The 72,089-nt window shown below is 40.6% G+C and overlaps 3 protein-coding genes across 4 annotated transcripts; 1 reads left to right on the top strand and 2 right to left on the bottom strand.

Annotated features, from left to right (window-relative positions):
- Nucleotides 1–15,556: 15,556 nt before the first annotated feature.
- Nucleotides 15,557–21,316, bottom strand: mrm2 (mitochondrial rRNA methyltransferase 2). The gene is made up of 2 exons (XM_034191236.1): nucleotides 20,903–21,316; nucleotides 15,557–16,578 (listed from the first exon to the last, which is right to left on the bottom strand). Exons 1-2 carry the CDS (start codon nucleotides 21,261–21,263, stop codon nucleotides 16,148–16,150), a joined length of 792 nt encoding a protein of 263 aa, XP_034047127.1. The 5' UTR covers nucleotides 21,264–21,316; the 3' UTR covers nucleotides 15,557–16,147.
- A 3,191-nt stretch (nucleotides 21,317–24,507) lies between these two features.
- nudt1 (nudix (nucleoside diphosphate linked moiety X)-type motif 1) lies at nucleotides 24,508–32,016 on the top strand. Its single transcript, XM_034190137.1, has 3 exons — nucleotides 24,508–24,745; nucleotides 27,088–27,233; nucleotides 31,830–32,016. Exons 1-3 carry the CDS (start codon nucleotides 24,594–24,596, stop codon nucleotides 32,000–32,002), a joined length of 471 nt encoding a protein of 156 aa, XP_034046028.1. The 5' UTR covers nucleotides 24,508–24,593; the 3' UTR covers nucleotides 32,003–32,016.
- A 6,791-nt stretch (nucleotides 32,017–38,807) lies between these two features.
- Nucleotides 38,808–70,150, bottom strand: snx8a (sorting nexin 8a). Of its 2 annotated transcripts, XM_034191004.1 has the most exons (14): nucleotides 69,876–70,150; nucleotides 69,675–69,741; nucleotides 59,728–59,855; nucleotides 55,295–55,424; nucleotides 54,156–54,346; nucleotides 52,223–52,343; nucleotides 50,016–50,152; nucleotides 48,475–48,555; nucleotides 48,229–48,389; nucleotides 48,000–48,129; nucleotides 47,840–47,908; nucleotides 46,543–46,692; nucleotides 41,339–41,488; nucleotides 38,808–39,983 (listed from the first exon to the last, which is right to left on the bottom strand). In XM_034191004.1, the coding sequence occupies exons 2-14, from the start codon at nucleotides 69,694–69,696 to the stop codon at nucleotides 39,903–39,905; spliced, it is 1,551 nt and encodes a 516-aa protein (XP_034046895.1). In that variant the 5' UTR covers nucleotides 69,697–69,741; nucleotides 69,876–70,150; the 3' UTR covers nucleotides 38,808–39,902. The 2 variants fall into 2 exon arrangements, with proteins under 2 accessions (XP_034046895.1, XP_034046896.1); XM_034191005.1 differs by lacking the exons at nucleotides 59,728–59,855; nucleotides 69,876–70,150.
- Nucleotides 70,151–72,089: the final 1,939 nt, after the last annotated feature.

Genomic DNA, 72,089 nt, shown 5'->3' with positions numbered 1-72,089 from the left:
ATGTTGTGAAAGTGTAGGTACACGGACCCACAACAGGGGGCGCAATGAACGGACAATGGAGAAAAGTAAAGAACAAGTTTTACTGTTGTGAAAAGAGCACAACTAATACAACAATTAATAATTTGGAGGTGCAAGCCGAAATCTGCTGGTGTCGTGTGGGCAGGCTCGAAGGTAGGAGACGTCCGTCCTAGTCGAACCGGAACCACCCAGATCTCCTCTGCCACCGAAACCCAGAAGTACTGGAACCGCCAAGTCCCGAATTCCCAGGTGGCCACTGCCTTCGCTCGTCGGATCCGGTACTGCTGGCGGGAAAGAGCACAAACACACAGGTAGAGATGCGACTGCACCCAGTAGATGGAGAGGGGCGAAGCCGCCTCCACCTCTTGTTACACAGAAGCAGGAAAGGTGAGTACTTATCCGAGCAAGTTGCTTTCTGTAGTCAGCTGTCCTGAAAAGGTTTAGCAAGGTTTATCAGAGTCTTTTATATACGTGTGCAGAGAAGGATTACCTTAAACTCAAGGCGATATCTCGGCACTGAGGTGGAGACGCCGTCCTACTGATATACCTCCGTGCTGAGTGGAACAGCTGTGTCCAGTGATGGGTGACAGCTGTCACCCAGGCTGCTCCCATAAGGTGGCAGCGCCCTGTGGTGCCTGGAGCCCGCACTCCAGGCAGGGCGCCCTCTGGTGGTGGTGGGCCAGCAGTACCTCCTCTTCAGCGGCCCACACAACAAGTTCAGCAGTGATTTAAAGAGAAATATTTTCAGCAAACTGATGAGAGACAACAGGCGACTTCATGTTTGCACCCAAAATAGTCCTGACACACAGTTGTGTGTGTTTTCAGTGTCCTAAGAAGCTTTTCAGTTCTCGGTTTCTTGCTTTAAATGGAAATGATCTCCCGTTGGCCACGTCGTCTTCTCCTTGGCACAGAGGGCATCTCTCAGTCTCCCACAGGCCATGTGGGTGTGTGGCACAGAATTCAGACAGGCTCAGTGGGAATGGCTCACAAAATAAGTAGGAGTCTAAAATAAGCTCCTTTTTAAATTTTCCACCATCTACTATACTTGGACATCACATTATGAGATGAGACGAGAGCCCGGCTCTTCATGAGACGAGAGCCGACTGAGTTCATGAGACGAGAGCTGGCTGATGGTTCATGAGATGAGAGCCGGCTGATGAGTTCATGAGACGAGGGCCCGGCTGCTGTTTTCATGGGCCCTGGTCATGAGACGAGAGCCCGGCTGCTGTTTTCATGGGCCCGGGTCATGAGACGAGAGCCCGGCTGCTGTTTTCATGGGCCCGGGTCATGAGATGAGGGTCCGGCTGCTGTTTTCATGGGCCCGGGTCATGAGACGAGAGCCCGGCTGCTGTTTCCATGGGCCCGGGTCATGAGACGAGAGCCCGGCTGCTGTTTTCATGGGCCCGGGTCATGAGACGAGAGCTTGAGAGCCTTGCTGAGTTCATGAGACAAGAGCTGGCTGATGTTTTCATGACACAAGAGCCCAGATCTTCATGAGACAAGAGCCTGGTTGATGAGTTCATGAGATGAGAGAAGGCTGATGAGTTCATGAAGAGAGCTGGCTCTTCTTGAGATGAGAGCCGGTGAAGCTCATGAGACGAGAGCCCGAGAGTCCTGCTGAGTTCATGAGACGAGAGCCGGCTGATGTTTTCATGACACAAGAGCCCAGATCTTCATGCGACAAGAGCCTGGCTGATGAGTTCATGACACAAGAGAAAGCTGAGTTCATGACCCAAGAGCTGGCTGTTCATGACAAGAGCCGACTCTTCTTGAGATGAGAGCCGGTGGAGCTCATGAGACGAGAGCCGGCTGATGTTTTCATGAGATGAGAGATGGGCTAATGAGTTCATGAGTTTTGCCCCTTTTAAGCAGAACGTTAATGAAGCATTTTGAAAATAACCGCATAAACAAGAACAGGAAGTGGCCGAGTGAAACCACTACCCACAATCCAGACAAAAATAATACTAGCAGTGTGTCAAGGGGAGGGATGGTCTAGTGGTTAAGGTGTTGGGCTTGAGTCCAGAAGATCATGGGTTCAAATCCCCGCCTGACTGGAAAATCACTAAGGAGCCTTGGGCAAGGCCTTTAATTCACTATTGCTCCCAGTGTGTAGTGAGCGCCTTGTATGGCAGCACCCTGACATCAGGGTAAATGTGAGGCATAACTGTAAAGCGCTTTGAGCATCTGATGCAGATGGAAAAGAGCTATATAAATGCAGTCCATTTTGTCAAACGCACTGTGTCCGCCTAAGTATGTTCCTTCATTAACGTCATCATGAAGTTAAGAGACTTATGGATGTGAGACTTCTAATTGAAACAAACACTAAACAACTCTAAACTAAACAAACTAAACAAACAGTGGCACATTTATCACAACAAAGCAATCCCGAATCGTTTTCTTTTCCCACAGATTTTAGTTATTGCCCCACATCATTTATATTGTATAGTTGTATGCAAAGGTTTGGGCACCCCTGATAATTTTCATGATTTTCCTTTATAAATCAGTGGTTGTTTGGATCAAAAATTTGAGTTAAATATATCATATAGCAGATGAACACAGTGATATCTATCTTTATTAGTTGGCTATGTACCACAGGCTTTTAAGGTGGCAGTAATTAAACCATTACTTAAAAGCCATCACTTGACCCAGCTATCTTAGCTAATTATAGGCCAATCTCCAACCTTCCTTTTCTCTCAAAAATTCTTGAAAGGGTAGTTGTAAAACAGCTAACTGATCATCTGCAGAGGAATAGTCTATTTGAAGAGTTTCAGTCAGGTTTTAGAATTCATCATAGTACAGAAACAGCATTAGTGAAGGTTACAAATGATCTTCTTATGGCCTCAGACAGTGGACTCATCTCTGTGCTTGTTCTGTTAGACCTCAGTGCAGCTTTTGATACTGTTGACCATAAAATTTTATTACAGAGATTAGAGCATGCCATAGGTATTAAAGGCACTGCGCTGCGGTGGTTTGAATCATATTTGTCTAATAGATTATAATTTGTTCATGTAAATGGGGAATCTTCTTCACAGACTAAGGTTAATTATGGAGTTCCACAAGGTTCTGTGCTAGGACCAATTTTATTCACTTTATACATGTTTCCCTTAGGCAGTATTATTAGACGGCATTGCTTAAATTTTCATTGTTACGCAGATGATACCCAGCTTTATCTATCCATGAAGCCAGAGGACACACACCAATTAGCTAAACTGAAGGATTGTCTTACAGACATAAAGACATGGATGACCTCTAATTTCCTGCTTTTAAACTCAGATAAAACTGAAGTTATTGCACTTGGCCCCACAAATCTTAGAAACATGGTGTCTAACCAGATCCTTACTCTGGATGGCATTACCCTGACCTCTAGTAATACTGTGAGAAATCTTGGAGTCATTTTTGATCAGGATATGTCATTCAATGCGCATATTAAACAAATATGTAGGACTGCTTTTTTGCATTTGCGCAATATCTCTAAAATTAGAAAGGTCTAGTCTCAGAGTGATGCTGAAAAACTAATTCATGCATTTATTTCCTCTAGGCTGGACTATTGTAATTCATTATTATCAGGTTGTCCTAAAAGTTCCCTGAAAAGCCTTCAGTTAATTCAAAATGCTGCAGCTAGAGTACTGACAGGGACTAGAAGGAGAGAGCATATCTCACCCATATTGGCCTCTCTTCATTGGCTTCCTGTTAATTCTAGAATAGAATTTAAAATTCTTCTTCTTACTTATAAGGTTTTGAATAATCAGGTCCCATCTTATCTTAGGGACCTCATAGTACCATATCACCCCAATAGAGCGCTTCGCTCTCAGACTGCAGGCTTACTTGTAGTTCCTAGGGTTTGTAAGAGTAGAATGGGAGGCAGAGCCTTCAGCTTTCAGGCTCCTCTCCTCTGGAACCAGCTCCCAATTCAGATCAGGGAGACAGACACCCTCTCTACTTTTAAGATTAGGCTTAAAACTTTCCTTTTTGCTAAAGCTTATAGTTAGGGCTGGATCAGGTGACCCTGAACCATCCCTTAGTTATGCTGCTATAGACTTAGACTGCTGGGGGGTTCCCATGATGCACTGAGTGTTTCTTTCTCTTTTTGCTCTGTGTGCACCACTCTGCATTTAATCATTAGTGATTGATCTCTGCTCCCCTCCACAGCATGTCTTTTTCCTGGTTCTCACCCTCAGCCCCAACCAGTCCCAGCAGAAGACTGCCCCTCCCTGAGCCTGGTTCTGCTGGAGGTTTCTTCCTGTTAAAAGGGAGTTTTTCCTTCCCACTGTTGCCAAGTGCTTGCTCACAGGGGGTCGTTTTGACCGTTGGGGTTTTTCCGTAATTATTGTATGGCCTTGCCTTACAATATAAGGCGCCTTGGGGCAACTGTTTGTTGTGATTTGGAGCTATATAAATAAAATTGATTTGATTTGATATTTGAGAAGTGAAATGAAGTTTATAGGATATACAGAAAGTGTGCAATAATTATTTAAATAAAATTAGGCAGGTGCAGAAATTTGGGCACCCCAACAGAAAAAAACACATCAATATTTAGCAGATCCTACTTTTGCAGAAATAACAGCCTCTAAACGCTTCCTATAGCTTCCAATGACAGTCTGAATTCTGGTTGAAGGTGTTTTGGCCCATTCTTCTTTACAAAACATCTCAGGTTTGTTGGTTTCTGAGCATGGACAGCCCGCTTAAAATCACACCACAGATTTTCAAGAATATTCAGGTCTGGGGACTGAGATGGCCATTCCAGAAAGTTGTACTTGTTCCTCTACATGAATGCCTTAGTAGATTTTGAGCAGTGTTTAGCGTCGTTGTCTTGTTGAAAGATCCAGCCCAGGCGCAACTTCAACTTTGTCACTGATTCTTCAACATTGTTCTCAAGAATCTGCTGATATTGACTGGAATCCATGTGACCCTAAACTTTATCAAGATTCCAAGTACCTGCACTGGCCACACAGCCCCACAGCATGATGGAACCACCTCCAAATTTTTCTGTAGGTAGCAAGCGTTTTGTTTTGTTTTTTCTTGGAATGCTGTGTTCTTTTTCAGCCATGCATACCGCCCCTATCCAAATAACTCAATTTTAGTTTTATCAGTCCACAGCACCTTATTCCAAAATTAAGCTGGTTTGTCCAAATGTGCTTTAGCATACCTCAAGCAACTCAGTTTGTGGTGTGTATGCAGAAAAGTTTTCCTCTGCATTACTCTCCCATACAGCATCTCCTTGTGCAAAGTGAGGTGTATAGTTGAATGATGCACAGAGATGCTATCTGCAGCAAGATCATGTAGGTCTTTGGAGCAGGTCTTCAGGTTGACTATGTTCTCACCATCCTTCGCTTCAGCTCATCTGAGATTTTTCTTGGCCTGCAACTTTGGGCCTTAACTAGTACTGTGCCTGTGGTCTCCCATTTCCGCACTATGTTCCTCACAGTGGAAACTGACAGCTGAAATCTCCGAAATAGCTTTTTGTATCCTTCCCCTAAACCATGATGTTGAACAATCTTTGTTTTCAGGTCATTTGAGAGTTGTTTAGAGGCTCCCATGTTGCCACTCATTGGAAGAGATTCAAAGAGGGGAAACATTTGCAAATGGCCACCTTAAATACCCTTTCTCATGATTGGATTCACCTGTGTAAGGAGGTCAAGGGTCAATGAGCTTACCAAACCAATTTTGTGTTCCAATTCAAATTAATAAAATGACAAGGGTGCCCACATTTATTCACCTGCCCAATTTTGTTTAAATAATTATTGCACACTTTCTGTAAGTACTAGAAACTTAATTTCACTTCTCAAATATCAGTGTCTTTGTCTACTATATGATATATTTAACTGAAATTTCTGATCCAGACAACCAATGATTTATTCATTTGACCTTTATTTCACTAGCAGACAATCTTTTGACAGTTGACACCCAAACGCTGCACAAGGCGGTCATGCGATTCCCCACCTGCAGGTGGTGGATCGCATGACTCTCTCACCGAAAACAAAACGAAGCAAATGAGAATGGATATACAATTCAATTTATTTGATTTATATAGTACCAAATCACAACAAAGGTGTCTCATGGCGCTTCACACAAATAACCTTATCCTTATACTTACTCCTTATACTATACTTGTAAATTCTGACATCAGATTTGTGTACCTGATGCTTGTCACTAATCTCCATGTATTGTTCAGCAATGTTTAGTCGTTTTAAATGGTACATGGTGTAATCCTGAGTTGACATGTAACTCCTTCACTTTGATGAATGTGAGGACACACATCTTCAAAACCACTACAGCTGACGCTTGATGTCTTCCAGATTATTACAAACTAATTTTGCTTTCAGCGCTGCAATAATCATACAGTCACATCCAACATGACTGTAGAGTTAGTACCTAAAACCACATTTTGCTTGACATATTCTTCCTACCAAAATCACTTAGCAAGTCATTCCGTTAACTTCTTTTCAATTCCAGATGACACTTTGACTGCACAGCATGACGTATTAAGATGTTACTCAGAATGTTAAAATGTTGGGATATCACTGATTAAAGAATAAACATGTATATTTTGTTTCATCAGGAACACGAACGGTCTTTGACCTACAGTGAGATGGGATGTCTTGATGGGGTGTACGTATGGCTATGACCACACGTACACCTGACCATGCGGACTCAGGTGAATTATTCAAGCAGGTATTATGTGACCTGGCTACACGGATCATGACTGGATCCATCGACTGAGTCAACCTGTCGTGCTAAAGACGGAACTAATGACCTCATTTGTACAGGTGGTAATAAAAATAGGCTTTGTGATACTGGCCTTCATAAAACTACTGCAACAGGTTTATTGACTTTGGACCATGGTGATCACTGGTGAACCCAATCATGGCAACAAACTACAGAATACAAATACGGGGACAGATCTTTGTTGTAAGTGGATATGTGTAAAAAAAAAAAAAAAGGGTAAATGACGAAGGACAATAATGCAGAAACACACTGAATACACCTTGAAGTAAGAAGTCGGACGGACATCAATTACGATATGCCTTATGATACAATAAAAATACGTTACCATAAGTGGTTTTAACTGAGTTCAATACATTGGAAGGGAATTCTTGAAGGTTGCCCCACTAAACGAGATCTGTCGGAGGGCCGACCTATGACGAATCATTTCAGTGGGTACATGGCCACTGCGGAAGCAATATGGCTCGATGGTTATTTATTAATTAGACAATTCCACCTGCCATTACTGACACAGTGATGGCAAAGTTGGGCCTTCAACTATAATGGTATTGCCTGGTTACAGGTAATACCATTGTTCACGTTTGGCAACGGATCTCTCCTTCTGTTACCACATGTTCAATAGACAAAGGCTTAAACTGTGTTTACATAAGGAGTCAAGTTTTGGTTTGATTCATACAGGTTTGCTTCGGGACGATGGAGCAGAGCTTCTAATTGAGAAAATAGCTTGAGGGTTTTCAAATAGCGATCAACCAATATTTGATTGTGACGCTGCATTTATCACTGATACGTCTTGTAATTACAGTAGATAGATTGAGCCGTATGTTGATGTAACGGAGGCCAGCAGGTGTCACTGTTCAGATGTACAAGTAGTTCGTAAAACCTCACTCCCAACAGCTCAAAAGAATTCTCTGGTCACAAAGCCAGAGCCCTGGGTTTTAGCGTTCTGGTTAGAGAGTCTGACTTCCATGCCGAGGATCATGAGTTCGCGTCCCGAGGGGAGCGAATGGGCGGAGTCAAAACAACACGAATGGGTGGAGTCAAAACAACACAACGCAGAGTGAAGCTGTTACATCAACATAATATTAACTGTGACAGCGTTATGTTAATTCCAGGATGTCCAACACCCTAATTTCCTCTTATTACTTTGTATATACGAGGTCTGTCCATAAAGTAACATACCTTTTTTATTTTTTTCAAAAACTATATAGATTTCATTCATATGTTTTTACGTCAGACATGCTTGAACCCTCGTGCGCATGCGTGAGTTTTTTTCCACGCCTGTCGGTGACGTCATTCGCCTGTGAGCACAACTTGGGAAGGAGTGGTCCCGCCCCCTCGTCGGATTTTCATTGTCTGGAAATGGCGGAATGAAAAGGACTTTTTTTCCATCAGAATTTTTTCAGAAGCTGTTAGAGACAGGCACCTGGAAACCATTCGAAAAATTTATCTGGCTTTCTGTGAAAATTTTACAGGCTTCACAGAGAATAAGGACTTTAACTACAGCTTTAAGGACCCCTTCAAGGACGGTCGGTGCGCCGCGCTCCGAGCTGCGATGACGAGGCACAAACCACTGGATCATTTCTAAATGGATCGCTCTGTGGATACGAGACCGTCGTGTGTTCTTTCTCTGGTTATCACAAGAGCTGGACATCAGCCATTTTCCGGCAGATTTCACAAATGATCCAGTGCTTTGTGCCTCGTCGTCACAGCTCGGAGCGCGGCGCACCGACCGTCCTTAAAGGGGTCCTTAAAGCTGTAGTTAAAGTCCTTATTCTCTGTGAAGCCCATAAAATTTTCACCGAAAGCCAGATAAATTTTTCGAATGGTTTCCAGGTGCCAGTCTCTAACAGCTTCTGAAAAAATTCTGATGGAAAAAAAGTCCTTTTCATTCCGCCATTTCCAGACAATGAAAATCCGACGAGGGGGCGGGACCACTCCTCCCACAAGGAGTGCTCACAGGCGAATGACGTCACCGACAGGCGTGGAAAAACTCACACATGCGCACGAGGGTTCAAGCATGTCTGACGTAAAAACATATGAATGAAATCCATATCGTTTTTGAAAAAAATAAAAAGGACCTTTACTTTATGGACAGACCTCGTATACTCCCTTTAGTTCTCTTTATATCTCTTATATTAACTCACTTAATTTGTCAGGGGCTACCTGTATGGTTCCGTCGATTACACTAGTTTTAAATCTGAGTCAAAATCTGATATGTCCAATGATAAATAATTTCTACTCTGCCAGTCGTATCCAAAATAACAGAGAAATAAGTTGCCAAAGCAAGTCCCTTTGGCTGCTCCCTTGTTTTGTACTCGGGGTCGCCACAGCAAATCCAAGGTGGATCTGCATGTTGAATTGGCACAAATTTTATGCCGGATGCCCTTCCTGATGCAACTCCACATTACATGGAGAAATGTGGTAGGGGTGGGATTCGAACCGGGAACCTACCGCACTAAAACCAAGTGCATTAACCACTTGGCCACCACCCCTACCTCAGAGAAATAAGTTGCCAACTAGTGTTAATTTCGTCAGTGGAAACAGGACAAAATATGTTCTTTAACAACCCTTTTTCCCATGACTAAGACGAGACAGCACCAATGTTCTAAAAACACTAAAACTGTGTAAATGTGCGCTATTGTTGACTAATAAAAACGAGACGAAAATGTTTGCAAGAAATAAAAAATGAACAAAAACTTTGTCTGCTACACAAGAAGAACGGTAACGTCCAGTCCAGCTGTCGTGTGTGTGCCAGCAGTTCTTCTCCTGTACCGTCAGCTATGTTACGTATCCTCTTGCTGCGCCCACTGCTAGTTTTAGTTTAACATTATATTATGGCTACGATACAGGGTTCTCACCAGCATTATAACAGCGTAATGGTCCGTTATGCTGTTATAATAGAAAACTACACTGCAGTTGGGCTGTTGCATTGTTTTTGAGGGTGTGTAGGGGAAAATAATCACTTCTCTATGTTGATTGCGGACCCGCTGGTTCTTTTAGAAGCACCACATCCACAATTAAAGATGTCAGTTGTGACTCTGCTGTGTCTCTAAACGGGACACTTTTTCTGAGCGAATCGTCTGTGGCTTCACACAGACAGTTTTATTTGTTCGTCATTAACGTGACTTTTTTGTGGGGCAGCTGACGACACGGATCTCTGCTGTGGGCTGGAACATTAATATCGCCCGCTTCTCTGGTTCGTAGACTAAAGTTAGTGTCCCTCATGCCCCTCATCTGCTCTGTGTGTGTTGTGGGATTTGCTGTGGCTCTCTGCCAAGTAAAGGTGGAAAGACGGATCATTCCGCAATCAATAACTTCAAAGCGAATTGCAATTTTAAATCAAATGACACCTCTTTCCAAACGTCGTAAAACAGACAGCATACTACAACCGACCAAAACTGTTTCCCCCCCCAAATGAGACGTCCTCCGTTCCATCAGGGAGAACTTATCCCGGTGTCAAAGTCTCAGCGCTCCAAGCTGAGCAGAGCCATGCAGCAGCGCTCCAGGCGCGGGTCTTGTATGGGAGATCGGGCCCAAAGTCACATTTTACATGTATATCCCTCTGAATCTGCTCACTGTAAGAGTCATATTATTTAACACCAGTTTTTATTTTGTTGGTGTTCCTAATATCAGAACAAGTTGGCTTGTGTTCCACAAGCCAACTGGAATGAATAACCAACAATTATCTCTGAAATAAACAGAAAAAGACTGTTTTGACTAAGACTCGGCTAAAATATCTTCAGTTCCCATTTGACTACAACTGGACTAACATGTTGCGACTTTTAGTCGACTACAGTATGGTCTGAACTTCAAGAACTTAAGTCCTTAGGTTACATTGCCATGCCATTCCCTTACTAGACACATTACTAGACAAAGGTGACTACACGCTTGTAGATGTGTGGCATGCTGGGGATATTGGAAACCTGTTTAGCTTGGAGGTCTCCGGTTCAGACTTAAGGGGAGCTTCATTAATTGGTGCACCTGGGACTGACCTGCACTGTACAAGCGGTAAATATGTATGGGTAGATGTTGCACTATGCTGTGTTCTAGTTGGCTTCAATGGATCTGCAACAAGTTGATATCTCTGGGCTGTGTGGATGTTTCAGTTTACTATACTGGTATTATTGTTTTTAGATTGTTTGTATCGCTTCTCCTGGATGGACCGACTGAATTGTGTAACAGACGTTTCAGGTTCCTGGTATTTCCCAACTTCCCTTTGGTTATCTACTCTCGTGGTATTCCTAATGATGGATAAGGTTTCTTCGGGTGGAGGCAAACAGGGGGTCGTGTGTTGGAGTATGACTTAGTGGGTCACATAGCAACAGGATTGAGTCAACCATCTGCTGGAACTGCATGGTACCCGAAACAAATAAGACATATCAGAAACATAGCGATTGTGGCTGATTTTATTTCTGTCCATTTCCAGGTGCTGACCGGATTATTCTTGGACTACACAGACTACCGGACTATTACAAATGACACTGACTGCACTGACTACACGGGTTGCTACTTAGTCATATCCAGAGGGTGGGATGCCACATGAATGGAGACTGCGGTGCATTTGTTGTCTGCTTTTATGACTATTTTGGCCATATATACAGACTGGTAGCGTCAATTCTGATTTCTATCTGAAACTATACCTGTGCTGTTCCTTTGTGTAAGTCATTTGTCTCTCAAATGCATCACTATTGTTGGTATCCAGGGGACAGGGGAACTTTGGGTGGACCTGTTTGCTGGTGTCTTTGTTCTACAAGGTCTATTAGAAAAGTATCCGACCTTATTATTTTTTTCAAAAACTATATGGATTTGAATCACGTGTGATTGCGTCAGCCAAGCTTGAACCTTCGTGCGCATGCGTGAGTTTTTTCACGCCTGTTGGTTGCGTCATTCGCCTGTGAGCAGGCTTTGAGTGAGGAGTGGTCCACTCCTCTCGTCATTTTTTTCATTGTTTAGGAATGGCTCAGAGACTACCGCTTTGCTTGATCAAACTTTTTCAAAAACTGTGAGGGACATCAAAGTGGACACCATTCGAGAAATTCAGATGGTTTTTGGTGAAAATTTTATGGGCTTCAAAGAGATTATGGCGTGTTACTGTCGCTTTAAGTACAGCCCAGAGCGACTGGTGGTGCACCGCGCTCCGAAGCCACCATCGACAGGCTGAGCGACCATTTCATTTCTAAACGGAGGGCTGTATGGATCCGTGACCATCGTGTGCAATTTCTCTGGTTATCACTAGAGCTGGACATCAACCATTTTCCGGCAGATTTCACGTTTAACAAGAGATTTTGTCATGGAAAGCCGAGCGGAGGCTTTGCGCGTCATGATGGATTCTCTACTGGAACGAGACAAAACCACCTCCGTTTTGGTCTCACAGGACGGCTTTGAGATGGCGTTCAGACAGCTGTCGGTGGTTTTTCCATCGAGTGATTATCCGAGAAATTGTGGATGTGCCTGGACATGCCAGAACATGTCCTGTGAGGCTTCATCACGGTGTTGCTTTGCACCATGCGGCACCTCCGCAACGCGCAGAATTCCTCCACAGAAATGAAATGGTCGCTCAGCCTGTCGATGGCAGCTTCGGAGCGCGGCGTACCACCAGTCACTCTGGGCCATCTTTAAAGCGACAGTAACACTCCGTAATCTCTTTAAAGCCCGTAAAATTTTCACCAAAAACCATCTGAATTTCTCGAATGGTGTCCACTTTGAAGTCCCTCACAGTTTCTGAAAAAATTTTGATAAAGCAAAGCGGCAGTCTCTGAGCCATTCCTAAACAATGAAAAAACAACTCCATATTCCATATGGATTCCATATTTTTTTCCCTCTGCTTTGTTATGTGTCGGACGCAGCTCGGAGAACCGACCAGCGTTTGAAGGACCCAGTATGAAATAAGCAGAGCACGGTTCAAAGGCTAACTGAATTTAATACATAACAGTGATAATATAATAACAAAAGGTGCGGCCTGGCGTGGTGCGCTCCCAGCAGCGCTAACGGTCCGGAGCCAGAAGCTGTTTCGGACCCAAGGACCCCGCCGACACCCCCCAGGTGGCCGCAACAACCGAGTCTGTGAAAGAAGGAACCATTAAGTGAGTCCACACTCTACACACAGAACACTTAAAGGTGTACAAACAGCAAACACTTCCTGGCTTGATTACTGATCAGCTTCCCAACCTGCAGGCATGGAACAATCAGTTCACAAAACTCCACTGCAGTGGAAGCTGATACATGACTAACAAACAGCTCAATACAATAAGGTGTGAGGGACACCACATTTACTGACTGTATAAATGTTAGTCACAAAATCTAACGTACCTCAGGAAGTGTGCTGACGAGCGTGAGACCTCACCCCCTCCTCTTTCACAGACTGTGCATCAAACCTGGACGTTCTCAGCATCCGCTGTTGATGAGATGGCTCCCGAGACGACGATCTCACCCGTCTGGTCACAAGGTCGAGTCTCTGGCAAATACACACTGTGCACTCCAGTCTTAAATGCCAACATGTTCCAATCCATCCAGATGCACCACAGCTGTGAGTCCTGACGAGTCGCAGGTGATCAGGGTGAGGTCCTGACAGCCTCAGCAACACAGCCACTCAGTCCCAAACGCACACCACCTGGGAGGAAAACCAAAAGACAGAAACAAACCGGCAGCCAGGCCCCCCCAGCCATATAACATGCTTGGTCTAAAAAAGTAACCGTTACTGACTGCCACAATTTTTTTTCCCTGATTTCTTAAGTGTTTCTTAAAGCCAGAAAGTTGCCATTTGAAATGACTTTAGTTTTGTGTCATGTCTGTGATCTGCTTTTTTTCTACAAAATTAAACAACTGAATGAACATCCTCCGAGGCCGGTGATTCCATAATTTTTGCCAGGGGTTGTATAACTTTACTGATTCACGAAAAGGGTAGTGGCCCACCCATCTGGGGGCATGGCTGGAGTGCAGGGGGGAAAAGTCAGGGAGGGGGCGGGGTTGGTCAGCCTGCAGGCCGAATCAGCACCTTCCTGTCCAAGAAAGATTTCTATCAATAAAATGTCTAAAATTGAAGAGCCCGGCTCTTCATGAGACAAGAGCTGGCTGAGTTCAGGACACGAGAGCCCGGCTGATGAGTTCATGAGATGTGAGCCTGACTTATGAGTTCATGAGACGAGAACCCAGCTCTTCGTGAAACAAGAGCCTTAATCTTAATGAGATGAGAGCCTGGCTGATGTTTTCATGAGACGAGAGCCCTTCTCATTATTATATTCTTTTGCTTGGGTAACATATTAACATCTGTATTGATCTCAACACATTGTGTCACAACAGTATGTTCAAGATTAAAGTCAAGTCCGAGTCACTTGGCTGTGGCTTCAAGTTATGTAAGAGTCTATGGGAACAGATCACAGCCACTATGATGGACTTTGTATTAATACCTGGCCTTGAGTTGTGAATCGGCCTTGGCCTCATTGGAGGTGGACTCGACTACAGCACTGCCATTTTTATCCCATAACTCTAACACTTAAAGCCTTAGAAAGTAGGGATGCCCCAGTCTAATATATCAATGATTGGTACGCGCTTTACTCAATGCGTTACATCCCTTAACCACACCGAATCCCTCCACTGCCTATTTTATAAGCAACGCAGGTTGATAGACGTGACAGCCGCCACTCTATTCAATACTCACTATCGTGTGGGCAGCACTGCTGTATGTTTCAAAAGTATATTGTTTGTTGTGCATTGCTTAAAATTTACACCAAATCCATTTTTGGCAGTCGCTGCATCTGATTTTGAGTCCAGCCCCACAGCTTCAATGTATCATTCAAACTGTTGGTTGCTGCTATTGATATTCCGTTTGGCTTCAGGATATCAATTTATTATGTTGCTTGACACAGTTAACGCCTTGTAGTTTCTCAGAGTATTTACTCAGTGTTTTGTTTGTAGCATCAAGTCGTGTCTTCTTTTCTTGTCTTAGGGGAGATGATGGTCTAGTGGTTAAGCGTTGGGCTTCAGACCAGGGGTTCCTCTGTTCAAACCCCAGCTTGACCGGAAAATCACTAAGGACCCTTGGGCAAGGTCCTTAATCTCCTAGTTGCTCCCAGTGTATAGCGAGTACCTTGTATGGCAGCACCCTGACATCAGGGTGAATGTGAGGCATTATTGTAAAGCGCTTTGAGCATCTGATGCAGATGCAAAAGCGCTATATAAATGCAGTCCATTTACCATCTCACTGGCATTTAACTGACATTACTGGCATCTAGTGGTCTGAAGAAAAACACTAGAAACATCCGCATTTCTACACTGCTGCAGTAAGTGGAATTGATAAGAGCCATATTTTTAAAACTTTTTAGTACTTAACAATGTTGAAAAATAAAAACATTAGAAAGTAGCTTGGATTGCTTCCAGAGCTGTTCTGTCACAGTGAAGCCAGTAGAAATGTTGGGCCTTCATCTTGGGCCGCACAACCTTGAACACATTGTGTGAATAAAACCACAAAACCAAAGAGGGGTCCTGTAAGCAGCCCCTGTGGCCCTGCGACACACTGGCATCCTGTCCAGGGTGTACCCTGCCTCATGCCCCACGACTGCTGGGATAGGCTCCACCCCCACCCCCCCACCCCGTGACCCTTAACTGGAGTAAGCGGTTGAAGGTGAGTGAGTGAGTGAGTGTTGTCAAACTGATCAAGACATTTTCTTTATTTGCATGTTTTTCCAAATTGCAGCGTGATGACCTCTCGTGGCCACCATACCTTAAACATGAAACCATGACCATGAAATAGGAAAGGGAAAAAAAAAAAAACACCCCACATCCACAATGACCCCTTTTAAAGTAAACAGTCTACTTTGCTGCAAATAAACATCTCACAGCTGCCAGGAAGTGAACGCGGCTGCACTCTGACTGCGCTCATCCTCACTTTCATTCCTCTTTTCATTAGACATGCTGTGCGCGACGCTTACGCGTTTAGCTTTCTGCTCGTGAGCTTTGGGTGTGAGAATGATTACACATTTCTACATGGCTGGCAGTGCAAATTATCAGGCAGAAGCAGCATTGGTAAATGACTTTGTGCAACAAAGCAAATACCACACTGACTCTGTAGAACAAACACTGTGGGCCAAACAATGACTTCACAGGAAGCACCACAGCGGCGGCCTCATGAGGACTACCGCTGATGATTCACGCATATGTTTACATATTTTTGAGCCTGTGCTGTGAAGTTTATAATTTACTGTTATTTTTTTAAATAATCCACAGACACAACACACACACACACCTCCAAACATGCAGTTTTCTGTATCTGTGCTTCCAGAATGCAGCTGTTGAGAGATGCCTCAAGAGCGCCACCTTCTGGTCAGTCTTATTACCACCATGTGAGCAGCTTGTGGCTCTTCAGAGGGACTTTGTGTCTGGTCAAAAGCAGCACCTTTGTTATTTCTGGTCACTTTAACGCCTTCCTGTACATTTTAGCGAGGAAAAACCGCTCGGCTGAGTCCTTTCTGCTGGCGTCTGGTTTAAACGGCGTAACGCTTCTGAAGACGGCGGACAGCTTCTGCTGGAGTTTGGGAGCGAGGATCCCGTCCCAGCATTTACAAACCAGAGAGCCTCCCGGCCGTAAAACCTTCTCCGCCAAGTCCATCAAAGCCAAACACATAGTGACAAGTTTCTCGTGGTCCATCTCGTGGAAACCGCTGGCGTTGGGCGCCATGTCGCTCAGGATGACGTCAGCTTGGGCGCCGGGCAGCAGTTCTGTGAGCTTGGCGTGTGTAGCCGGGTCAGTGACATCGTAACAGGACAGGAAGTGGGCCCCGTCCAGAGGCGCGATGTGGAGCAGATCCACGCCGATGACGGTGCCACGTGGCGATTCCTGATCTGAAATCAAACACAGTGTTTATCTTCCCAAAAGGTTTGCTGGAGAACCCATGTGGTAATTCAACTCAAGTGGTGTGGCTTCAAAATAAAAGTGTTTGTTTGTTTCTTTTTTTAAGGGCTGGACCTAATGATTTTGGGAATCAATTAATCTTTTGATATTTTTTTCTAATTTAATTAATACATTTTTTTTTATTTAATCAATCAACATTTTTCAATTAAACTGCTGATTATTTTCTAATCAGATGATTAGTCCTTTAGTTAGCTTACCAGTAACCCATAACCATGAATTCTACAAAATTCAAATATTTTGTCATCATAATTACTTGTTTTCCATGTTTTTAATACCAACATAAAAGGATATACAATACCAAATACTAAAAGCATCTATGAAAGAAAAAATGATGGAAGAAATTCTTGCACACAGCTTGGTCTCTTCCTGACAGAAAACAGTCATGACAAGTCTGCAACTCATGATTATTTTCCTTCTTGATGATTTTCCACATTAATTAGCCCATAAAATGTCAGGAAATTGTGGGAAAGCCCATCAGTGTTTCCCAAAGCCCAAAGATAACCACCTGAATTTTGTTTTATCTACAACCCAAAGATGATCACCAGTTTAAACTATATATTCAGATATGAGATGCTACAATCAGAGAATCTGGATTCTAAATGATTAATCAATTATAAAAATACCTGGCAATTAATTGAATAATATTAATCTCTGCAGCTCTATTATTGTTCATGCATTTTCACTGGTTGGTTTGTTGACTGGTTGATTAGTTTTTCCACTGATCATATGCATTTGTCTTTTGATGTTTTCCTGAAATGATGTTAGTTTATATTAGTATGTTTGTTCTCATGTGTTTGTTTGTAGCTTCCTGATCTCTCCTGATGTATTTTTATTTATTTTGTCTCTTATTATCTGGATTTTATTGAAGTTTTATGTGTGTGCAAATGCAAAAAAGAAAATAAATATTTCTAAGGGGGAGTGGTGGGGGGCAACCAGTATTTTCTTTGTCGCGGTCCTGTGGTTCATTTGTGCCCCCGATTGTTTGTGTCCAGGTGCTACAGGAGAGATCATCTGATTGGCTGAGTGGAGGCAGCTCTCCCAGTGTTCCTCCTCCAGCATAAAAGGATGGTTTGCCCCCTGGGTTTACAGGGTGGGTGGTGGTTATGTTTGTATTTTTACTTAGGATGTCCAGACCATGTTGTAGCCTGATCAAGGCATTTTTTTTTTTTTGACTGATCAGTACTGGATTTATTCAACATGGGTCACACAGATCAGTCCACGATCCATGTGGCTCTGCGTCAGAAGCGCCACAGCAGACAGCCACTGCTCTCTACTGGCTCACCGGCAGTGCCACGGTGCGTGTTTTTAAAGCATACGAGTATTTGGGTGATTCTTAGACTACGGGCACTTATTATGTCCTTTGATCATATTGTATGAAAAACAGAAAAAAGGGGAAATTTCACACTTTTATAATTATCTTTACAATGAAAGTGTGTTAAGAAATTTGTTCTAGTAGTCTATGATGACTTTTTCACCTTTTTTCAGCATCATTATATGCAAATATTGCCATTTTGTGCTTGTCCCACACCCAGACTTTTGATCTTCAATGATAAAAATAAATGGTAAAGAAACGTTTTTCTAATGTTTTAAAATATCTCTGAATAAAATATCAGTAAAATAATCAAAACATAATTGGGGTATTCAATGTCATACAACTGTTGTGATTTTTTTTAAACAAAATGTAGTTGTCCCACACTATTGCCGTAATTTCCACCACAACACTGTAATGTCCCTTTAAACAGTTTGTATGAAAGATTGTTTGGGTAGTTTCTATGGAGATAAACAGTGACATCAGAGCACATGTATATAGCGCCAAATCACAACAAACAGTTGCCCCAAGGCGCTTTATATTGTAAGGCAATGGTGTGGTGGAAATTACATTTACAGGGCCAATAGTGCCCGTAGTTAAAGAATAACCCATTTAAGATCTGCTTCACTCCAAAGTCTGTTTCTGAGAGATGGCGCATGTGATTTTTTTTTTTTAACTGAGTAACCACATGGCACTTTCCACATGAATACACAAGATTTTCCTCATCATCCTGTCTGTATTTTGCTCCTGTCTGTCTCCATGTGGCGGGGCCCACATTTCCTATTGCCCAATGCCTGCTGGGATAGGATCCGTCTGATCCTGACTGCTGAGCTTAATCCTCTGGGGCCGACGCCGTCGTATACGATGGCTAAGACCAAGCTTTACTAAATTATAAATAACTTTTTAATGATATGAGATAGAAACGTACTTTTTTTGCTGAAAAGTTAACTCCGCAGACTTTTGAGCCAGCCATCGGCCATCTTTGTACTCCTCATAGAAGCTGTGTGATGACGTGCGCAATGTGACTGTCCAATCGGAATTGGTTCACCATCACATGGTTTGCCAAAATCCAATCGTAGGGCAGATTTACCTCACGTGATATGGCAAAGATCGTTTTCAGGAGTGATATGTTACTAGTTGGCCCGTTTGAATAGCCCCTTGGGTGCTCCAATGAGTACATTCTATTGGGCTCCAAATGCGCCCTGCGCCATTACGCACAGCGATCAGTGAAAGCAGTCGGAGCAGATGGAGAGCCTCTGATGACAATCTCACGTGCTCAAACAAAGTGTGTGTAACTATCAGGATTGCTCCACTAGTTTGCATGTGAATGTTACTGGATAACTCTGTTGCTTTTACCATGAAGACAAAAAAGCATAGACCATTTTGTATATATTGTCCAAAATATGCATTTGTGTTTATTGTATGAACCTTTTTGTTGTACAGTCTTTCACACAAGACCTCAAACTACTTTTATAAAGTCTCAAAACAGTTGTTTATTATAATTTGGTGTGTTTTGAATAAATGTGTGTGGATTTTTCGCTTTACTTTTTCCTTCCTTATTTTTTATTGTAAACCTTTATTACACTTATAAAACACAACAAAAACATATATATTATGAAAGCACAGGTTGTCCTGAAAAAAGAGACATAAAATTTGATTGTGAGATGCAGGGAGAGCTGTTAACAGCAATAATAAAACATTTATGCCAGGTGAGTGAACTGTCCAAAAAATGCCCTCAGACCCCAGAGGGTTAACCATGATCAATAAATTGGAACTGTGCTGTTGACTTTCAATCCTTGTGTTCAATATCTGACACTAAATTTGGATGAAGGTGGTTGGTCTTTGATCCTTAATGTCATCTTTGATCTGGATCCCTAACCTTTAAACTAAATTGCTGGTCTATGATCGTAATTAAAATTTCAGAACATTTTGATCATATTCCTAAATTGTAATCCTGATCACTAATATCTGATACTGACCTTTAACCCTTAATGTGATCTTTGCTCCTACATAACTGACCGTTGATCCCTATCACAGTCACATATATTTGATTGCAATCAGTGAGCTTTGATCTTGATTGCAGAACTTTGATCCATATCATAACATTTTGATCACACTCCTAAATTCTAATCTTGATCATTGATATCTGATGATGACCTCTGACCCTTAATGTCATATTTGCTCCTGTATAACTGACTGTTGATCTATATCAGTGATAGACATTTAATCACAATCGCTGGTCTTTGATCCTAATGACAGAACTTTGATACATATATTTTGATCATGATCCATTTTGATTTTTATCATAAATTTTAATTTTGAACACTGATATCTGATAATGACCTCTGACCTTATGGTGGTCTTTGTTCCTGCATAACTAAGCATTGATTCCAATCAGTCACAGATGTTTGATCACAATTGCTGGTCTTTGATCCTGACTGCAGAACTTTGATCCATATCACAACATTTTGATCATGTTCTTAAATTGTAATCCTGATCACAGCTATATGATACTGACCGTTAACCCTTAATGTGACCTTTGCTCCTGCATAAACGACCCATTGATCCCTATCAGTCACAGATGTTTGATCACAATCGCTGATCTTTGATCCTGACTGCAGAAATTTGATCCATATCACAGCATTTTGATCATGTTCCTAATTTTTAATCCTGATCACTGATATCAGATACTGACCTTTAACCCTGAATGTGATCTTTGCTCCTGCATAACTGACTGTTGATTTCTATCACAGTGAGATATTTAATTACAATCGCTGGTCTTTGATCCTGATTGAACAACTTTGAACCTGATCACTGTCTTTTCTGATCCATCTTGGTTTGTGCACCAGTGACATGAGCAGAGTCGATTTATTAATCACTTTCTGTCAATCAGAAGCTGAACTGAGGCCGATGGGTGGGGGCTGTGTCGGGTCTCGTGTCCTGACCTGTGCCGGCTGAGTTGACCCTCTGCACGGCCACCTGGCTCCAGGCTCCCGGAGCGGCGCCGCAGTCCAGCACGCGATGTCCGGGCTGCAGCAGCCTGAACCGATCGTCGATCTGCAGTAACTTGAAGGCGCTTCTGCAGCGGAAATTCTGGAGCTGAGCCGCTTTGACGTACGGATCGTTGTGCTGCCGCAGGAGCCAGCGCTGCTCCGCGGTGCTCCTCCCCTTCAGCCGGCACGGAGTGCTCTTCATCCGGCAGGAGGAGGCGCGCAGACACCTCCGCGGAGCGGACACACACCGCCACGCTGCTGCTTTTAGTCGGTTTGAAAACCGAGCACACACCAGGGTCATTGACGGAAACATGCTGGACACTGTGTGTAACAATCAAATGCTTCCCTGGACTACAAAAACTAACAGCAACAAGAGTTCCTGCTACCAGACCTGCTAACTGTTAGCATGATGTAGCTCAAATAAAAGCTTTTTGTTTTGTTTATTTGGTCAAGAATAAATCATCCACACAAAACATGTATATATGATGACAACATTAAAAATCCAGGATAGCAACACGAAAAGATGCTTATTTCCAATGTGGTCCTTAGTAAAACAAAGATCTTCTTCTTTCAGCTGTTCCTGTTAGGGGTCGCCACAGCAGATCAATCATTTCCATCTCACCCTGTCCTCTGTATCTTCCTCTGTCACACCAACCACCTGCATCTGCATGTCCTCCTTCACAACATCCACAAACCTCCTCTTTGGCTATTCTCTTCTCCTCCTGCCTGGTGGCTCCATCCTCAACATCGTTCTCCCTATATACTCCAAGGCACATGTCCAAACCATTTCAATTCCACCTCACTGACTTTGTCTCCAAACCGTCCCACCTGAGCTGTCCCTCTGATATGTTCATTCATACTATTCCAATAGGCTCTCTCTCTGTCACACACATGTACTCAGTCTTGCTCCTACTGATTTTCATTCCCCTTCTCTCCAGAGTATATCTCCACATTTCCAGGCTCAACTCAACCTGCTCTCTACTCTCACTACAGATCACAATGTCATCTGCAAACATCATAGTCCATGGAAACTCCTGTATGATCTCATCCATCAACCTGTCCATCACCACTGCAAACAAGAAAGGACTCAGAGCTGAGTTTTGGTGTAATACCACCTCCACCTTGAATTAATCATTCCTACTGTGTATCTCGCCACTGTCACACTATTCTTGTACATGTCCTGTACCACCCTCACATACTTCTATGCCACTCCAGACTTCCTCATACAATACCACAAATGTTCTCTTGGCACCTAGTCATATGCTTTCTCTAAATCCACACACAGGAGGAGTAACAACAACCAGCACACTTTGTCTCCACTCCTCATGTATCCTCTCACTTTCCAATATTTTATTCTAGTTAGAAACTCCATTACCATCTCACCTAGACATTTCCATGCCTCCACTGGAATGTCATCTGGACCAACTGCCTTTCCACTCTTCATCCTCTTCATAGCTGCCCTCACTTCATCTTTACTAATCTCCTGCACTTCCCGATTTACTCTCTCCACATCATCCAGCCTTTTCTTCTCATTTTAATCATTCATCAGCTCCTCAAAATGTTCACTCCACCCTGCCTTCACTGCGCCTTCACTGCGCATGCATCATTTCTGAGCATCAGCAGCAATTCACCGTTTATCACCTGGTTTCTGCTTAAAACTGCACTCCAGTCATCATCTATCTCAGCGAAAGATATTTGAAGCTTTTGTCCAACAATCGTTTCCACATAAATTCAGCACTATTTCATAATAAAAGAGGGGGGAGCGATCAGAACGCCACAGCAGCACGTCTGAGTCTCACATCCTGCTGCTGCGCCTACATCATTTTGGAGCAGCAATTCACCAATTATCGCCTCGTTTCTGCTTAAAATGGCCTTGTTTCGGCTTAAAACTGAGTTTAAAATGATTTAAGAGGTTTTCCTTTGTCATCTGATGGTTAATAATCACATTATTCTCTTTGATCGCTTTGGGTGTAGAGAGTCAGACTCAGCGAGTCAGACCCAGACATGCTGCTGTGGTGCACTGATCGCTCCCCCATCTTTTATTATGAAATAATGCTAAATTTATGTGTACAAAAGCTTCAGATATCTGTAGCTGAGATAGATGATGACTGGAGTGCAGTTTTAAGCAGAAACAAGGCGATAATCAATGAATTGCTACTGACGCTCCGAAATGACGCATGCACAGTGAAGGCAGGGGGGACCGATTTGTAGAGGGGACCGTTCGGTCAGCAACACGCATTCAGAATGTACTGGTGAGTTCTTAGTAAAACAAAGATAACATTTATACAAATGGCAAAGAACTAAAACATTTGCAGAATAACAAAATAAAAACAACTAAACTGGGAAAAAATATTCTAAAAGTACTAAAAGCATTAGATTCTTGCATAAGTTCATTAAAAGATGATATGGCAAAAATGTTCACTTTCAGAAATATGTATAAAACATCCATTTAGACTTATTTATTGCAGCTTAGAAAATCAATCTTTTCATTTAGTACCTCACTGATATGACTTTTAAAAAAAACATCTAAATTGTGACTTAGCAGTTTATAATATAAATTTCAAATTTGAGCATTTAACCAATAATCATAGTCTACATTTTTATAGATACGACTTTTGAGGTTGTGACACATCATGGCAACTTTACCTTCACATCTCATAAATAAATCAAAGTTGATATGATTTTTTTTTTAACATCTTATCTCATAGTTCTGATTTAAAGTCGAAATTCTGACTCAGCAGTACAACTTGGAATGTTGAAATTTAAACATTTTGTCTCATAATTGCAGTATATAAAGTCAGCATTTTAGAATTTCATTCATTTTCTAATTCATCTTATTCCTTTTTACGGTTGGAGGGTGGGGCTGGAGCATATCCCAGCTGTCATTGGGTGAGAGGCGGGGTCTATCAAAGGGCCATTTTGAATATGTGTAATCATTTTGATTTATTTCATGATTATGAGAAAAAAAAGTCACATTGATGTTGTCACTATGATGTTTGATCACAGGAGGCTTCATGTGAAGCAGTGCTATATATATATATATATATATATAATATATATATATATATATATATATATATATATATATATATATATATATATATATATATATATATATATATGTGTGTGTGTGTGTGTGTGTGTGTGTGTGTGTATTGCATGCATGCAATACAAATGTCAAAGAAGCCTTATGTCATAAAAAAGCCCTAAATAAACCAGGGTGTAAGTATAAACACGTATATAAATGCAGACAGATGACACAAAATAAAACCATCATTAATGTATCAAACTTTGTCAGTAAAAGAAAAGAAAAAAACAGGAAAGGGGCTCATTACACTGCTGCTTGGTGACTCTGTGACGGTGTGAACGCGTCCATAAACGGTTTCTAGTCGGGCATATTTTAGTGTAACACATTTCCGCTGATCTATAAAGCAAATGATCGGCTCATCGATGTCTTTAATATTACCTCAACTGCGCTCGTAATTAAACAAATTAGCGCCTCAAACGACAACGACATGCGGAAGTCCTTTAATGGGAGATCTCACGTGTTTTCTCTGGTTTTTCCCGCTGTAGTTATTTATTACGATTGTTGAAGTTAGTGTAACTGTTAAGAAAAGTGCTAATTTCTCGCCGACCCTGAAGCATGTTCACGTCCAAACTGCTCACTCTGGTTCTGGTGGTCCAGCCCGGCAAAGTTCTGCTGGGCATGAAGAAAAGAGGCTTTGGTGCCGGCAAGTGGAATGGATTTGGTGGCAAAGTCCAACCAGGAGAAAAGATTGAAGATGCTGCAAGGAGGTGAATTAAATAGGTTATAATTATTAATGTATTCAGTAAACAGGGTGTCAAAATTCAAACCCTTGTCCACCACGTGACACCTGAGTGAGGGATCAAGTAGGGGATTTCCTGTTGAGGTGAAATATGATGGGGACCTTGTGTGATCCGTGGTCGCTATGGTAACCATCAAGACCCAACAGGAACCCTGGACACCAAACGGCTGTCGGGGCTCTGGCGAAACAATAAGTGCTCAACAGCAGATAATGAAGGTTGCAGCAGGTCCTCAGAACCAGTCGTCTGGGATTTCCCAGTCATCGGACCGGGCTAAGGATCATCTGTCAAGGCTTGTGTGTTTGTCTTCTGTGCAACGACATCCCCAAGTTAAACAGACCCACACAAAGGGATCTCTAGGTCAACCCTGGATGTAGATTTTCTTTGTGTCCACCATCCCACCTGAGAATGGCGAGGAAGAGTGGAAAGGCAGTTGGTCCAGATGACATTCCAGTGGAGGCATGGAAATGTCTAGGCGAGATAGTGGAGTTTCTAATTACATTGTTTAACAACAGGAGACAATCTTGCCAATAAGGGATTGCCACGATGACAGTGAGTGAACAGGTCACACTTCGATTCCAAGATGATGTATTCACACTTTTCACTTCTTTAAGGAAGGATGGAATGTCCTACAATCTCAGGGGGCATGTTTCTGTCATACGAGGTCTGTTAGAAAACTATCTGACCTTTTTATTTTTTGCAAAAACTATATGGATTTGAATCATGTGCGCTTGCATCAGCCAAGCTTGAACCTTCGTGCGCATGCGTGAGTTTTTTCACACCTGTCGGTTGTGTCATTCGCCTGTGAGCAGGCTTTGAGTGAGCAGTGGTCCAGCCCCCTCGTCGGATTTTTATTGTGAGGAATTCGCGCGTTGGGACGGAGCCGCTAATGGCGTGGGACAAAAAGCAACGCCGTGATGAAGCCTCACAGGACATGTTGTGGCATGTCCAGCTCGTCCACAATTTCTCGGATAGTCACACGACTGAAAAGCCACCGAAAGCCGTCTGAATCTTCCGAATGGTACAAGAGCTGAGCATGTTACAACATGTCCTGTGAGACCAACACGGAGGTGCTTTTGTCCCGCGCCATTAGCGGCTCCGTGGCGAATTCTTCCGCTCCTCTTTCCATGACAAAAACTCCTGTAACAGTGGAATGTGCCGAAAAAGTGGTATGTCCACCTCTTCTGCCATTTCTGTAGTAGTCAGACGACGTCCTGGATCAACACAGCGTTCAGTTTGGAAATGATCTGGTCGTTTCAGCCTGTCGATCACCGCTCGGAGCGCGGCGCGCCCTCCGCCATTGTGCGCCGTCTTTAAACCGGTTGTAACACTCCTTAATCTGTGTGATCCCCATAGAATCGTCCCTGAAAGCTGTCTGAATCTTCCGAATGGTTTCCACCTGGCTGTCTCTCACAGTTTCTGGACAAATTTGATGCAGCAAAGCTCCAAATCGTTCAGACATTTTCCTCACAATAAAAATCCGACGAGGGGGCTGGACCACTGCTCACTCAAAGCGTGCTCACAGGTGAATGACGCAACCGACAGGCGTGAAAAAACTCACGCATGCGCACGAAGGTTCAAGCCTGGCTGATGCAAGCGCACATGATTCAAATCCATATAGTTTTTGCAAAAAATAAAAAGGTCGGATAGTTTTCTAACAGACCTCGCAGAACATAGTGTGTCTAACAGAGTGCCCCAGTTTAGCATTCATATCTGACAAGAAATCAAAGAGTTGAGGTCCCGGATAAATGAGGTTCCCCCGGGCTTACACTCCAGGACAGGTTGAGAAGCTCAAATATCCGAGAAGGGCTCTGAGTAGAACCACTGCTTCTTCACATAGAAAGGAGCCAGCTGAGGTGGTTGAAGCATCTGGTGAAGAAACCCACTGGTTGTCACCCCACGGCGGTCTTCCAGATATGCCCAACTGGGAGAGGAGGCTCCGAGGAAGACCCAGGACATGCTGGAGGGATTTTATTTCCAAGATGGCTTGGGAACACCTTGAGATTCCTCATTAAGAGTTAGAAGACCAATAGACCGAGCAGCCCTACCCACACTTCCCCATCCTCGGCGAAATCCTCAAACGCATTCATTCATTCATTTTCTACCACTTATCTGGGTCTGGGTGCCACCGCTGTTCTCTCTCACATTACAGTCCTGCATGGTTGCAAGAACATTACATTTTTTACATTACATTACATTAGCCAACACAACAAGGAGCCACTTTCCCGTCGTCTGCTGGTGCCATTTTCTTTGCACAGTTTGCCTCATCTTCAGAATGTTTAAGTACTGATTTAATGTATTTTCCTTCTCAGAGAACTGCTAGAAGAAAGCGGCCTCACGGTGGATCATCTGGACAAGATTGGAAACATCAAATTTGAATTTGTGGGTGAAAGCGAGCTACTAGATGTTCACATCTTCAGAGCTGACAGTTACAATGGAGAACCAACGGAATCAGACGGTATGATTTACTGTAGCTTCACACGTTGACAAACGCTGCATCTTAATAAGGCTCTCTTGTCACCAACCTGACGGTCCCATTAGCTCTAAATGAAGGTGACAAGCAGTTGGCGTTTGTCGCTTGATGGACATTCCCAGGTCGAGGGCAGTTTGTGGTTACTTCACGTTTATGTGCTCAGTGTTTAATGACAGATTATAAAGTACGGGAAAACCCAACACTCCACGCTTCCCTGCTTCACTGAACCAAATTTTGCTTGTTTTGTTTCAGTCCATCGTCTTTAACAGTGACGTTCCTGTATCGCCAGTTAGCATGCTAACATCTCTGTAAGATGTCTTTTAAATCACTTCAGAGGTGTTATCTGGTTGCAGAAACAGAGTTTTTAGATTTAGAAGTGTTTACTTCATGCTATCTTTTACAAAATATTTTTGGGAAAAAATGCTGAACAGATTAGATTACATTTTTTGCCATCTTTGATTATTTTGTTCGATTGAACAGAGAGCTGACATCACACTACCTTTGTACTCTGATTGGCAGGCGCCATGGTACTTGCTTTAATGTTGCGTCTTTGAAAATCCAATGACTGATGACTCAGACTACTGTTTTTGTTCTTTTTCTGTACTTAGTTTTTATTGGCATCACTTTTAAAGATTATCAGATTATTGCTCTCTTTCAGTATTTATATAAATCTCATTACTGAAGGCAGTATTTATATAAATCTCATTACTGAAGGAAAAGATGAGCAACATTAATTTAGAATTTCATATCGCAATGCAAAGTTTGCTCATGGAGAAAGGACGTGATAACACTGAATCAGAGTTTGGAGAGAAACATAAGTCATGTGATAAGACAAGTGGAGAACAAAACCTCTTGTGAAATGTACAATACAGCAAGCGGTTTTATAAGAAACAGCTGAATAACAAGAACTGGGCAAAAATATGAGGATACAACTGTGCTTTGAAACTGAGTCACGTTTCAGTAATCGCCATTTTAACAAATACAAGTTTTAATTGGATTTGCAGGATACGGCAAGGATCAGTGGAAAGTAAACTTTGAAAATAAGGAAATGGATGCCAGATATTTGGGGACGGGGGGGGGGGGGGGGGGGCACATGGAAGAAAGAAATTAATTGGCATCCAATAATATGTTGAAAATTTCCCCCCTGCACTGTTGTGAAACAACTGGAAGTAAAGAGAAGTCACCGCAGCAAACTGTAGTGTCAACTTTTCCAAGGCGTCGCTTGATCTCAAAGGCCGAAGACCCTTTGAGATCGAGTGAGGACTGGTAAAAGCTGATGGGGTCATAACTTCACTGGACAGAGGTGTTTGGCAAAATTGATATCTCTCTAGGTGAACAAAGATCCAAGTATTTAGGCTCCTTCTGCTTCCTGTCTTACTGCGTGGTTGTGAGACTTGGTCACAAACTGCTGACATTAGGTGGCAACTGAATGTCTTTGGTACCTAGTTGTGATGTCCGATACCACCAATTTCCTTTCCGATCCGATACTGAGGAAATTTAGGCTGGTATCTGTGATACCAATTCGATACCAATACTTTGTGCAAATACATCTAATGTGTATGGTAAATCTAAAAAAATAGTGTATTTCAAATCATAGCTTCATAACACATTACTTTGTCTTTGCATTCATCAAACATCTTTACAAGATGAGTCTCATCTTCAAACAATATACGATCCTATGCACTAAGTGCTTAATCTTATTAGGTTCAACTATATATGTAATCTCTCCAAATAGCCTACATTAGGTGATACAAACACTTGCTGTTTTATAGTACTGGGTGACTTAAATTGAAATTGCAAGTAAACTATTTAATATATAAATGCCACAATAATTGACACCAACCGCGTGTCACTTACACAAAACCTCAAAAGTTTACTTTCCACTGTGTTCCTTTAACGATATACAGTACCTCAAATGACTAAAGTATCAAAATGATCTATTTTGATTTGAGAATCGATTTTAGAGCATGAAGATCTGGTATTGGTATTCACTAGTCCTTAGTCTCTTCAGTGGATCCTTGGATACCACTGGAATGACTTTGCCTCAAACAAGCTTAGGGTCCAGTCACACCGGGGGTGAAGACCGCCCGCCTCAGGTTCAAGTCAAAGTGCCGCAAGTGTATGTGCCACATTGTTTCGACTGTCACGGGAAAAAAAAATTGTGTTTGCAGTGTGTCGTGGACTGAAAATCAGTTGCAGAGTGTATCCTGAAGATGTTTAGAAAACTTTAAAATGCTTCAACCGGTTTTAAAAGCACATACCAAAGTGGTGCCACAGTGGTGCGTATGTGGGCAGTTGTCGCTATGATTTTGGAGAGAAAAATAGTTTTACAACATATGCAGAACATGTGCACAACAGTCCTACCACAGTCTTGATTTTCTGAAAAAAGGAAGTCTCATAAATTCATGTCACGTAGAGGTGTCTCAGTGTTGAGGACTCCAGTGGCTGGAGAAGGCTGAGGGATGCTCCGAGACTTGACTTGTAATTAGGGTTAGGTATCAAGAACCGGTTCTTCGTAAATCATTTCATTAAGAAATTTATTCAGTCCACCGTCATCAATAGCCTTTTTGCTTAACGATTCCCTTGTCGGTCCTTCAGAGCGGCCGTTGTTTTTGAGGGTGTTTGTCAGGAAAATGATCATTTCTCTACGTTGATTACAGACCCTGCAGCGGCTCTGTAATCAACTGTATCTGCAGTGCGACACCACTTTGAAGCATGACCCAATGAAGCAATGCTTTGATCCACTAGCTCGTTGGTTGTTTGATTCGTTGCTCTTCAGAAATGGCAAGTCCATTTCTTAACTCCGCTCAAAGCCATTAAAATATCATGAGTCACTTTTGTGTGGATTAAAGTCACTAATTGGGACTCTTGTCTTGTTGCAGTCAAAACAAGAATCGTCCTCTTTCCGTGGCACAGCTCGAAATGCTGCGCGGCTCTCTGCAGAGACAGTCTGGTCAGAATTAATAACTTCAAAACGAATCGCCGCTTTAAATAAAATGACACCTCTTACAAACGTAATACAGACAATAAACTACAATCAACTAAAACGTTTTTTTCCTCCCAAAATGAGATGTCCTGCATTCTTTATGAATTACATCCTGATGTGCAGCACAGCAGCTGCAAGAGCTCAGCTCAGATGTATGGAAAGACATTCATGCCAATAATGTCTGAAAGGAAATTTGACAAAAACTGCATATTTTGTTTATTTCTATTTATGTCCAGAGATCAAGGATCCACCATGTAGAGTTCATTATGTCCAGAATTTAAGGATCCAATGACCAATTTCGTATTTATTTACTTAAGACTCAATAAAATGTTGTTCATTTTCAATTTAATCGGCGTATAAAGCGCCAAATCACAACAAAAGCCATCTCAAGGCGCCTCACATAGGTTCAACATAAAAAATTTAAATAAATAAATAAAAATTAAAACATTGAAATACATAATTAAAACAGAAGTAAAAGAATAAAACAGATAAAAAATAAAAGCTATATTAAGAAAGAAAATACAAATAGGCTTTAAGTCTTCACTTAAAAATGTCCACAGACTCCGACTGCCTCACGGTCGCAGGAAGACCGTTCCAAGAGCGGATACACGTATAAGAAAAGCTCTTTGATCTGCTGACACAGAAAACCTGTAAAGTCTACTTTTAGTACACAAAAAAATTCACAAGCGTGTTAATCGATAAGCAGAATTGATAATGGTATCGATATCGATAAAATCTTATTGATACCCATCCCTACTTGTAATATTACGATTGATTTCTCACCATATCAGAGATCTGATATGCCAATACCAGGAAGCACAGCCACATCACTCCTGTACTTTACTCCCTGCACTGGCTTCCAGTCCATTTTAGAGTTGATTTTAAACTGTTAATGTTTGTTTTTAAAGCTGTAAATGGCATTGCACCTTCTTATTTATGTGACCTGTTAAAAACACACAACCCTGTCAGAGCACTTCAGTCTGCTGACCAAAACTTTCTTGAGGTTCACAGGTCCAGGTCCAAACAATGGGGTGACCGTTCTTTTGCAGTAGCAGGTCCTAAGTTGTGGAATGCATTACCTCCTGAACTGAGGTCCATTAATAGCTTGCCTCTGTTTAAAGCTAAGTTAAAAACATACTTGTTCAGGGCAGCTTTTTGCACATAATTGCTTTCACACTTTTTTGTCTATTTTTATTCTATTTTGGATGCTCTTATTGTGTTTTATTGTGTTTTTCATTTTATCTCTAGCTGGTGCTATTGGAAAGCACTTTGGTTCAGTGAAAACTGTTGTAAAGTGCTATAGAAATAAACTTGATTGATTGAATCTGTGCAACGTGAAAAGCCACATACTTACCAACACTGACAATACTCAATAAAACACTGGGCATTTCAATTTTTTATAATGGTGGTAAAAATAAGTAGGGATTTTAAATTCACATCCAAAGTGCATGTGGTTTGCCTTTCTGCTGCGCTCCAGATTTAGCACTTTTATTTTTTCTTTTTCAGTCCAACTTTCTGTGCAATCTGAACCTGATGTTGCAAAGGCTTTTTTTTTAAATTATATATTCTTTGTGTTTCTGTTTGTGTTTTCACAGAGATGAGACCTCAGTGGTTTCAATGCGACAGCATTCCTTTCAGTGAAATGTGGCCTGATGACATCCTGTGGTTCCCCATGATGCTCCAGAAAAAGAAATTTGTTGGTTATTTCAAATTCCAGGGTCATGACTTGATCCTCAGCCACACACTGCAGGAGGTGACGGAGTTTTAAAACCACACCAGAGATGTGCGTTTGCGGTTGGGGCAAAAATAGAAAGGAAAAAAAGAAGTCCAAATTGCTTCTGCTGTGAGGCCCATAAGTATTTGGACAGTTTTTTCTTTTTTTTTTTTGTTTTTGTTTTTTTTTTTGTCATGTTGCCACTGTATGTCACTGCAGTGGAGCTGAAATTAAACAATTAAGATGTGTTTATAATGCAGCTTTAATTCACAAGGTTTAACCAAAAAAACAAAAGTTAAAAAAAAAAAAATGCATTAATCATTTTGCAATTCCAGCTATCTGCATGCAAGTCCTTCCATTTTCACACACCATAAATAATTAGACAAGTAAAATACAAGGATTAATACAAATCATCACTTTTACGTTTTTCTCAAGTAAGGGGATAATAATATTTATAAAGCACAAACTGTGTGCTGGACTTCATTTACATCAGCAAACAGTACGGTACTGTAGGCAGTTCTCAACAATAAAATAAGCTTGTAATATGTATGTGAAACCTAATCAGTATCACTTAAGGGGACTAAACGACACTTACAGTTCAGCCTCAGTGTACCATGGCCTACACAAAAATGTGTAACCACCCAGGGTGGGGACTGTCGCCTGGTAGGGGTCAATGAAGAATTTGACAGAGGTCAGAATTTAAAAATGCTCCAATCATATTGAAAAAGTATACCACATGATTCGTCTGATCATAAAGGTATGCAAATTATTGGTTGAACTAAAGGGATTAATAAATGGAGTAGTGCTGAATGCTTGGTCTCCAAAGTAAAGGTCAAATAAGGTTAAGATGTACTGGATTCTATGATATACGTACAGTAGTGTTCAGAATAATAGTAGTGCTATGTGACTAAAAAGATTAATCCAGGTTTTGAGCATATTTCTTATTGTTACATGGGAAACAAGGTACCAGTAGATTTAGTAGATTCTCACAAATCCAACAAGACCAAGCATTCATGATATGCACACTCTTAAGGTTATGAAATTGGGCTATTAGTAAAAAAATTAGAAAAGGGGGTGTTCACAATAATAGTAGTTTCTGCTGTTGATGCTACAAACTCAAACCTATTATGGTCAAACTGCTTTTTAGCAATCCTGTGAATCACTAAACTAGTATTTAGTTGTATAACCACAGTTTTTCATGATTTCTTCACAACTGCGAGGCATTAATTTTGTTGGTTTGGAACCAAGATTTTGCTCGTTTACTAGTGTGCTCGGGGTCATTGTCTTGTTGAAACACCCATTTCAAGGGCATGTCCTCTTCAGCATAAGGCAACATGACCTCTTCAAGTATTTTGACATATCCAAACTGATCCATGATACCTGGTATGCGATATATAGGCCCAACACCATAGTAGGAGAAACATGCCCATATCATGATGCTTGCACCACCATGCTTCACTGTCTTCACTGTGAACTGTGGCTTGAATTCAGAGTTTGGGGGTTGTCTCAGAAACTGTCTGCTTGGACCCAAAAAGAACAATTTTACTCTCATCAGTCCACAAAATATTCCTCCATTTCGCTTTAGGCCAGTTGATGTGTTTTTTGGCAAATTGTAACCTCTTCTGCACGTGTCTTTTATTTAACAGAGGGACTTTGCGGGGATTCTTGCAAATAAATTAGACACAGGCGTCTTCTGTCACAGCACTTACAGGTAACTCCAGACTGTCTTTGATCATCCTGGAGCTGATCAGTGGGTGAGCCTTTGCCATTCTGGTTATTCTTCTATCCATTTTGATGGTTGTTTTCCGTTTTTTGGTTTTTTTTTCCCACGGTCTCTGTTTTTTTTTTTGTCCATTTTAAAGCATTGGAGATCATTGTAGATGAACAGCCTATCATTTTTTGCACCTGCGTATATGTTTTCCCCTCTCCAGTCAACTTTTTAATCAAACTACGCTGTTCTTCTGAACAATGTCTTGAGCGTCCCATTTTCCTCAGGCTTTCAAAGAGAAAAGCATGTTCAACAGGTGCTGGCTTCTTCCTTAATTAGGGGACACCTGATTCACACCGGTTTGTTCCACAAAATTGACAAACTCACTGACTGAATGCCACACTATTATTGTGAACACCCCCTTTTCTACTTTTTTTTTTTTACTAAAAGCCCAATTTCATAGCCTTAAGAGTGTGCATATCATGAATGCTTGGTCTTGTTGGATTTGTGAGAATCTACTGGTACCTTATTTCCCATGTAACAATAAGAAATATACTGAAAACCAGGATTAATCTTTTTAGTCACATAGCACTACTATTTTTCTGAACACTACTGTATGATACCCTGTAACATAACTAAACACGACACATGGTCCACACTATCTCTTTTTAAAATCCTATTAACCAACAATTTGCATTACTTTTTTTTTTATAAAAATTGTAGTAACTTTAACTTTTGACCCCTGTACAAACTAAAGTTGACCTTTGTCATGATTTTTTTTGCTGTTTTTAACCCCATAACTAACATTCAGTCACAGATAGTCCAAACTATACCTTCTTGGAATCATGATAAGACAAATAATGTGGTATACTTTTCAGTATGATTGGAGCATTTTAAAATTTTGACCTCTGTATAATTCTTCATTGACCCCGAGCTGGCCACAACTACCGCCCTGGGATGGTTATCATACATTTTTGTGTAGGCCATGGTACACTGAGGCTGGATTGTAAGCGCTGTTTAGGTCCCCTTAAGTGATACCGAAAACTTGCTTGGCCCATGGACTAATACCCCCCCCCCCCCCCCCCCAAAAAAAAACCACGTTTAATAGTATCTCTACTAGCAATGTGACTAAATTTATTCAAATCTAGTCCTGGTGTGGTACCCAAAGTAAACTAAATTAATCCAAGACATTCACTGACTTGCAAATGCTCATGTGTCCATCCCCTAACTTGTTATATGGAAAATCTGAAAAGTGATAATTCATATGAACAGTAATAGTTATATTTTCTTGTTCAAATACTCATGGACTCTGTATAAAATGTAATTCCAAAATGATCAACATTATTTTTGTTAAACATCTTGAATTAAAGCTGAAAGTCGACACTACAAGAAGATTGTTTTAACTCCACCCTGGGGGTGTTCAGAGGCAAAATTATAGAATTCTCACTGCCCAAATACCAGGGCACTAACTGTATAATGCTGAAAGTGTCTTTCCATGTATTGTTTCTTTTTATTGTTCCATATGTAGGTGTTAAATTCCCACAATTAGGTCAAATGTTACTGAACATGTATCGATACAGCTGACTGTAATATGTATGTGATGTTTTCAGGGTTTGAGGTTTTTTTTTTTTTGTACCTTTATGTTTGTCACTTGAGCATATTGTATATTTGTTCCTTTTTAAAAAGCAGATAAACACTGGAAAAAATACTTTTTTTCATCATTACTGAGTTAATTCGTTTGATTTTTGTAATATCTGCAGTGTTATTTCCACATAATTTCTGTACCCATCAACCTTGCAGATGTTTTTTCGACAAAGTAAATGTTTAATTATTTGAAGTAAGTAATTTTCTCAGTAAGAACAAAAATCTAAATTATTGCATTTTGACAGTTTGACATCACCTGAACTTTGTGGGACAATTTTATAAATACAAGCATTAATCCATCATAAATTGTGCCTTTGCATTTTTAATACAAAATATGTCAAACAAAATGCATCAGTTTATGCCAAATAGTGTATCTGAAAAGCAAAAATATAGAAATATTTGTGGATCACAAAATACAGACCTTCATTCAAAATTTAACCAGAAAATCTTGTCAGGTTAACAAGTATATGGGGAAAATTCATATTCATTCAAATTCATATTCTTCTCACCCCAAATCATGATATAGCTTTTAGCATTTGTCAAGCACAGCATAAAAAAAATTAAATTAAACAATAGTATAGATTTTGGAAAATGTATACTGGAGTGTGTAGTTGGATATGCAAATGGATGTGTAGTACATTGTGTATCTTTGGTATCAAAACAATAAATTAGTGTTGTTGCGACATGCTGCTCGCACCAGCTGATCTTTTTATATCCCTGCCTTTTGTTGTGTATTTTATAGTTTTAAGCTTGGCATAGCTTAGTAAATTTCACTTTGAAGCCTACTAACATTTTACTCAACAGCAAAGTAAATAAAACATAAACTGCAGATGTTATAATGCGAGAAAAATAGTATAGACTGTAATGCACTGAAAAAAGAATAGTTGAACCAACTTTGAAAAAAGTGTTACAATTGGTAAAATGAAGTTGTTAGAACTTAAGTTTGTAAGTTAGAGTTGATCTAACTTGCAAACTTAAGTTCAGAGAACTTAATTTATTAAGATTTTACTAACACTTTAAGATGGTTCTTTTTTTTCAGTGTGCAAAATAATCTGCAACAAAATCTATCAAATACACTGATTTAATGTTAATCAGATTCAAATGCCCTCATGAATTGAAATTTAAAATGTCATCTTCCTATAAACAGCATTTAGTGCATACAATTTCTTACAAGAACATACAATACACCACAAATGTGAGTTTGCCCCTGCTCAATATTACTTCAATGTAAAATTTCATCACCTCTTCATAACTGAACATCAATCAAAAGAAATACTTTAAAAAAGATACTGAATAAACAGGCTTCAAAGTACAAAATTAATGCAACAAAACTTGCATACCTTTCAATGTAACTAACCAAATTCATAATTTGTAGGCTTGCAAAAGTATCTGTTTGATAAGAAGCATAAGTTGAGGTGAAACAAGTCTGAATCATTTGTTATACAAAGGTGTACTAAGTTCCATTGTAAACTGTATGTACTTTAGTAAATGAGTTAAGATAAACAAATGTCAGTTCCCTTATAAAGTAGAAAGGGCACTCTGCAGTATCACAAATTTGTTAAATCAAAATGCTTTTTTGGGGTGGCAGGGGAGTTAACATCTGGGGGCGGGGCATATACAACTATCCATCCATTTATCAATTTTCTATACCTGCCTCCTCCAATTAATGGTCCCGGGGGTGCTGGAGCCTATGGGCCATGTACGTAGCATATTGAAATCAGTAACTGCTCAACACAGGCATATGGCACACGTGAATTATTAATATTGTTTTGGTTGTCAACATACATGTAATTTAAGATGAGAAACAGCCCCCTCCCCAACACCCTTTTGTTACCCTTTTTAAATGATCCATCTTACTGACATACAACTCACAAAAGAGCTGTTCAGCAATTAGTAGCTTTAGAATTACAAGTGATTCAGGACTGCTTCACATTCACAAAATTTTGGTTTCAGCCTGGCTCAACTCTAGTTTTTCTTGTCTCTACAGTTTTCTCCAGATCTGCCCCCACCCCCCCCAAAATGGTAATGTTCTTATTCATCAGACAAAACCCACCAAGGCAAAGTGAAATCAGTAAGGTTACGTAATCGTAATAAAACGGCAAATAAATGCAGGTGAAAACAGCCTCCATTGCAGATGTAATGACAAACAGCATTTCATCTTTAGCCGGCCAAACAATACACGATACAAGGCAGTAAGGCCTCATCAACGTAACGCAGAAGCGTATTTAAGAAACGCAGAACAGACTGTACACATTACGCTGCACTGCTGTGCTGGCAGTGAAGATGCTGATGCACAGTTGCATCACAGGTTTTTCCATCTATGGTGGAACAGAACTTCAGCATGACAGAAATAAATGTTTTATTGAGCACTAAAAATGCTACTGCATGTGCACAAGATACAATTATTCCCCTTGCTTATTTAGTTCATACTTGTGAATAAGTGATCAGCATCTGTGCTGTGCCAAACACAGAGAATTGAGCCAGAAAATAACACCCCGAGTGATGGACATTTATGGGTGATTCTTTAACTACGGGCACTATTAGCCTTGTAAATGTAATTTCCACCACACCATTGCCTTACAATATAAAGCGCCTTGGAGCAACTGTTTGTTGTGATTTGGCGCTATATACATGTGCTCTGATGTCACTGTTTATCTCCATAGAAACTACCCAAACAATCTTTCATACAAACTGTTTAGGGACATTACAGTGTTGTGGTGGAAATTACGGCAATAGTGTGGGACAACTATTTTGTTTAAAAAAAAAAATCACAACAGTTGTATGACATTGAATACCCCAATTATGTTTTGATATTTTATTCAGAGATATTTTAAAACATTAGAAAAAAACATTTCTTTACCATTCATTTTTATCATTGAAGATCAAAAGTCTGGGTGTGGGACAAGCACAAAACGGCAATATTTGCATATAATGATGCTGAAAAAAGGTGAAAGTCATCATAGACTACTAGAACAAATTTCTTAACACACTTTCATTGTAAAGATAACTATAAAAGTGTGAAATTTCCCCTTTTTTCTGTTTTTCATACAATATGATCAAAGGACATAAGTGCCCGTAGTCTAAGAATCACCCTTATGTGGATAATAACAAACACTGAAAGACACTTATTGAACAATTTTTTTTTCCTCAGACAGAAATTTGAGCCAGCACTTTGCCTTTTCCAGTGGCCACATGCAGTGCTGTATTTCTAATCGCGAATGAAGTGATAAAATTTTAGGAATGATTTATATTTTTTCTGTTGCTCCCTATAAACTCCGGAGCTCCGTGCATCTTGGACACGAGGTACCAATCCATAGTCCAGTGTCTCAGTCATCACTGGTGTGATTGTGCATTGTAGTCACCACGGTGACAAATCAGGCTAACGAAAACCCCTGCAAGGCCAGAAACTTTTATTTTATTATTTTTGATGATGCCAACCAAAAACAGGAATTATAAAACTAAATATCTATTAATTTTGAAATAAATTGTTTCAGAGCACTACATCACTAAGGATCAATGCTGATTTTTATTTTTCTCCCATTCTGCTTAAGAATACATTTTAAGCAAATATGTTTCATACAGATAGAACCGGTCATTTTCACATAACACAGAAGACATAAATTAATAATCACGGAAATATTTCCAAAACTCTGAATATCTTGTGTGAACCAGCAGACTTTTGTCCTACAGGCTCATTTAAGCCTTAACAAGCATTAATTATACATCCACGTATTTGTTCAATGTAAAACTCTAAACCTCTTTGAGACATGTAGTTTTCCATCTGGATTCTCACTCAGAAGCAGGAGATTTGAAAATGAAAACACTCCAGGTTAAACTCTTGCTCAGTCACCACCCAAAAAGTGAAAACTTCACCAATGCCTAACGCAAGGTGTAACATTTACTTGCCACCCCCGCTGCCATTTGTTCCTGTTCAGACTTTCAACTGCATAAATGTCTTCACCTTCTACAAATTCATAATGGAAATCTATTGGCTCTGTAACACTGGTGGAGTGTGCACGCCATTCCATCTAAGTGCAAGTGTGAGTGTGTTGTGAGCCGTACACATGTTCCAATAGTATATACATTTTGGTTCAGTACGATACTGCTATAACACCGTATTGCATTATTGTGTGGTGTAATGGCTGGCTTTTGTTGGTAATTCATGCAGCACGGAGTAGCATTCACCATCTAACCTCTGACCTTATCACTCACTACAGCAACAACATAACTATTCTTCCACTTGCTGACTATGGACAGCAGCCGCAGATGCATGCTGGGTTAGGCTGACTTGTCATTTTTAGGGATGGCTCAGAAATGGAGCTGATATCTTCTTCAGGTAGAACACAGCATGACAGATTTATGAGCACAGTCTTCTTTAGGAGAACCCATTAGTCCATCCACTTAGAGGCTGCAAGGTTTACGATCAAACCCAACAAAGGAAATGACCAAAGCTTAGGCGGCAAGACTTGCATAGAAAACAATCCTTGTGTTGATCTTAACATATAACATGACCACAGAATGAGAGAGATATTCTTCCACCAAGATCATTTCCAGTTTTGATAAGTGGCAGTGCTTCTCTCCTGGACCTTCTGGATCCGAGCTTCAAAGGGAGGGTTTCCTTCCATTGTGGCCTCCAAAGAGACATCCAAGCTTCGGTTGGAGATCGCTCCACACTTCTCCCATCTGGTTAAAAAGAAAGGAGTAGGAAAATGACATATCGATATGTAAAGTGTGAAACACTGGCGACATACCACAGGATTTTTCTTGGCGGTGCATGAATATGTAGTGGTGGAGTGACAGAATCTGTAGTAAATTACTTGTAGTTCCTAGGGTTTGTAAGAGTAGAATGGGAGGCAGAGCCTTCAGCTTTCAGGCTCCTCTCCTGTGGAACCAGCTCCCAATTCGGATCAGGGAGACAGACACCCTCTCTACTTTTAAGATTAGGCTTAAAACTTTCCTTTTTGCTAAAGCTTATAGTTAGGGCTGGATCAGGTGACCCTGAACCATCCCTTAGTTATGCTGCTATAGACTTAGACTGCTGGGGGGTTCCCATGATGCACTGAGTGTTTCTTTCTCTTTTTGCTCTGTATGCACCACTCTGCATTTAATCATTAGTGATCGATCTCTGCTCCCCTCCACAGCATGTCTTTTTCCTGGTTCTCTCCCTCAGCCCCAACCAGTCCCAGCAGAATACTGCCCCTCCCTGAGCCTGGTTCTGCTGGAGGTTTCTTCCTGTTAAAAGGGAGTTTTTCCTTTCCACTGTCGCCAAGTGCTTGCTCATAGGGGGTCGTTTTGACCGTTGGGGTTTTTCTGTGATTATTGTATGGCTTTTGCCTTGCAATATAAAGCGCCTTGGGGCAACTGTTGTTGTGATTTGGCGCTATATAAATAAAATTGATTTGATATCTATAACTATGGCAAAATGTCTTGCAGATCAGCAAGACGTGCAGTTGCTGTAAACTTTTAGACATTCAGTAAATGTTTACATACAGCACTGTTCGGGTGAAAAAAACCTCATGAATTATCATCGTTTCATGGAATCTTCCAAATATATTCACAGCCATACAACAAAATGTGATTACAACACATTGAAGTTAGCACAGAGATCTGTACTAGCTGCTAAGCTAATGTGTTTGGGAAACAAAACTACAAAATAAAAGAAACATAAAAACAAAATCAGTCAAGAGGGGAAAACCTCTCTGGAAATTTTTCTGAGATTCCTGGTGGAGGGGTTACAACCTCTTGAAGCTCCCCTCGGAGCTGCCTATGATACAGCATAAGGGAGTTTCTAATCAAGAAATGCGTGCATTGTTTGACTTAAAATATAGCTCAAACTACATTATTCACTGAAATTTTGCACTGAAAGCCAACCCAAAACCATACTGACCTTATAACCTTTTCAGTGACACTACCAGCCATTTTTAGTTCTTTTGTTGCCCTCCAGAAGCATATTTAAAACTGATTGACCATCCTGAAGTGTGCTTTGTTAAAGCAGAGGGTGGTCTGAAGCTAAATGTTTTGGAGAAGAACATTCTCACCTCTTTGTGGCCTTGGATCTGGGAGTTGACAAAGGCCCCAAGGATGTGGGACGTGATCGGAAGGTAGGTAAAGATGAGCTGTGTCTCTTGATGAAGGCAGAACAAAGAGAAGTAGTTTCGCAGCTCCATGGTCTGAATGGCGTTTTCTTGCTATTAACACAATAGTAGTGACAAATCATGATTTAAGAAGAAAGAACGCTGTTTTTCTTCTTCTCCACACTGTCTTTAGATGGAGAAGGTACAGTAGTGTTCAGAATAATAGTAGTGCTATGTGACTAAAAGATTAATCCAGGTTTTGAGTATATTTCTTATTGTTACATGGGAAACAAGGTACCAATAAATTCAGTAGATTCTCACAAATCCAGCAAGACCAAGCATTCATGATATGCACACACTTAATGCTATGAAATTGGGCTATTAGTAAAAAAAAAGTAGAAAAGGGGGTGTTCACAATAATAGTAGCATCTGCTGTTGACGCTACAAACTCAAAACTATTATGTTCAAACTGCTTTTTTAGCAATCCTGTGAATCACTAAACTAGTATTTAGTTGTATAACCACAGTTTTTCATGATTTCTTCACATCTGCGAGGCATTAATTTTGTTGGTTTGGAACCAAGATTTTGCTCGTTTACTAGTGTGCTTGGGGTCATTGTCTTGTTGAAACACCCATTTCAAGGGCATGTCCTCTTCAGCATAAGGCAACATGACCTCTTCAAGTATTATGACATATCCAAACTGATCCATGATACCTGGTATGCGATATATAGGCCCAACACCATAGTAGGAGAAACATGCCCATATCATAATGCTTGCACCACCATGCTTCACTTTGATCATCCTGGAGCTGTTCAGTGGGTGAGCCTTTGCCATTCTGGTTATTCTTCTATCCATTTTGATGGTTGATTTCCACACGTCTCTTTTTTTGTCCATTTTAAAGCACTGGAGATCATTGTAGATGAACAGCCTATAATTTTTTGCACCTGCGTATACGTTTTCCCCTCTCCAATCAACTTTTTAATCAAACTATGCTGTTCTTCTGAACAATGTCTTGAACGTCCCATTTTCCTCAGGCTTTCAAAGAGAAAAGCATGTTCAACAGGTGCTGGCTTCATCCTTAAATAGGGGAAACCTGATTCACACCTGTTTGTTCCACAAAATTGACGAACTCACTGACTGAATGCCACACTACTATTATTGTGAACACCCCCTTTTCTACTTTTTTTTACTAATAGCCCAATTTCATAGCCTTAAGAGTGTGCATATCATGAATGCTTGGTCTTGTTGGATTTTTCAGAATCTACTGCATCTACTGGTACCTTGTTTCCCATGTAATGATAAGAAATATACTCAAAACCTGGATTATTCTTTTTAGTCACATAGCACTACTATTATTCTGAACACTACTGTAGGTAGGTAAATCATCTACACATTAAAAGCTAAGTGGCCTCTGTGTGCATGTGTGTAACATCAATGACAGAGAAACTGGGGAGATCTGACATTTGCCATTTGGTATGTTTTTGTATTTTGGGTCAATGTTAGGTAACAACAGTGAACAATGGATCTTGATATCGCCATTAATCAGTCCCTGGTAACCAGAGAAGCTCAGAAGAAAGGAAATATCTCAACCTTGCGAATTGTAAAACATGACATCAACTAAAGGTGCCAAATAAATACAATTATTCATAAAACTTTCTCATTTTAATTTTCTGCACTCAGTTAAAATGATAGAAAATTTGCATAATTTATTCCCACTCTTGAAAAATGTCAGCTACCCATTTTACAAATCACTACCCAATCTAGAACCCATGGATCCCCACAGGCAACATGATAGTTTGCTTGAAATGAGCATGAGCGTATTTTCAGGAGTATAAGTCGCACCTTTTTTCTGTATTATCAGCTGTTTAATTTGGGATTTTTGTGTACTGTTGAAGTGTACGTTTTATTATTGGCATTTGTCCTTTTATTATTACAGTTTATTTTTTTGTTTTGATTCCCAAGAACATCCTATATAAATAGTCATAATCATTATTATTAATATTATGAATAATAACAAATTTATGATTTTTCTCAATATAAAAAGGCCTTTTTATGCTTCTACAACCCCTGGCAATAATTATGGAATCAGCAGCCTCGGAGGATGTTCATTCAGTTGTTTAATTTTGTAGAAAAGCAGATCACAGACATGACACAAAATTAAAGTCATTTCAAATGGCAACTTTCTGGCTTTAAGAAACACTATAAGAAATCAGGAAAAAAAAAATTGTGGCATTCAGTAACGGTTACTTTTTTAGACCAAACAGAGGGAAAAAAATATGGACTCACTCAATTCTGAGGAATAAATTATGGAATCAACCTGTAAATTTCCATCCCCAAAACTAACACCTGCATCAAATCAGATTTGCTCGTTAGTCTGCATCTAAAAAGCAGTGATCACACCTCGGAGAGCTGTTGCACCAAGTGGACTGACATGAATCATGGCTCCAACACGAGAGATGTCAACTGAAACAAAGGAGAGGATTATCAAACTCTTAAAAGAGGGTAAATCATCACGCAATGTTACAAAAGATGTTCGTTGTTCACAGTCAGCTGTGTCTAAACTCTGGACCAAATACAAACAACATGGGAAGGTTGTTAAAGGCAAACATATAAAGCAATATGTCTCAAAAATCAAAAATGCACAACAAAACAAATGAGGAGCGAATGGGAGGAAACTGGAGTCAACGTCTGTGACCGAACTGTAAGAAACCGCCTAAAGGAAATGGGATTTACATACAGAAAAGCTAAATGAAAGCCATCATTAACACCTAAACAGAAAAAAACAAGGTTACAATGGGCTAAGGAAAAGCAATCGTGGACTGTGGCTGACTGGATGAAAGTCATATTCAGTGATGAATCTCGAATCTGCATTGGGCAAGGTGATGATGCTGGAACTTTTGTTTGGTGCCGTTCCAATGAGATTTATAAAGATGACTGCCTGAAGAGAACATGTAAATTTCCACAGTCATTGATGATATGGGGCTGCATGTCAGGTAAAGGCACTGGGGAGATGACTGTCATTACATCATCAATAAATGCACACGTTTATGTTGATATTTTGGACACTTTTCTTATCCCATCAATTGAAAGGATGTTTGGGGATGATGCAATCATTTTTCAAGATGATAATGCATCTTGCCATAGAGCAAAAACTGTGAAAACATTCCTTGCAAAAAGACACATAGGGTCAATGTCATGGCCTGCAAATAGTCCGGATCTTAATCCAACTGAAAATCTTTGGTGGAAGTTGAAGAAAATGGTCCATGACAAGGCTCCAACCTGCAAACCTGATATGGCAACAGCAATCAGAGAAAGTTGGAGCCAGATTGATGAAGAGTACTGTTTGTCACTCATTAAGTCCATGCCTCAGAGACTGCAAGCTGTTATAAAAGCCAGAGGTGGTGCAACAAAATACTAGTGATGTGTTGGAGTGTTCTTTTGTTTTTCATGATTCCATAATTTTTTCCTCAGAATTGAGTGATTCCATATTTTTTTTCCCTCTGCTTGGTCTTTAAAGGTAACCGTTACTGACTGCCGCAATTTTTTTTCTTGATTTCTTATAGTGTTTCTTAAAGCCAAAAAGTTGCCATTTGAAATGACTTTAGTTTTGTGTCATGTCTGTGATCTGCTTTATTTCTACAAAATTAAACAACTGAATGAACATCCTCCGAGGCCGGTGATTCCATAATTTTTGCCAGGGGTTGTAATACTCTAACTTTGTGGTCACACAATTGCTTTGAGACGGTCGTAAACCTTTCAAAGTTCTCTGCTGGAGTTAATACGTTGGCGTCACAATGCAATTTACTGCCAGAACAGTAGGGGGCGTGACGTTTTTCGTGAAGACTGGCCTACTAACCCATCACATCTATGTTCGTGAAAGTCATTGTGAAACCGGAAAAGTGAGATTCTAGAAATTACATAGCGGACCAATCACAGCCTGTGCATCTCCGTTGTCTTGATGTGTAGTTATAATTTTTGGGAGGTGCATGTCACACTATGGGGAGGTGCTCAGAGGGGAATCGCAACAATACAGAGGGCTCTGTGTGGTTATGGAGTTTCAGATACGAAGTAGCATAAATAGGGCTTAAGTAGTACCAGAGTATAACTTGCAAGACTTTCCAAACTTGTTTAAAAAAAAAAAAAAATACAACTTCTACACTCTAGAAAACACAATATTTGTATTTTATCTGTGGTGCCCGATGATCACCAAAGATATGAGGAAAAGCTCAAAGTAGTGACGCTCATATAATAAACAATTTAAGTGTGACCCGACTCCGTTTTAATCGCACGCTGAAAGTAACTGAACCCTGTTATGAAGGTGCTTCCCCTTTAAAAAAAAAAACAAAAACAAAAGTTGTAGTTTAATGTTGTGTTCCTTGTTTCCAATTTCAAGTAAATGTACAAAATTGTGATTTTTTTCATTATTATTATAAAAGTTGCACCAGACTGTAAGTCACAGGACCTGTCAAAGTAATAAAATAGTGCGACTTAATCTCCAGAAAATACAGTATGTTCAATCCTCTATTCCCAAACATTTGTACGATGCATGTCTGAACTCTAAGTCTGAGCCATAAAATGTATGCAATACAGCACAATGAGTATAAAATCTCAGAATCATTTGCCAAACAGACAAACCACATCAAGCAAGAGGAACTGCAGTCACAAGTTAAAAACCAACAGACACACAACAGTGTCAGCATAAAGTAAACCGGCAGCTGGAATGTAACTCATGACTGCACTGCTGCTATTTTTTTAATCTGTGACTTATTAGCTTCAAACATTATATCATATCCCAGAAGAAATAAACATGGGCCTCTGAGCAATATATACACTTGAAATTATGAAACATTTCACATTTATGTCAATCAAAAAGATTAGAGGGCATTTCGATTCTCACCCAAAACTGTAAAAAGGGACTTTAATTTCTTAGCTCTATGTAAGAGTACATCCTTATAAGCACTCATGTCATGCTGCACATAAATGTTATGACAAAGTATGAAACATATTTTATCTGGGGCCTAAAATAGGGTGTACTGCAGTGCCATAAAGGATTTGCTTTCACAATAAGTCAACTTAACCTGATGTCTGGTTTAAATTTAACACACAAAATTACTTAACACAAATTCTGAACAAAAGCAGAATTAGAAACTTAAAAGAACTGAAGCACCTGAACAATTCGTGACTCCAGCTGTTCCACGGACGCCGGTTCTTTGGGCTGCACGGTGGCGTTCATCATCTGTCTCTTCATCACGCCGTACTTCTGCAGAGCTCTCTGGTGCTCATGGAGCACACCCTTCTCATGGCGTTCACAGAGGTCCTACAGAGCAGCATACAGTCTTAGTATCATCTCCATGGTCAAATACATACAGTTTAAATCACACGAGCTGAGGACATATCAATACCATAAGCAGTTGCATGCATACTACTTTGGGCATACCTTGGTTAAAAAATTCCAAACTCAATTTTCCCCAGCTCCATATATTCCATTTTATTTATGAGCCCTATTTTGATGATCTATAGCATGCAGTCTAAAATACATACAACAAGTGCATTTGGGGTGTGTCCAACTCCACTTTATCGTTTACACACCGGGTATTCTCATCTGGGTGTGCTTTGACAGCAGGGTGCAAGTTCATCTGGGGGGTGACCCAGAACATTTTCTTTTTTTTTTTTTTTAGAAAAATGGTGGAAAATACTGGTGCATGGCCAGGTGTTTTGAACAAAGGAGGCGGGTTAACAGCATTCTTTATTTTTGGCCATTTTGTAGTCCAAAAATGACAACCAATCCAGAGTGATAACCATATGTACGTCCCTTTAAATGGGAGTGCACCAGACAAACAGCACTGTAGTATTGAGGAAGCAGATACAAGTGAAAGGATTACTGGCTTGTTAAAGGATTAACTCCAAACTGTCGAAGTCTATAGTGAGCAGTGGCCACCAAAGGTAGATGAAGCAGTGCAGAAGCACAGAGAAGTTTTAGTTATTTATTGCTATTAATTGTACTGTTTTTTTTTTTCCCAAGTCACATTTGCCATGCATATGTTGCCTGTCTCTGCAAGAGAGAGAGAAACATAAATTCTTCTCCCTCCTCCCACACGATACACTGTCAAATTAATACTGCATGTTAATGGTGACTAGCAATGATATGTGCAGGTAGAGCGTAAGTACATTGTGAAGCAACATTATGTACAGTGCCATTCCTGTTCATCACCAGCCTGTACGTGAGCTGTAAAAATATCTGTAAGACATCATCTCTCACAAAAAAGCCTCACAAAGTATGTTTTTATTCCTTTTTAATTTAACCAGGTTAGTCTCATTGAGCTCGAGATCTCTTTTGCAAGGGAGACCTGGACAGTAACAAAGTTTCCAATTCACCTAACCTGCATGCCTTTAAACCTCACTCTAAACCCTGAATGGTAGAAAAACACAACTCGTGTTATATGAGGACAGCAAAACACACTTACTCTGTAGGACTGCAGTAGGTCCAAGAAAAGGTTTAATTTTTCAACAACATCGTCTTCTTCACGTCTGCCCTGAGGATATCAGAAGACATTTTAGTTCACAGCGCCACATTTGGAACACAAAGCGGAGCTGGGGGCGGGTATGAAGGACTGCGGCTGGTACCTGGTGAGTCGCTTTGTCAGACAGCAGAGCGAACTCTACAGACAGGCTCTTTAGAGACTCACGGAGTGTCCTCCAGGTGCTCTGTGAAGATGCCAAGGGGGGTAGAGGCAAAGTGTCTGAGCCCAGCGTACTGCAGAAAAGAGACAACAACAGCAACGATTAGCATTCTCATTAAAAACTGTTTTCTCAGTCCAGGACCAGGCTTCAGAACGGCTTTATAACAAAATACCTCAACTCTCTGCCAAACAGAAGGAGATCAGTTGCATTCTCCTTGGAGCGCTCTGCTATTTTCTCCACTCTGTCCCGCAGCTTATGGAAGCTGCTGTGGATATTTCTGATGACCTCCCTGCTGGTTGAAAACTGGGACTGAATGTCAGCTGGAAGATATTCCTGCAAAACAAGTACAACAAATCTTCAATGGCATTCAAATGTTTAGGGGTCAAATGTGAACATCTGCCCTTCAAACATGACAAACCTTTGCTTGGGTTGCAATTCTGCTGGTCATGAACTCATCACCGGTTTTCTTGTAAGTGTCACGCAGCTTAGTCTGAACATCCTGTTTAGAACGTGGTACAATGAGTAAATGAATGGAAAAAACAGAAAAGACGCTGCAGCGCAGGAACAGGATGTATTTCAACAGTGATGACAGTTTACAAGGAATTACTGAATTTCTAAACTGACATTTATGACCTTGTTATTAGCAGTGTAACAACAGATGCAAATCAAAACTCAATCTGAAAGTAATGACCAAGTCGTTAGTGCACTTGGTTTCAGTGCGGAAGGTTGTCGGTTCAAACACCACCCCTGCCACATTTCTCCACGTAACGTGGAGTTGCGACAGGAAGGGTATCCGGCGTTAAACTTGTGCCAAATCAACATGCAGATCTACCTCAGATTTGCTGTGGTGGCCCTGAGTGCAAATAAGGGAGCAGCCGAAGGGTCTTACTCATACATCGATACACAGACCCCTGAATTGATCTAAATGGAGTATGAATTGGTCGATGCCTTGATTTTTACATTATAAATTGGTTGAGTTAAACTTATTTCGCCACTTCATCTTCTGCATATTCAAACACTCGGAAAACTTCAAAGGTTGGTGCAAGGTTCTTGCAGGAGTGGTCGCACAAAGATTTAACTGGGCAAGATAAAAATGAAATTAATATTTATTTAGTATAACCAATAGCAGCAGCCGGTGTAACAGTATATCTTCCCACCTGGATATCTTCCCACCCGGGTGGGAAGTTGTCCTAGCATATCTTACCCCCAACCCTAGATATCCCCCCCCGCAAATGTTTGTCAGTATGTATGTTTGTTTTTTGTTGTTTGTTTGTAATCATTGCATTTTTCACCTTTAACTTGCTGTGCAGTACACAGTTTACATCGCAGACTCTTGCAACTTCACATATAGCAGCCCTAGTAAGGTACCTTTCAGTACACAAAAGGATCAAGCTCAAGGTCAAAGGTCAAAGTCACAGGAAGGTGAAACACTAAATTCAATTAAATAACTTTCCTGGTCGCAATTTGTGAAATTTTGCCTCCAAATTTGCCATGAACATAGTCATTGGCCTTGCCCATAAGCCATAACCTGGGATAAGCACTTGACCTTGACCTTCAGGGTTTCGCTTGAGGTCAAATGTCACCTAAATTAGGTCAAAATTGATTGGGCCTTATCAAAGTTTGGGTTAATCAGTGCTGCCCTGTAGGAATGTTGTCTGTCAGGGTTGGGGGGTAAGATTTCCAGGGTGATTTCCGGGCTCGGGTATCCGGGAGGGAAGATATACTGTTACATCGGTATATCAGGTAAATGTGCCCATTTGAACTTGGGTCCATCCAGATCACAGAATACACCGTGTGTTTTTATACTCAAAGACGCCTTAAAATACAAAACGCCTTCAATATAAAAATGAACAACAGTACGCACCACATCTGGAAATTAGACAATTCTTTAAAAGCATTCTGTTTATTGTGCTGTGCTGAAAGCCGCATAATTTGCTTCTCACTTAAACAGCAACGTACCGAGCCACTGAAGGTAAGGAAGGTTTTCACCAGCTCATCCTCTGAGAAAAAGGGGTGTCGTGCCACCAAATTAATGAATCTGCCAAGAGCTCGCCTTCTTCCTTCAATGAACTCACGCTCAGAAATGGAGCCCAACACTGTGAAGAGATACAGACATATTGTTAGTCCCTCTGGGGCTATTTGCATGTACAGGGTGACCCCCCCCCCCCAAAAAAAACCCCCCAGAAGCAATAAAAATTGCAATAAATCCTGCAAAGGTCCAACAAATTCCTTGATATTTTCTGGACTTAAACTTCAATCTATGTACGGCCATCCCCAAAGTTTCAGTTATCTTGGTTGCGTTGCATAAAAGTCATGTTCTTCCATGTCATAACAGGCATGGAGGCTTATTTCACCAACAAATTATACCATTTGGAGCATATTTTGGAAAGAAAACACACACACACACACAATATTAATATATATATATATACATATATATATATATACATATATATATATACACACACACACACACACTAAAAAAAAAGATGATTAGAAATATCACCAAATTTCCATCAATTTAGAGATCTGTAATCATCAGTAATAGTAATCTTTCAGCAAATGCAAATATTCTTTCCATTCCACGAATGGAAAACATTTGTTTTATATGACATCTAAGTAGATCCATGTCATTTTATTTATTTTATTGATGTTTTACTAAAAATTAGAGTGGGGTTTCTTCTGGGCACAGGAATCATAGGGCAGCAGGACCCAGCCATTCACTCCGGCAGGCAGCTAAAAATTGTGACAAGAACTTGTCTAATTGTTTATCTGGCAGGGTTTCAGGCATAGGTGTAGGAGGTGGGGGGGCAGGGGCCAACCACCCCCTCCATCCGGGAATGGACTGGATGGACTGGGACAAAGCAGATGAAGTGCCTTATCCAAGGACAGGTAGCGTGGGACCGGAAAACAAACCCACGTCTACACATTGGTAGCATAACTCCTATCCACTGAGCTGCCTGCCACTACGTTAGATTCAAATTAAATATTTCTTTTTTTAAAAATGTGAAGTCATGTTTAAATGCAGAACTAAAAATAGTCAAGAGTTACTGTAAGGAAAAAAAAGTTTTTTTTTTTTTGTTTTTTTTTTTAAGTTCCAGGTCTAATGTTTTCATGTCTGTCTCAAACACTGTCAAATCAAATGTTTTTTTAAGAAATCCTGAGTGTGAGAAAAGAAAGGTTTCCTTGTTTGACTGACAGCCACAGTTTGTAACAATACAGCCGGCAGGAACAACAGTACACACAAGGTAAAACCAGCCATCTGCAGGGGTTCAGGCAACGAGAAGCAGTTTGACAAATTCATAGGCGGTCCATTCAATAGGATACAAGTGGGTTGTTTTGGATGCAACAATTTTTAACATTCATAGCAGAATTTGTGATGAAAATTAAGCAGGCAATGTCAACACTAAGGTAAAACTGGGTGCCACATTGTGAGGAAACACATCAAACAACAGTCAAGAGGAACTTCAGAAACCTGAATGTCCAATCGGGAAAATGTCTATTTTTAAACACCAAAAAAAAAAGTCAGGTTCCTGCCAGGATTGGGATGAATGCAACCCTCTGCCAATGCCCCATTTAAGTGTTGAAAAGGGGATGGATGGATGGATATGCAGACAGCTAAAGATGAAGATTGATGATAAAAAATTATGTTTACAAATATAAAAGTAAAGTAAAAAAAAAAATTGGAAGTCGTCTAAACTAAAAGTAAGACCTATATAGGTGCTGAGAGCAATGGTGCAGGAAGTGGCATCAAGCAAATGCAGGCCTATGACTATCATATATAATAAGAAGCAGTAAATCCGATATAGGCCCCCAGATTCATTGATGCCGATTAGTATCCTCAGATACCGTAGCAAGAAGCAGATAAGCGTATACAGCTACCCATAGATGGTATGCCAGTCCACTTCAGGTTACTTCCCTGGCCAAGGAAAAGGACAGAGACAGGCTGCAAGAACACGAATCAAAGCCACCTCTATTGGTAGCTCAACTCCTATCCGACTGATCATCGAGAACCCGCTCTGCTACTGTTATCCCACATTCAAGCATTCAGTGACATGGTGGAAATCCAACTGCAAATCTCTAGTAATACACATTATGAAATGCCCTAAATATATGCAAAAAATTCTGATATTAATTATGTTAAATGTCAGAGTTGAGACTTTTACCTCCTTTGAACATTCTTTTAGGTGGAAGAGCCGGCACCATCCTGTAGGCAAATCTCTGGATCAAAACCTCATGGAAGACGTCAAAGTCACTGTAGCGTCGATAAACTGCTATTTTGTAACGCTAGAACCAAAGATGAAAGAAATGCAATGAATCCCAACACTGGCAAACACTCACAAAACAAATGTTAATGTAGCAAGGGTTGTGGGGAGTAGTGACAAGGGAAACTTTTCAGACTGAAAAAAAAAAAAATTTTACGTGATGAAAAACACTGGCACCATTTATCCATTTATATGGCATCTTACAACTTTTCTGTGCATTTCTATTTTTTCAGCCAATCTAATCAGGTCAATTCAACAGCACCAAATCCCAACATAAGGCGCTTCACATGAGTAAGGTCTAACCTAACCCACTTCCCTGAGCAAGTACACTGGCAACTGGCATTTTTTTGATGACAGGAAGAAACCTCAAGCAGACCAACTCAATGGGGTGACCATCTGCTTTAGCCATACAGCCAATAACAAATTAAAAAAAAAAAAAAGCACAATGAAAAATTGTCACATATGCAAAGACAGAAATGTTGCAGTGAAGCAACCATACACACAGAGTTCAATGGTAGCAAACAACACATCCGGCATTAGCAAGCTACAGCAACCTCAGGAAGAGAGCCAGTTCTCCACAAAACTAAATCCCTGCTCTTTTCAGAACTTTGCCAGCCACCTATTTAGGGATGTATCCCTACTGTAGACATTATACTTTCCCCGGGAGGAGAGGGGACCAGAGACAATTAGCCAATGCAGACTTCTCTCTGGTGAGGTCATTAAGTACTTACTATATCCATCTTTGTGACCTCAGACTGTCGCACACCAACATCATTGTTGCCAACATGGATAATGTTGATGATATAACTGGTGTCATGTTCCTGAGTCGGCTGTCTGACGATGAGTAATGCTCGCGCCCTTATATGAGAAGCTATGTTGGATACTCTGGCCCAAGGTTAATATTTAAAGAATTTTAACATCGGCTAGAGAATAAATGTAACTTTGCGGGTAATGAAATCACCTATCACTAATGTATGGTATGCCCATAAATCAGGAGGGCTAGCAGTGTTCACAAGCCAGGGCAAAAAACAAAAAAAAAATAATAATTTGCAGTCTGTAGCAGACGGCAACACAACTGGATTCCTAAGTTTTTGTGCTTTCTTCCACCTGACCACAGCATGAAAGCCATCATCTGCCGGCGAAGCTAAGCTACTGCTAACTAATGCGCTAGCTGACCCCCATACTTAACTCAACCGCTGTGTCCATAACAACTAACACCAGTGAAATAAGCTACTCTAACTTACAGATTCTGACTTACAGTCAGAATTTTGCTACTCAAAGCCAAATAACAGATAAGGCCAGTGCGAACTAATGCTACCATGCTAGCTTACCACTTCTGAAGCGTACTAAGAAAACAGACAACTAATATTACTTAAACACTTATAGTATGTCAAAGTAATTACTCAAAATTACAAATTTGAAGCACAGGTAATTAACATAAATAGAAGACCTTCTGTTAAATATTGACGTGCATGTGGCATCAACATTAGATGCAAACACAATAAGTGGGAAAGACCATCAATGAGAAAATTCTACAGTTCTGCAAAAGAATTAAAAAGTTTATAATTCGCCATTTCTGTGTTCTGCATGACCAAGTTGTGTTTCGAGAATCATCCAACTGTGAAAAATTGTAACAGTAACAGCATGCTGCATTGGGGGTATTCAAATTCCTTGTGTGTGACTGTGCGATAGACTTGTGGCTTGTCCAGGGTATCCTCCACCTCTCACTTAATGCCCACTGGGATAGACTCCAGACCCCCTGTGAACCTTAACTGGATTAACCGGGTTTAGATAATGGCTGGAGGTGTGTGGCAGGTTTTTTGGGATGCCCTACCTGGCTGGTGACCTGGTATTCCACATGTTTGAGGAATAGACCCTTCTTTTCCGGTATGAGCTCCACCTGCACTGTGTCTCTGGCCAGCAGGCTGTCCAAGCTGTGGGAAATCATCAGTACGTTCTCCTGAGCTGGCTGCATCCTCAATGTGCACAAATCCAACGGCTCCCCAAGCTGAGGTTTTGGCAACTCTATCAAACACAGAATTACCGCAGACTTCTAATATTTACTTTTCATGACGCAAACAATACATCTGGAGAGGAAATCAACCTTTGCCGAGCGCGAGGAATGCTGCCGTTGAAACTCTTTCTCTGTATTTGACAGATTTGGTGTCTGACTGTGTCTGGTGTCCATGTGACCTGTTATTCATTCCAAAGAAGTCACTAACTCACTGTAATGTGCTGAGAAAAAGGAATGCAGAAAACTTGCTGTTGCACACCATGAGCAAATGTGACAAGGGTTTCAAACTGGCAAGCTGGGACAAATATGGCATGCGGAGTTGCGTAATCAGTCACGCTGCAATATGTCCTCATGATTTTTATTTTATTGATGTTGAAATCCACAACAGAAACGGTAACAGTTTCAACTGCAGATTGTCATTTTCGCAATTTCTATTTCAGATGGTAAATGGTTTCCATTTATATAGCGCTTTTCCATCTGCATCAGATGCTCAAAGTGCTTTACAATAATGCCTCACATTCACCCCAATGTCAGGGTGCTGCCATACAAGGCGCTCACTACACACCGGGAGCAAAAGGGGATTAAAGACCTTGCCCAAGGGCCGATATCCAGAGACCAATATTCCATGAAAACATTGGTAAATAAATTGTTTCCTCGCACGCATTACATTATAGTAATGCACGCCAGACTCACACGCTGAGATATACCATTTTGTCGTATCAAATCCTTCCATTTCATGCTATTTACAACATTAAACTGACACATACTGATTAAGGAAATGTTCAAGACCAACGCTGTTCTGCAGGAAAAGTCCTTCGACTCTCTCTCACTGTGTCCGCTGTTGCTTCTCTGACCGTTAAAGCTCAAAGACTGAACTGGAGCAATCACGCATGTGCATTACCGCATCTGGAGACAGATATCGTGAGGAACAGATTTCACACCATCACACCGTCACCCACCTTGTATCCAGTTTTCCAAGAGTTTGGGACTTGGTTGCTTTCCTTGCTGAGCCAGAGCGATCAAAGCCAGCGCTTTGTAGAGGGACAGCTTACTCAGGAATCCATCTGTGGTGTCAACGTGCTCTGCAATCTGGCAAGGACAAAGACAATAAGAGCTAAAGGTCACAGGTTCCCATACAAAGTTCTGGGAAGTCAGCAAAAAGGGAAAAAAATGAGCTGCTGTATTACCCAGAGCTATTTGCCTTTGGGTGTCTGTTTTATTCAAGTTGCCTAATATTACTTTTTAAAACTTTGTTAAATATTTACCCCCAAAAAACTTGTAGCAACATAAGAAGTGTGCATCTCTCGTTTATAAAACAATACATATCTAGAAACATAAGCCACTATATGATTCAAGATTGATTATTTTATTGTAAATGCACTGCATTAATATAGCGCTTTTTCATCTGCATCAGATGCTCAAAGCGCTTTATAATTTCATTTTTTTCCATTTATATAGTGCCAAATCACAACAGAGTTGCCTCAAGGAGCTTCACACAGGTAAGGTCTAACCTTACTAACCCCCAGATCAACAGTGGTAAGAAAAACTCCCTCTGAGGAAGAAACCTCAAGCAGACCAGACTCAAAGGGGTGACCCTCTGCTTGGGCCATGATACAAACATAAATTACAGAACAGTTCACAAAACAAATATACAGGAAATGCAGTTAGTGCACAGGACAGGAGGATCGCCAGCACAAATACAACTTCCATCTCTGGATGGAGCTGCACCTTAAACAGAGAAAAAAACAGAATCGGGCAACAGAAAGACAAGAAATACAGTATAATTTGTCAGCATTAAACAACAAGAAAAACAGGAAATACTAAGGTGATCGCCGGCCACTAGCCCTAAACTTCACTAAAAGACCCAGAATGTGGGTAAAATTGAGGCCGCGGCCCGCTCAGTTTCCGAATAAAATAAATTAAGAGTAAAAAGCAAAAAACAAAACTGTACCAGTATGCTAGCCATATGAAATGGAAAATAAGTGCATCTTAAGTCTGGACTTGAAAGTCTCCACAGAATCTGACTGTTTAACTGACGCAGGGAGATCATTCCACAGAACAGGGGCACGATAAGAGAAAGCTCTGTGACCTGCAGACTTCTTATTCACCCTAGGGACACAAAGTAGTCCTGCACCCTGAGAACGTAAAGCCCAGGCCGGTACGTAAGGTTTAATTAGGTCAGCTAAGTTGGGAGGTACCAGTCCGTGAACAATTTTTATAGACTAGTAGCAGAATCTTAAAATCTGATCTCACTGGGACAGGAAGCCAGTGAAGAGATGCTAAAATGGGTGTGATGTGGTTGAACTTTCTGCTTTGTGTCAAAAGTCTGGCTGCAGCATTTTGAACCAACTGGAGAGCCCTAATGCTGGACTGCGGTAAACCAGAAAATAGAACATTGCATTCGTCCAATCTAGAAGAGATAAATGCATGGATCAGGGTCTCAGCATCAGCCATAGACAGGATGGGACAAATCTTCGCTATATTTCACAGGTGGAAGAAAGCAGTCCTCATAATATTTCTAATGTGGAGGTCAAAGGACAACGAAGCATCAAAAATTACCCCAAGGTTCCTCACTTTGTCACAATAATGCCTCACATTCACCAAGATATCAAGGTGCTGCCACACAAGGTGCTCACTACACACCGGGAGCAATAGGGGATTAAGAACCTTGCCCAAGGGCCCTTAGTGATTTTCCTGTCAAGCTGGGATTTGAACCAAGGATCCTCTGGTCTCAAGCCCAATGCTGAACCATTAGACCATCACCTCCACTTATTCCGTAACAATTTTATGCAATACAACACAATTCTTTCCTTAATGTAGATATTAACAAAAAGTGATCTTGCTCACCTTCACATAGAAATTTCATGAAAAAACAGAGACCATTTTCAGATTTGTTTGTTTTTTTTTGTACTGTGCTGCAGCCTACTGGCACTGCCTCTGCTCACATTTTGTTAACTACTGGGGGCAGCACTACATACAGCAGCAGACAGTGCACAGAAGCCCAGAAGAAGAAGTACAGCATCACTTTCCCCACTCTGAACGGGTATGGCTATATTGGGAACCAAACGTTAAGTTCAAAGGGGTTCCTCCACCTCCTGAGGAGACTGAGATCCTTTGGAGTGAGCAGGCCTCTGCTTAAGACTTTCTACAACTCTGTTGTAGCCTCTGCTCTCCTCTATGCTGTCGTCTGTTGGGCCCCGGGCAGCACAGAGCAGGAGAGAAAGAGACTGAACAAGCTGGTCAGGAAGTCCAGCTCTGTCCTGGGCTGTCCTCTGGACTCTCTGGAGGAGGTGGCTGAGAGGAGGGTGTTAACCAAGCCAAATCCATCATGGACAACTCCTCTCACCCTCTGCACCGGACTGTAGTGGAACTGACCAGCTTGTTCAGTGACAGACTGAGGAACCCTCAGTGCAAGAAGGAACGATACCGCAGGTCGTTCCTCCCTGCTGCTGTCAGACTGTACAATAATACTGTGAAATAACCACATGCAATAATATGTCCACAAATCACGTGCAATAACAACTCATTTACAAATCCCAACACTAATGTCGCCTTATCACATCTAAACTCCATTTTCACATATCGTAAAGAAGATGCTGCTATCTCTTTTTCAATCCCAATCATGTCTATATATGTATATGTGTACGAGGTCTGTCCATAAAGTATCGTACCTTTTTATTTTTTTCAAAAACTATATGGATTTCATTCATATGTTTTTACGTCAGACATGCTTGAACCCTCGTGCGCATGCGTGAGCTTTTCCACGCCTGTCGGTGACGTCAACAACAGGACAAGTTTGGACATGTCTATCTCGGCTTTCAGTGCTTACCAGTCGAGTGAGTATAAAAGAACTTGTGGAGAGCTGGACATGTCCCAATTTGTCCTCTAACACTCCGAAACGGAGGTGTTCCTTTGTCTCGCTTCATCAGCGAATCGGTCGTGACGCGCGAAGCCTCCGCGCGGCTTTCCATGACAAAATCTCTTGTTAAAAGTGAAATCTGCTGGAAAATGGCTGAGGTCCAGGTCTTGTGATAACCAGAGAAAGAGCACACGACGGTCTCGTATCCACAGAGCCATCAGCTTAGAAATGATCCAGTGGTTTGTGCCGCATCGTCGCAGATCGGCGCACCGACTGTCCTTAAAGGGGTCCTTAAAGCTGTAGTTAAAGTCCTTATTCTCTGTGAAGCCCGTAAAATTTTCACTGAAAGCCAGATAAATTTTTCGAATGGTTTCTAGGTGCCAGTCTCTAACAGCTTCTGAAAAAATTCTGATGGAAAAAAGTCCTTTTCATTCCGCCATTTCCAGACAATGAAAATCCGACGAGGGGGCGGGACCACTCCTTCCACAAGGCGTGCTCACAGGCGAATGACGTCACCGACAGGCGTGGAAAAACTCACGCATGCGCACGAGGGTTCAAGCATGTCTGACGTGAAAACATATGAATGAAATCCATATAGTTTTTAAAAAAAATAAAAAGGACCGTTAATTTATGGACACACCACGTATAGGTATGTATATGCATATGGGTATATGTATGTATATGTGTATATGCATATACAGTGAGGAAAATAAGTATTTGAACATTTATATATATATTCTATTTCTACCTCATTTCTTATGTCTTGTACTATTCGATGAACATTTTCCTCTACTTGCGTGTGTGTTGTCTTAAGAGCTGACGTAACATGTGAATTTCTCCTCTGTGAGCTGCTGTGAGTGCAATAAAGTTTATCTATCTATCTATCTATCTATCTATTTCAGTTGTACATGATAAGTCTTACCACTGCTGGACATGCTGGTTTTGTTTTTACCTTGTAAAGATTACGTTCCTATGACCAGCTTTGTGAGAGCCTTACGAGCAGTGAAACAAGTTTCATTCAAACGATTCATAATGTGAAATTCAATCTATTGACTACTTTATGCATTTAGTCTGTGTGTTGACGCAATCAGGCAACCCTGACAGCAGATCCCAGACAGACCTGCATTTTGATATGGCACAAGATTTACACCGTATGCACTTCTTGATGCAACTCCACATTGCATGGAAAAAAGGCAGGGGGTCTTCTTGAACTGGGAACCTTCTCCTCTGGGAACAAGTGCACGAACCGCTTGGTCACCACCCATGTATCAATCAATGTAATGTAATGTATCAATGTAATCTCTTTTGACGGTTATCGGTTAAATGTGACCCCATAGTGTGTGTCTGTGTGTGTACTTCTGGTACTGACATCATTTCAAGAACTCTGAACAGAAAAAAAGTATATAAGCAGGATGTGGCATATCATCAATTATGAATGCATGAAATGAATTACATTAAAATATGCATACAGTTAACAGCAATAGGCACAATAATTAAGTTGTGCCACTTTTTGGTGTAAAACGTGTGCCTCACCTGGCTGAGAACTGCCTTGGAGAGATTGGTACTTTGGAGCAAACGCTGAAATACTTCAACCTGCACGCGCTCATCTGTCCTACAGCTGAGGGCCTCGTGCACATCCCGGTAATATGCTGGGACAGATCCTAGAAAAAGAATAACACCTAACGTACGGTGCTTGTGGAAAGTATTCACAGTGTTTCACTTTCTCCACATTTTGTTATGTTACAGCCTTATTCCAAAATTGATGAAATTCTTTTATTTTTCCCCCTCATAATTCTACTCACACAACACCCCATAATGACAACATGAAAAAAGTTTTGTTTTGTAATTTTTGCAAATTTATTAAAGATTAAACAAAAAAATCAGAAATCACATTACATAAGTATTGACACGCTTTGCTCAATACTTTGTTGATGCATCTTTGGCAACAATTACAGCCTCAAGTCGTCTTGAATATTATGCCACAAGCTTAACAATGTCACAAAACAATGTCGGACTCTGTTGTTTTCTCTGGGCCCCTCCCCAATCAGACCGGGAGTGACATGTTTAGCCGCATGTTCTCCTTGAATTGCTGGCTGTCTGAGTGGTGTCCAAAAAATGAGGTGGGCTTCATTGATAATTGGCAAAGCTTCTGGGGAAAACCTGGTCTTGTTAGGAGAGACGGCATCCATCCCACTTTGGATGGAGCAGCTCTCATTTCTAGAAATCTGGCCAATTTTCTTGGATCCTCCAAACTGTGACTGTCCAGCGTTGGGACCAGGAGGCAGAGCTGTGGTCTTATACACCTCTCTGCAGCTTCTCTCCCCCTGCCGTCCCCTCGTTGCCCTGTCCCCGTGGAGACGGTGCCTGCTCCCAGACCAGCAATAATCAGCAAAAATCTATTTAAGCATAAAAATTCAAAAAGAAAAAATAATATAGCACTTTCAATTGCACCACAGACTAAAACAGTTAAATGTGGTCTATTAAACATTAGGTCTCTCTCTTCTAAGTCCCTGTTGGTAAATGATATAATAATTGATCAACGTATTGTTTTATTCTGCCTAACAGAAACCTGGTTACAGCAGGATGAATATGTTAGTTTAAATGAGTCAACACCCCCGAGTCACACTAACTGTCAGAATGCTCGTAGCACGGGCCGGGGCGGAGGATTAGCAGCAATCTTCCATTCCAGCTTATTAATTAATCAAAAACCTAGACAGAGCTTTAATTCATTTGAAAGCTTGTCTCTTAGTCTTGTCCATCCAAATTGGAAGTCTCAAAAACCAGTTTTATTTGTTATTATCTATCGTCCACCTGGTCGTTACTGTGAGTTTCTCTGTGAATTTTCAGACCTTTTGTCTTAGTGCTTAGCTCAGATAAGATAATTATAGTGGGCGATTTTAACATCCACACAGATGCTGAGAATGACAGCCTCAACACTGCTTTTAATCTATTATTAGACTCTATTGGCTTTGCTCAAAAAGTAAATGAGTCCACCCACCACTTTAATCATATCTTAGATCTTGTTCTGACTTATGGTATGGAAATAGAAGACTTAACAGTATTCCCTGAAAACTCCCTTCTGTCTGATCATTTTTTTTAATAACATTTACATTTACCCTGATGGACTACCCAGCAGTGGGGAATAAGTTTCATTACACTAGAAGTCTTTCAGAAAGCGCTGTAACTAGGTTTAAGGATATGATTCCTTCTTTATGTTCTCTAATGTCATATACCAACACAGAGCGGAGTAGTTACCTAAACTCTGTAAGGGAGTTAGAGTATCTCGTCAATAGTTTTACATCCTCATTGAAGACAACCTTGGATGCTGTAGCTCCTCTGAAAAAGAGAGCTTTAAATCAGAAGTGTCTGACTCCGTGGTATAACTCACAAACTCGTAGCTTAAAGCAGATAACCCGTAAGTTGGAGAGGAAATGGCGTCTCACTAATTTAGAAGATCTTCACTTAGCCTGGAAAAAGAGTTTGTTGCTCTATAAAAAAGCCCTCCGTAAAGCTAGGACATCTTTCTACTCATCACTAATTGAAGAAAATAAGAACAACCCCAGGTTTCTTTTCAGCACTGTAGCCAGGCTGACAAAGAGTCAGAGCTCTATTGAGCTGAGTATTCCATTAACTTTAACTAGTAATGACTTCATGACTTTCTTTGCTAACAAAATTTTGACTATTAGAGAAAAAATTACTCATAACCATCCCAAAGATGTATCGTTATCTTTGGCTGCTTTCAGTGATGCCGGTATTTGGTTAGACTCTTTCTCTCCGATTGTTCTGTCTGAGTTATTTTCATTAGTTACTTCATCCAAACCATCAACATGTTTATTAGACCCCATTCCTGCCAGGCTGCTCAAGGAAGTCCTACCATTATTCAATGCTTCAATCTTAAATATGATCAATCTATCTTTGTTAGTTGGTTATGTACCACAGGCCTTTAAGGTGGCAGTAATTAAACCATTACTTAAAAAGCCATCACTTGACCCAGCTATCTTAGCTAATTATAGGCCAATCTCCAACCTTCCTTTTCTCTCAAAGATTCTTGAGAGGGTAGTTGTAAAACAGCTAACTGATCACCTGCAGAGGAATAGTCTATTTGAAGAGTTTCAGTCAGGTTTTAGAATTCATCATAGTACAGAAACAGCATTAGTGAAGGTTACAAATGATCTTCTTATGGCTTCGGACAGTGGACTTATCTCTGTGCTTGTTTTGTTGGACCTCAGTGCTGCTTTTGATACTGTTGACCATAAAATTTTATTACAGAGATTAGAGCATGTCATAGGTATTAAAGGCACTGCGCTGCGGTGGTTTGAATCATATTTGTCTAATAGATTACAGTTTGTTCATGTAAATGGGGAATCTTCTTCACAGACTAAAGTTAATTATGGAGTTCCACAAGGTTCTGTGCTAGGACCAATTTTATTCACTTTATACATGCTTCCCTTAGGCAGTATTATTAGACGGTATTGCTTAAATTTTCATTGTTACGCAGATGATACCCAGCTTTATCTATCCATGAAGCCAGAGGATACACACCAATTAGCTAAACTGCAGGATTGTCTTACAGACATAAAGACATGGATGACCTCTAATTTCCTGCTTTTAAACTCAGATAAAACTGAAGTTATTGTACTTGGCCCCACAAATCTTAGAAGCATGGTGTCTAACCAGATCGTTACTCTGGATGGCATTTCCCTGATCTCTAGTAATACTGTGAGAAATCTTGGAGTCATTTTTGATCAGGATATGTCATTCAAAGCGCATATTAAACAAATATGTAGGACTGCCTTTTTGCATTTACGCAATATCTCTAAAATCAGAAAGGTCTTGTCTCAGAGTGATGCTGAAAAATTAATTCATGCATTTATTTCCTCTAGGCTGGACTATTGTAATTCATTATTATCAGGTTGTCCTAAAAGTTCCCTAAAAAGCCTTCAGTTGGTTCAGAATGCTGCAGCTAGAGTACTGACGGGGACTAGCAGGAGAGAGCATATCTCACCCGTGTTGGCCTCTCTTCATTGGCTTCCTGTTAATTCTAGAATAGAATTTAAAATTCTTCTTCTTACTTATAAGGTTTTGAATAATCAGGTCCCATCTTATCTTACGGACCTCATAGTACCATATTAACCCATTAGAGCGCTTCGCTCTCAGACTGCAGGCTTACTTGTAGTTCCCAGGGTTTGTAAGAGTAGAATGGGAGGCAGAGCCTTCAGCTTTCAGGCTCCTCTCCTGTGGAACCAGCTCCCAATTCAGATCAGGGAGACAGACACCCTCTCTACTTTTAAGATTAGGCTTAAAACTTTCCTTTTCGCTAAGGCTTATAGTTAGGGCTGGATCAGGTGACCCTGGACCATCCCTTGGTTATGCTGCTTTAGACGTAGACTGTGGGGGGGTTCCCATGATGCACTGTTTCTTTCTCTTTTTGCTCCGTATGCACCACTCTGCATTTAATCATTAGTGATCGATCTCTGCCCCCCTTCACAGCATGTCTTTTTCCTGGTTCTTTCCCTCAGCCCCAACCAGTCTCAGCAGAAGACTGCCCCTCCCTGAGCCTGGTTCTGCTGGAGGTTTCTTCCTGTTAAAAGGGAGTTTTTCCTTCCCACTGTAGCCAAGTGCTTGCTCATAGGGGGTCGTTTTGACCGTTGGGGTTTTTCATAATTATTGTATGGCCTTGCCTTACAATATAGAGCGCCTTGGGGCAACTGTTTGTGATTTGGCGCTATATAAGAAAAAAGTTGATTGATTGATTGATTGATAGTGCACCTATCTTTGGGCAGTTTTGCCCATTCCTGTTTTCAGCACCTCTCCATCAGGTTGGATGGGGAGAGTTGGTGCACAGCCATTTTCAGATCTCTCCAGAGATGTTCAATTCAATTCAGGTCTGCAGGAAAAGTACTGCAAACACTTTCCAGATGCACTGTACGTCATCACATCATACTAATCGAAAGTATCCAATCGGCAGTTTGAGTCTGGAAGACCAAAATACAATGCTGATTTTATGGAAACCCTTCACTTGTGTGTGTGTGTGTGTGTGTGTGTGTGTGTGGAGAACAAATGACACATTTTAGTTTTGTAACTGCTAATGTAAATAAAATGGTAAATGGACTAATTATATATATATATATATATATAGCGCTTTTTCATCTGCATCAGATGCTCAAAGCGCTTTACAATAATGCCTCACATTCACCCCGATGTCACTGTGCTGCCATACAAGGCGCTCACTACACACCGGGAGCAACTAGGGGATTAAGGACTTTGCCCAAGGGCCCTTATTAATTTTCCAGTCAGGCTGGGATTTGAACCAAGGATCTTCTGGTCTCAAGCCCAATGCTTTAACTACTAGACCATCACCTCCCCTAATATAAAATTATGAAGACTTCTTTATACATCACATATACATACATACATACATACATACATATATATATATATACATATATATATATACATACACACACACACACACACACACGAGGTCTGTCCAAAAAGTATTGTACCTTTTTGTTTTTTCAAAAACTATATGGATTTGATTCATATGTTTTTACGTCAGCCAAGCTTGAACCTTCGTGCGCATGCGTGAGTTTTTCCACGCCTGTCGGTTGCGTCATTCGCCTGTGGGCAGGCTTTGAGTGCACTGTTCCAGCCCTCTCGTCGTCGTTTCATTGCAAGGAAATGGCGGAATGATTTGGGCTTTTTTCCATCAGAATTTTTTCAGAAACTGTTAGAGACAGGCAGCTGGAAACCATTCGAAAAATTTATCTGGCTTTCGGTGAAAATTTTACGGGCTTCACAGAGAGTAAGGACTGTAACTACAGCTTTAAGGACTGCCTACAATGGCGCACGGCGCGCCGCGCTCCGAGCCACCATCGAGATGCAGAAAACACCACATCATTTCTAAACAGATGGCTGTGTGGAGCCGGGACCGTCGTGTACAATTTCTCTGGTTATCACAAGAGCTGGACATCAACCATTTTCCGGCAGATTTCACTTTTAACAAGAGATTTTGTCGTGGAAAGCCGCGCGGAGGCTTCGAGCGTCAGGACCGATTCGCTGATCGAGCGAGACAAAGGAACACCTCCATTTCGGAGTGTTACAGGACACGTTGGGACATGCCTATCTCGGCTTTCAATGCTTACCAGCCCAGTGAGTATAAGAGAAATTGTGGAGAGCTGGGCAACAGTGGGAAGGAAAAACTCCCTTTTAACAGGAAGAAACCTCCAGCAGAACCAGGCTCAGGGCTCATACAAAATATAGATCAAAAGGGCTTTTCAATATCAAAAATCAAATATCCGCAATACAGATCCAGGGTTCTTACAAGGATTTTTTTTACTGCATAGCGGGGAACTTAGCGGAGCACAGCCACACGAGGAGCATTGCAGCTGTGAATATTGTAGAACAGTCTGAGGGTACTGAAATTTATAACCCTTTGAAACACTATTTCTTGCATTTGAGAGGCACTTTTGCTGCGAACTGGGACATTAAATAATGTGCAACATATTCTTTAAAAAAGAATAAACAAAAACAGAAAAGCCCCCCTATGCTGGTTAAATCACAGCATAGGGGCCCAAAACACAGCGTAGGGGATCCGAAACACAGTATAGGGGCCCCCATATATTTAACTGCACTGGTGAGAACTCTAGGATCAGATGTGGAAAAAACTTTATAAGTTAAAGTTTATTCAAGAGTGCCAATTTGCACCTCACTGTAACAACTGAGAGTGACTGAGGCACTTCTGACTGAGATATAATGCAAAATGTACACCAAATTCAAATGTCCACAAAATCCACAATCTGGATCAGATCTGGATCAATCTTTGTCAGGTGATAGTGAGTGCCAGTCTGCACCTCACATTCAAATATGAGAGCGATTGGGGCACATGTGATTAAGATATAATGTAGAATATCCATTAAATGGGGTTTTCAATGTTCAATTTAAATGGCCACAAAATCTGTAATCTGGATCAGATCCAGATCAAGCTTAGCCAGTCAATAAAGGATACTATTCTACATAATGCTCTCAGATATGAAAGAAATTTGATTTATTTATTTATTTATTTTTTGACAGTCATGACTTTTTGAACATTCCTTCTATGTTAAAGATAGGGATTTTTCCCATTTTCCAAGATTTTTCCTGAATTTGACCTTGCCTATCAGGATATATAAAAAAAAAAAAAATTATAAAGATATAAGAAAAATTGTGGTTTAAAGGCTATTCACAAACAAAAAGGGGAGAAAACATAACCTCTGCCCAACTTTGTTGGTAGAGGTAATAAATTGAATAAAAAAAAACAAACACTTTTTAAAATAGAATGTTGTAAACCTTGTTCTTTAATGTATATTAATTTAATATTTTTGGTACCCCCTTTAAACCAAAAGAAAAGAGGATTCAGGTGTCATATTAACATTTGTAAAATTGTGCCCCTTAAACTCACAGTGATAACAAAACTCTCCACAGTGAGATAAATTATATAAAAATAAAGCCAAGACGATAGAATGCTTAAGTGCGTGACCCCGTTGTGATGACCCATCCAAATCATTACACCCAGTTCTCTTTACAGAAGCCAGGTGATGAATACATGGATATTTTAAAGTCATGAAATATGACTTATTGGACATAATTTACATCTATCATTTGGAAATACAAACAGTATGATCATGTTTGGTTAATCAGTATGGAGTAAGCAGTTCTCACAAACTGGGTGACTACGTATACAAAAAACAGTAGTGAGGGAAGCCACCAACACATCATAATTCTGTTTTGTTTGTGTGCATCTGTTGCATCACTACTCATACAGCTTCATGGTGGAATGGAATAGAGAAGGATTTTCTTAAAAAGATGTGAAAATTCAGCTAAAATTTGCCAGAAGGCACATGGGAGACTGAGGCATAGATCTGATTTGTTTTCTTATCTGATTCACTCCCACGGTGACAGGTGGTGCAACAGACAAACATGGCACTCAGCCCATTCTCTCCAATCACAGCCACAGAAGCCTATAACTTCTTCCGTGTTGACATGGGGGTCTTGGTGGCTTTCCTCACTTGTTTCCTTCTTGCACAATCACTCAATTTTTGAGAACTCCTTACTCCAGACAGATTTAACAAACAGTACAATAATGTTTGTATTTCCTGATATTAATTTTGAATATTTAATAATAATTTCTTATTATTACTATTATGTAAATTGGCAGGATTTTTTTATTTAGTTGGGTTATTTAAAAAAATGGGTGTACATACGCATAGATTCCATTGTCTTGGCTTTAATATTTTCATTTAATTGATATAATGTAGAGATTTGTTTTCACTGTGAGTTTAAAAGACAAAATTTCTGAAATTTTATTATCAGAGAGCTCCTGCTCATTTTTTTTCATTGATGTCATAAAAATATTACAAAATGTAAAAGCTCAAGGGTTAAACTTTTTCATAGCACTATATCACAACTTTTATCACTTATACAGCCAGTTGTCCGGATGGATACAGAACATTTACAAATCACTGCAGCTCAGAATCAAGATTGATGGAAGGAGTATGGCACTGTATGTTCTTTTCTTTTTACAGTACCCTTTGAAGTTTAAACAACCCGAAGTTCGTCCTGCAAGGAAAAGGAATACGGTTGAGGTGGGCGATACCGGGAATTCTGGTATTGATCCAATACCAAGTAAAAACAGGCCCAGTATCGCCAATATCGATACTGATACTTTTTCATATTTAAGCTTCATAGATCCAAAGGATCCAAAAGACCTAGGATAGAATTTTGCCAAACATTGTATGTGACAACAAAATACTTTATCACAATCAACATTTTTGTTGAAAAAAAAAAAAAATAATAATAATCACTCAACACAACTTTAAACAAAATCTCCTGAGGTAGAGGGCTGACAAACCACAATACAAAGGTGCGCTGCTCCGTGTTGTGTGACACAGCTCAGCGTTTCTCTTACAGAGAGTAGACTTTGATGAATCTGCGTGCGCAGCAGTCAGTGTGCGGGAGAGAAAAAAAAAGCTTGAGTACCGATCTTTTTACATGAGGATCGTTCAGTATCAATACCAGCGTTGGTATCGATATCAGAGTGATGCTGAAAAACTAATTCATGCATTTATTTCCTCTAGGCTGGACTATTGTAATTCATTATTATCAGGTTGTCCTAAAAGTTCCCTAAAAAGCCTTCAGTTAATTCAAAATGCTGCAGCTAGAGTACTGACGGGGACTAGAAGGAGAGAGCATATCTCACCCATATTGGCCTCTCTTCATTGGCTTCCTGTTAATTCTAGAATAGAATTTAAAATTCTTCTTCTTACTTATAAGGTTTTGAATAATCAGGTCCCATCTTATCTTAGGGACCTCGTAGTACCATATCACCCCAATAGAGCGCTTCGCTCTCAGACTGCAGGCTTACTTGTAGTTCCTAGGGTTTGTAAGAGTAGAATGGGAGGCAGAGCCTTCAGCTTTCAGGCTCCTCTCCTGTGGAACCAGCTCCCAATTCAGATCAGGGAGACAGACACCCTCTCTACTTTTAAGATTAGGCTTAAAACTTTCCTTTTTGCTAAAGCTTATAGTTAGGGCTGGATCAGGTGACCCTGAACCATCCCTTAGTTATGCTGCTATAGACGTAGACTGCTGGGGGGTTCCCATGATGCACTGAGTGTTTCTTTCTCTTTTTGCTCTGTATGCACCACTCTGCATTTAATCATTAGTGATCGATCTCTGCTCCCCTCCACAGCATGTCTTTTTCCTGGTTCTCTCCCTCAGCCCTAACCAGTCCCAGCAGAAGACTGCCCCTCCCTTTTACATAATTATTGTATGGCCTTGCCTTACAATATAAAGCGCCTTGGGGCAACTGTTTCTTGTGATTTGGCGCTATATAAAAAAAATTGATTGATTGATTGATTGATATTAGGATCGATCCGCCCAACTTGACTAAGTTCGTCCTGCAAGGAAAAGTAATACGGTACCGGATCAATAGCTGCTTTTTAAAGTCATACTGCCACTTAGAAATTTAAGCAGGGTTTTTTTTTTTTTTTTTTTTTGGCTTTTAAAGAATGCACCAAAAGAAAATGTGCTGCAAAAACAACCAATTCAAAAAAAAAAAAAAAAAATCAATCGTGTTTGTCTTCCTTTTTAAAAGCTACAATATGTGCTAGCAAACGTGGCATAAAAACTTTTGGAAACTTTTTTTTTTTTGTTTTTTTTTTTGACGTTCACCTTCTCAGTCGCACAAACTATTTGATCGTTGTTCATCGCGTGCAAAAGTGAAAATAAAGCTGAAAAAACGAGTCACGACGGCTTTTACAATGTGCCAAAAACAACAAACAACCAAAGAACTCATCAGGACTTAAAATCCACAGCAGCCAGCAGAAAGATCCCCTTTTTTTTTCCCCAACGAATCTAATAGAATATTTCTGATTTTCCTGACAACACTGAAGCGATTAAAAACTGACAAAAGCGTGTGAAGAAGTGAGGTTGACGCACATTACCTTCATTGATCTCTCCTGCCATGGCTCAGACTGTCATGTGAGCGCAGGAGAAACTCCATGTGATTTCCTGAAGGAGGGGGGGAAAAAAAAAAAATAAAGTCATTTATTTATTTATTTATTTTAAAGTTCTACTTAACACTGCTTGCAGTCCGAGCCGGAAGTAAAAAGAAAATAACAATAAATCAGGATTTGGACACTCACGTGTAACGCTTTAATAGACTGTAGTCATTGCAAATGCAAGTTTAGACGACGTGAATCCAAAGGAGCGGGTACGTGAACGCCTCGTGCCCCGTCTTATATCTCGGGAGGTATTGTTCAGCAGCTCCGTACCTTGAGTTCCACCACATAACCAATATCACTTCGCCAGCAGCACCAGCATTGCTCAGAAGTGTTTATTTCCCGGTGTGAGAAAACGTTTGGCGTAATTTTCTGTTCCTCGTTCTTCTTCAAAACAGCCTGCATAAGCAATTATGCTGCCTTCGGCAAAAGTGAAAGGGAAAAGTGAAACATTTTGTTGTTAAAATCAGATCGCGCTGGATTTCTTCCTCTTTTTTTTTGTCGTATTTTGTCCTTTTTTTTTCGGGATAAGTGCTTTTTAATAACCTTACAACACAAGTATTTGATTTAAGGAGCATAATCAGGGGCGTCTGTAGAAAATTCATAAAAAGTCGGTGGGTGCCCCCGCCTGGAACAACAGAAGGAAACTTTTTATTAATTCATTCATTTTGGGGGGGGGTTGTTTTTATACCAATGTATGGGAAGTTGTAAAATACAGTTTTGATTACTTTTGTGCCAGGACCATTCTACATAGCTTTGTGTATTGATGTACTATACTGCCATGAAGCAAAATTTTAATGAACATAATTGGATTTGCCTTTCACCCAATTAAAACTGCAACATTTAATCAACTATTAAATGACTTGCCAAATTGTTTGATAATCACTTAACTTTCAAAATCTTTTTTTTTTCAGCTTCTTAAATGTGAATATTTTCTGGTTTCTTTCCTCCTATCTGACAGTAACCTTGAATATATTTGTGTTTTGGATAAAATGACACTTGAAGACTTTTGGGAAACAATGATTGACATTTTTCACTAATTTCTGACATTTTCTGGTTCAAACAACTAATCAATATGCACTCCATGGAATCATAGACAGATTCATTGATAATGAAAATAATCATTATAAAATACCAAATTTACAGCTTAGCCTACTAACTATAATTTAATTTTACTACTCTACATACTAAATTCCCTATACAGTACTACAATCTGAGCCTTTGTGGAAGTCTTCTATACTTGAGGTCCATAGGTTGCACCTTAGGGAACTTATATCCTCTTTAAATGAAATGATAAAAAATGCCAGATGTTTTTGTCAGCTTATCATTTTAAATAAGAAAAAAAAACCCAGGTGCTGTTTGACACTATCAGCTCTATTGTGTGTTCTGTTGCTCCATTAACACCTGTATCCTGCAAAGCTGACAGCAATGGTTTTCTTAAGTTTTTTGTCTGCAAAATTCAGGACATCAAAGCTAATCTCCCATTGCACACGTATTGTCTCCCTGATGTTGTCAGCCTGCTCTTTGTACATGGTCCTTTTTTAATCCTGTAACACAGGCTGATATCTCATCTTTGATAACCAGGATGAAGCCCTCTGTATGTCCTTCTGATGCTCTACCATGTAGACTCCTTGTTAATGTGTTTGATGTCATTGGCCCCTGGGTTACCAAGTTGATAAATGTCTCCCTGTCTTCTGGTGTGTTCCCCAGCTCTTTTAAACATGCATTTGTGGAACCACTTCTCAAAAAGTCTAATCTGGACCCTTCTGATCTGAAAAACTTCTGACCTATTTCCAAACTACCATACCTGTCCAAAGTCTTAGAGAAGGTGGTTTATGATCAGTTAACTTCCTTCTTAGAGACTTCCAACATGTTTGACACCTATCAGTCTGGTTTCCACAGGCATCACTCTACGGAATCCGCCCCACTCAAAGTGACCTCCAGCTGTAGGTCCTTGATTTTGTGAACAAGATCAAGGACCTACAGCTGGAGGCAGATGAAACTATGGTGTCATTTGATGTGACATCGTTGTTCACCTGCATCCCCACTGCTGAGGCTGTCTCAGCTGTGAGGCAGAGACTGCTGGAGGATGTGTCTCTACTTGAAAGGACCAAACTCACACCAGACCACATCTGCCAACTCTTGGAGATCTGTCTTAACACCACGTATTTCCTGTTTAGGGGGAATTACTACAGACAGATTCATGGTTGTGCGATGGGGTCTCCGGTATCCCCCATTGTGGCCAATCTGTACATGGAGCGAGTGGAGAAGACAGCCTTGACGTCTTTCACGGGCATCTCTCCCAGTCACTGGTTCAGATATGTTGATGACACATGGGTTAAAATCAAGCAACAGCAA

This window comes from Thalassophryne amazonica, chromosome 16 (assembly GCF_902500255.1).
Source record: "Thalassophryne amazonica chromosome 16, fThaAma1.1, whole genome shotgun sequence".
NCBI lineage: Eukaryota > Metazoa > Chordata > Actinopteri > Batrachoidiformes > Batrachoididae > Thalassophryne > Thalassophryne amazonica.
Note: the sequence above shows the minus strand (reverse complement) of the source record. Positions and strands in the feature narration are given on the sequence as shown.

Excerpts from the sequence above, each read along its gene's own strand:
- mrm2 (XM_034191236.1), bottom strand. The coding sequence starts at position 21,263 with ATGTTTCCGTCAATGACCCTGGTGTGTGCTCGGTTTTCAAACCGACTA. Across the intron at positions 16,579-20,902 it reads GGTCAACTCAGCCGGCACAG|ATCAGGAATCGCCACGTGGC; the intron begins GTCAGGACACGA and ends GTTTGATTTCAG.
- snx8a (XM_034191004.1), bottom strand. The coding sequence starts at position 69,696 with ATGGCAGGAGAGATCAATGAAG. Across the intron at positions 59,856-69,674 it reads GGCAGGAGAGATCAATGAAG|GATCTGTCCCAGCATATTAC; the intron begins GTAATGTGCGTC and ends TTCTTTTTCTAG. Across the intron at positions 52,344-54,155 it reads AATACCAGGTCACCAGCCAG|CGTTACAAAATAGCAGTTTA; the intron begins GTAGGGCATCCC and ends CTTTGGTTCTAG.
- nudt1 (XM_034190137.1), top strand. The coding sequence starts at position 24,594 with ATGTTCACGTCCAAACTGCTCACTCTGGTTCTGGTGGTCCAGCCCGGC. Across the intron at positions 24,746-27,087 it reads ATTGAAGATGCTGCAAGGAG|AGAACTGCTAGAAGAAAGCG; the intron begins GTGAATTAAATA and ends TTTCCTTCTCAG. Across the intron at positions 27,234-31,829 it reads AGAACCAACGGAATCAGACG|AGATGAGACCTCAGTGGTTT; the intron begins GTATGATTTACT and ends GTGTTTTCACAG.